Source organism: Pipistrellus hanaki (assembly GCF_964339955.1).
Source record: "Pipistrellus hanaki genome assembly, chromosome: 6".
NCBI classification, from domain to species: Eukaryota; Metazoa; Chordata; class Mammalia; order Chiroptera; family Vespertilionidae; genus Pipistrellus; species Pipistrellus hanaki.
This window is the reverse complement of record NC_140508.1, coordinates 69,646,339-69,699,416: the sequence shown is the minus strand read 5'-3', so window position 1 is coordinate 69,699,416 and position 53,078 is coordinate 69,646,339. Positions and strand designations below refer to the sequence as shown.

General features: G+C 45.2%; 4 protein-coding genes and 2 long non-coding RNA genes across 8 annotated transcripts; 3 read left to right on the top strand and 3 right to left on the bottom strand.

The window, feature by feature from the left end:
- The first annotated feature begins 8,500 nt into the window (after nt 1-8,500).
- On the top strand, nt 8,501-20,555 carry ZNF24 (zinc finger protein 24). Of its 2 annotated transcripts, none has more exons than XM_084888363.1 (4): nt 8,501-8,668; nt 10,520-11,025; nt 11,193-11,340; nt 14,832-20,555. In XM_084888363.1, the coding sequence occupies exons 1-4, from the start codon at nt 8,527-8,529 to the stop codon at nt 15,368-15,370; spliced, it is 1,335 nt and encodes a 444-aa protein (XP_084744489.1). In that variant the 5' UTR covers nt 8,501-8,526; the 3' UTR covers nt 15,371-20,555. The 2 variants fall into 2 exon arrangements, with proteins under 2 accessions (XP_084744489.1, XP_084744490.1); XM_084888364.1 differs by lacking the exon at nt 8,501-8,668 and adding an exon at nt 9,028-9,165.
- On the bottom strand, nt 13,260-13,805 carry LOC311624756 (ubiquitin-ribosomal protein eL40 fusion protein-like). Its single transcript, XM_084888379.1, has one exon. It carries the CDS (start codon nt 13,733-13,735, stop codon nt 13,349-13,351), a length of 387 nt encoding a protein of 128 aa, XP_084744505.1. The 5' UTR covers nt 13,736-13,805; the 3' UTR covers nt 13,260-13,348.
- On the bottom strand, nt 16,349-32,658 carry LOC311624748 (uncharacterized protein). Of its 2 annotated transcripts, none has more exons than XM_084888359.1 (2): nt 31,808-32,658; nt 16,349-26,403 (listed from the first exon to the last, which is right to left on the bottom strand). In XM_084888359.1, the coding sequence occupies exons 1-2, from the start codon at nt 31,854-31,856 to the stop codon at nt 24,455-24,457; spliced, it is 1,998 nt and encodes a 665-aa protein (XP_084744485.1). In that variant the 5' UTR covers nt 31,857-32,658; the 3' UTR covers nt 16,349-24,454. The 2 variants fall into 2 exon arrangements, with proteins under 2 accessions (XP_084744485.1, XP_084744486.1); XM_084888360.1 differs by lacking the exon at nt 31,808-32,658 and adding an exon at nt 26,736-30,928 and having other exon boundaries at nt 16,349-26,440.
- Nucleotides 32,659-35,199: 2,541 nt separating this feature from the next.
- On the bottom strand, nt 35,200-44,607 carry ZNF397 (zinc finger protein 397). The gene is made up of 4 exons (XM_084888367.1): nt 44,496-44,607; nt 42,571-43,062; nt 42,174-42,312; nt 35,200-38,871 (listed from the first exon to the last, which is right to left on the bottom strand). Exons 2-4 carry the CDS (start codon nt 42,982-42,984, stop codon nt 37,832-37,834), a joined length of 1,593 nt encoding a protein of 530 aa, XP_084744493.1. The 5' UTR covers nt 42,985-43,062; nt 44,496-44,607; the 3' UTR covers nt 35,200-37,831.
- Nucleotides 44,608-44,711: 104 nt separating this feature from the next.
- LOC311624757 lies at nt 44,712-47,163 on the top strand. Its single transcript, XR_014795380.1, has 3 exons — nt 44,712-45,023; nt 46,112-46,334; nt 47,073-47,163. It is a non-coding gene; the product is annotated as an uncharacterized lncRNA (long non-coding RNA).
- LOC311624758 lies at nt 45,033-45,560 on the top strand. Its single transcript, XR_014795381.1, has 2 exons — nt 45,033-45,189; nt 45,503-45,560. It is a non-coding gene; the product is annotated as an uncharacterized lncRNA (long non-coding RNA).
- Nucleotides 47,164-53,078: the final 5,915 nt, after the last annotated feature.

Genomic DNA, 53,078 nt, shown 5'->3' with positions numbered 1-53,078 from the left:
GCCAGGATCATATGTTCTAACAGTTAAATCAAATTCCTTTGCAAACCCATCAGGGTCCTGCAGAGGGTCAGGAAAATCTTTAGCTAAGTTTCTTAATTCTGTTCTAGTCCAAGGAACATATACAATTGCTGGATCCCTTCTACCTGAGACAGGCTTTTCCCGGAAAGGAGCTGTTAGAATTCTTGAATTGTCTTTCTTGAGTCTGTATTCTCAATTTTCCCTAGATCAGCAGGGAATGGTGGTTGAGGAGATATAGGAGGAGGAGGAAGAGAGATGGAGGGCGAGTCTGTGCAAGGAAGCTCAGACAGCAAAGGGTATAGGGGAGGAGCAGTGAGAGGGAGAGGAGTGGGGTCTCGGCACTTACTTGCTTCAGTGGCCTTCTTCAGTTCAGAGATGGTCTCCAAAATTTTCTTATTGACGTCTTGTAGGGAAGATATTTTATCCAATCCTCTCCTAGAAGCCTCTAATTTCCAATCAAGATAAGCTTCCCATTCATTTAATTTAATTTTAGAACCGGCTTTTTCTAATTGAGCACGCAGAGAAATCAATTTGGGGATGTCAAAAGTTCCCCACTTTGGCCATTTCAAGTTGGTATCATTGAAATAAGATGAATTCAAATTCTAAGCAAGGTTGCAGGCAGAACTTCCTTTTTTTTAATTAAAGAGCCAGCCCTATGTGCACTTAGTGGTTATCTCGATGCTGACCTTGAAAAACAATACAGTTCTATCCAGTTGAGAAGGTATACCTGGCATGGTATTGAGATTGTGGGCATATCTGGTCTCTGGCCAACAAGGTCAGACAGCTAAGTTTATCTTCATCTTTCTTCAAACAGGCTAAAGCAAACTAGAAAGCAACATTTTTATCTAGGAAGAACAGCAGAAAATTCCAAACAACAGTTTGTTGCAAAATAGGGGTTTTCCTTCTCAGAACCTTTAAAAATAACTACCTGCCCCTAAAGCGGTGCAGTCCTGTAGAGTCCGCCTGCATGTGGTGCTCTTGCGGCTGTCCTGGCCAGATATTTCAATAAATTTTTGCCTGCTTTTTTTTAATTAAATCATCAGCCACCGGTGGTCTTATTTTGAACCCAGGGTTCAACCCCACAACATTTTCAGTTAAAGTTTCCCATTTTTGTAAATACTTGCAAGTTGAAATTCCATATGAATTGTACATGTACCCTGCTGGAGTGTTAACCGGGGGCTGGGATTCTTGGGGTTTAGCAACCTCAGAGGTGCAATTTCCCATCTTTTAAAATTTGTTATTATTATTGAATATCTGCAGAGTCTGAGCAAATTTTTCTGGGGATGTTATGTAGTGGGTTGCAAAGTGTACTGCTTATGGGTTGAGCTCCATGAGGCTGTCGCCCCTCATGTCGCAATTCAACCCTCTTACGTGCCTCGGTTTCTCTCCTGGCTGTCTAAAACAGCCAGAAGGACTCGGGGGCGCTGGCTTAGCAGGCTTTATTGGCGCTCTCCCGGATGAGCCAGTCAGTTAATTACAGTTGAGTTGGAATTTCCCTTTGGGGCTCCTTCACTTCGTGAGGGATGACCTCTGACACCTCCACAAGGTTCTTAGTTGCCTAAGAACGCCCGAGAATCGGGCAGGAGGGAGGATGTGCCTCTTTATCTTCTGAGCTGAACGAGTTCAGGCCTCATAAATTTAGCGAAGGTTTTTTTTGTTTGTTTGTTTGTTTTAATCAATCTTTATTGTTCATATTGTTACAAAGGTTCCTCATTTCTTCCCCCCTCCACCAGGTTCCCACCCCACCTTCCGCCCCCTTCCCATCCCCCATTTTCCTCCATAGGTGCACAGTTTATGTTCAGGCTCTTCCTCCCTCCCTTTCCCCGACAGTAAATCCCTTTTCAGATAGTAAATCAGTTACTTAGCATTTTCTCATATCAATAATACCTCCACATGCCCAATGATACACTTCACACAAAAGACATTTCCAAATAGGTCAACCAGCCTCATCCAGGCCCCACCCAAGGCACTCACAGATCAACACCCCAGCCCTATACTAACTCAACACATCCAGATCTAAGCCTTCATCACTTGATTCAGCAGACCCTCAAGTTCCCGCAAAAGTTTCCAGCCATGTCTGAGAGGCAGCCGTGGGGCAGAGGCAGGCGAGGAGCGAGCTGTTCCGGGCATGGCTGCTCCGGGCCTGGCCTCTGTTGCTCTGGTTCATTCCACAACCAGCTGCTCCGGGTCTGGTCACCGCCGCTCCCGACCTAGTTGCTCTGGACCTGGCTGCTGCCGCACCAGACCCGGCTGCTCCGGGCCCGGCCGTTTCGGGCCTGGCCGCTCCCAGCCTGGCAGCCGCTACTCCGGGCCTGGCAGCACAAGACCAGGCCGCTCCGGGCCTGGCAGCTCCCAGCCTGGCAGCTGCTGCTAAGGGCCTGGCAGCACCAGACCAGGCCGCTCCGGGCCTGGCCGCTCCCAGCCTGGCAGCTGCTGCTCCGGGCCTGGCCGCACTCGACCCGGCTGCTCTGGGCCCGGCTGCCCCGGGCCTGGCCGCTCCGAGTCTGGCCGCTCCCAGCCTGGATGCTCCGGGCTTGGCTACTGCTGTTCTGGGCCTGGCTGCTCCCAACCTGGCTGCTCTGGGCCCGGCCACTCCGGGTCTGGGTGTTCCTGGACTAGCCACCCTGGGCTTGGCTGCCTCCGCCTCAGGCCTGGCTGCCACTGCCCCAGGTCTGGCTGCTCCAGTGCTGGCTGTTGTTGCTCTGGTTCTGGCTGCTGCTGCTCTGGGGCCTGGCCGTTGCTGCTCCGGGCCCAGTTGCCACTGCCTTGTGCCTGGGCACTCTAGGCCTGGCCACCACTGTTCCAACATTCTGTCCTTTTTTTTTTTTTTAAACGCATATATGTTGCAATGTTGGCTGGTGAGTTGAGTTCTGACTTAGTCTTTGATTTTTCAAGATCTTCTTTGTATTCTTTCTTAAGTAATTTTACTATCTTTTGCTCTCACTTGATTTCTTCACATTGAGAACTTCTTTGGTTTCTTCCTCCTTGTCCTGGGAGCTCAGCAGGTTGGCCTGTGTCTCCCCTTTGTTCTCCACGGGCTCCTGCGCTGCTCCAGCCTGTTGCCAGGGTCGGCGCCGCCCAGGAAGCAGCCCAAGGGCTTGGCTCCGTTGCCCGCGCTCAGAGGTTGAAGGCTCAGGGGCACCCCCCCACCCCCGGGGGCCCCGTTGCCCGGCTCCCTGCCGGCGCCCGGTTGTCCTGCTCCCTGTTGCATTCCTCCAGTCTGGACCTTTTTTTTCTCTTTCCCGCTAGGGGAGTCTAGGATCAGAGTCAACAGACTGTCCTCTGCGCGCAGTGAGCGCGACTCTGGGGGCTCCGCTTTTCGCCACTCCCCTGGGATTCCGCCTCACAGCCCCGTCTCCCCCTGCTCGAGCCTGGGTCCCCAGGGTCTGGTCCAGGACTGGGGTTCAGAGCAGTTGAAACTGGGGCCCAACACAGCCAGGACTCCCGTTTCCTTCCCTCCAGGGCAATCCCGCATCAGAGTCAACATTCCTTCCCTTGCAAGCAATGTGCGTGACTCCGGGGGCTCAGCCTTTCGCCGCTCTCCCAGGACTCCACCTCACAGCCCCGTCTCCCTCTACTTGAGCCTGGGTCCCCAGGGATTGGCCCAGAACTGGGGTTCAGAGCAGTCAGGACTGAGGCTCAGTGCTGCTGGAGGCCCTGTTCCTTCCGGCTAGGGTAATCCAGCATCAGAGTCAACATTCAGTCCTCTGTGCGCCATGTGTGCGCGACTCCGGGGGCCCTGCTTTTCACTGCTCGCCTGGGATTCTGTCTCACAGCCCCGTCTCCCCCTGCCGGAGCCTGGGTCTCCAGGGTCTGGCCCATAACTTGGGGCTCAGCGCTGCCGGTTCGGGGGTTCAGCCCAGGCTGGGGGTTTTATTTCCTTCCTGCTAGGGAACGCCGGGCAGCACCCAGCCCTCTTCTCCTCTCCGGCTGCAACCTTAGGCTTTTTTTCAGCTCCTCTGATTTTCCTTCTGGTTTTCTCTTTCCTTTTTGTTGTAGAATTTTCAGTCAGTCGACTACCTGTAGCTCTGGGCGATGTCCACTCTACATTTTAGTTGTATTCCATTGAAATTGTTGTGTGCTGCTGCGGTTAGGTGTCTACCCGAGCAGCCATCTTGGATTCTCCAGGGGTTTTATTTTATTATTTTATTTTTTTTAATACATTTTATTGATTTTTTACAGAGAGGAAGGGAGAGGGACAGAGAGCTAGAAACATCAATGAGAGAGAAACATCGACTAGCTACCTCCTACACCCCCCCCCCCCCCCCCCCCACAGAGGATGTGCCTGCAACCAAGGTCCATGCCCTTGACCAGAATGGAACCTGGGACCTCTCAGTCCACAGGCTGATGCTCTATCCACTAAGCCAAACTGATTTTGGTGACACATTCTATTTTTACTCTTATCACCAATAATGACATAGTACAGCGGACCCTCAAACAACACTGGTTTGAACAGCATGAGTGTACTTTATGTAGATTTTTCTCAGTACGTATACAGTTGGCTCTCTGTATTCCTTGGTTTCAGCCAACCACAGATTGAGTTTGCAGATGCAGGGGCCAACTGTATGCATTCTAGGCCATCAATACAAGGGACTTGAGCACCCACCGATTGGAAGGTCACCCTGGAACCAATCCTCCACAGATACTGAGGGACAACTGTATATTTCTTTTTAGACAAATACACGTCTAAGGAAGAATGTGAGTTATTCAGTATAAAAATAGATAATAAGCATTAGAGCTCTCCAGCCAAAGATGAAAGCACTTTTAAAAAATTACCCATTTTGCTTTGTTATGAGGTTTAAAATATGAGAATAGGATTGAGGAGACCCAAGAGAATATGTACCTCAAGATTTAGGGTGAAACGCCCAGGGTCATTGTTTGGCGGCCGGTGAGTAAGGGGACTTAATCTCTTACAAAAACTCGCAAGAGCATATACGTTACTGATGAGACTTAAGAAATTTCCCGTGTAGGAAAAAATGATCTCCTTTACAATGTAATTTGGAGATAACTCAGTGAAAGCATTAAGATGACTATGTGTCTTCAGGGAGTGGCTTCAGCCTAAGGAATGTTCTGGTAATAAGGTGGGTTGTCTATGCTTATGTCAGGTTGATGACCCTCTTAACATGAAGGGAAAGAAAAGGGAGATGAAGAAAAGACTGTCCAGGCAAGACTGACTGGTGTAATATGGGTGTTGTTGAGTGCAGTGTGTAATGGAGGGTGCAAGGCTTTCCCGGAAAAGGAGGCCCCAGCGGAGGCCTGTCCCTCGGGGTCGCTCCCGGCCCCTTTAGCTGTGACCGCGTTTCAGACACAACAAGGCAACCTGTCCGGCTCCCAGACGTTCTCCATAAGATGATTTTCCAGACAGACGTTCACACATTGGGACCCGGGATGTTGACACTCTTGTATGAATGAAACCACTGAAGTCAATTTAGAGTCCACCAAAGTTTTACCCACACTCCCTCAGATTCCCTGTATAAATATAAAGTGACCGACGTGTTGTATTATTAAACGTGCTCTGACGGTATGCAACAGGATCTCCCTTTCTCAGGGAGTCTGGGTAAGACTGTTCTGAGAATGTCTGAATCATGTTTCCTGGCGTCATAGTTACCCAACATGGAGAACTCTGTGTGGTGTCCCTCACAAAATGTGTGTCATCAGAAGATCCAGCCATGTCCAGTGCTTAGGGTAACCCCAGACACGTGGGATTACAGAGCTCTGCTCACTCTATTGATAAGATTAGTAGGAGGAGAAGTAAATGTAAATTTTAACTATGGGATTGGCTGATGTCAATTATATTTCTTTTTTAAAAAATATATTTTATTGATATTTTACAGAGAGGAAGGGAGAGGGATAGAGAGCTAGAAACATCGATGAGAGAGAAACATCGACCAGCTGCCTCCTGCACACCCCCTACTGGGGATGTGCCCACAACCAATGTACATGCCCTTGACCGGAATTGAACCTGGGACCCTTGAGTCCCCAGGCCCACGCTCTATCCACTGAGCCAAACCGGTTTTAGCGATGTCAATTATATTTCTAAGGAATATGACTACATATTGAGCTCTGTATATTTTCTGTTATTAACAATGTAGAGAGTCTATTTGGTGCTGGTCTCTCAGTTAAGAGAGGAATGAGCCATCTATTAAAGTAACAGATGCCTCAGGGTGTGCATGCTGTGACTCCCTGCTTAGTGATGGACAGACAGTATCTTGGCCGCCATGTCAATGAAAGGACGGCCGCATCACGTATCCCGAGGGAAGTGTCTGTCTGCAGGTGCTGCTGCCGTAAACCGCACAGAGTGGCATTCAGCTCGTGGTGGTTGACCTGCGCTTCTCTGCCTGTTCTTGAAGTGCATGATGGCCTTTCAGGGTGCCGCTGAGTCCTGGGAGGTATTTTGCACTTAGAGTCTCCCAATGAGGAGAAGATGCTAGTTTATCTCAGTGGAGAATTACTGTGACCCGGGCTAACTTCGATAAAAAGGAGCATGCCATTCGTACCCCATTAGATCGACTCATTTTCACACAGAAAATACTTTGAAGTGAATTTTTTTTTAGATGCACTTCACCTATCTGAGCCATCAATGTTACATCTATAACTCGATGTTCCTTTTTTTAAAAAAAAATATATTTTGTTGATTTTTTTACAGAGAGGAAGAGAGAGGGATAGAGAGCTAGAAACATCAATGAGAGTCATCCATCAGCCGCCTCTTGCACACCCCCCACTGGGGATATGCCCACAACCAAGGTACATGCCTTTGACCGGAATCGAACCCGGGACCTTTCAGTCCGCAGGCCGATGCTCTATCCACTGAGCCAAACCGGTCCGGCATAAAAAGTCCTGATTTTTGGAAAGAATCTTTAGACACGGGACAAATTGTTAAAAAGATTTTTGGACACGGGACCAATTGTTAAAAATCGGGACCGTCCTGCCAAAAGCGGGACGTCTGGTCACCTGACTTTAGGGCCACCGAAGGAGAGGTGGCACCAGCAGCCAAACAGCTTGGTGGCAGGAGCCAAGGAGGAGACGGACAGGCTGGATTTCTGAAGCTGCCTCAATAGAGGGAGAAAGAGGAGATCCGAGTTGGCAGGGTTGCTGGGGAGATGAATCCTGGGCCACGGATAAAGGAGTGCTATACCCTCCCTTGCTCCATAACGCGCTCTCTCACTCACAAACCCAGCCCAGGCGGAGGGCACGCTGCAGAGGGCCCTCCCTTGCCTGAATGCGGACGTGCAGTCACTGGCCATGACTAGTAGCCGTCACCAGGGCACAGCCCGCGGACCCTGCAGCGCTTCTCCGTGGCTGACCTGCACGTCTAACTCAGACGGTAAACAACAGGGCTCTGGAGAGTAGCTTCCGGTGCCTGACATGTGACCTAGCCAGGGTAGCGACGTGGCCAGCATAATTCTCTCGAGCATTACGTAAGTTCAATGTAAACCCGGCAGGCAGCAGCCTATGACCGGGTGGGGATCCTGTGGTGGACAAGACAGACAAGTTCCTGCCCTCCCGGGCATACAAAACAAAACAAACAAAACAAAACAAAACAAACAAAACAAAACGCAGGGACTCGGGTAGATGAGATCCCGTCCAACGGGGCCAGGAGGGTGGGAAAGCTTCCATGGGGGGAAAGATGGCCAGTGAGGCCCAGGATCCTGGGCCAAGGTGAGCTTAAGGGGCGGTCAGACAGGGAAGGTAGGGGGCAGACACAGAGGGCCGTGCAGGACAATGTCAAAAGGCTTTTGTCATACTCAGTAGGAAATAAAGCAGAATGATCTATGTTGTTCAACGGTCACCTCAGCCGCTGTTTAGGGGTACAAATGGCCAGCCTGAAGTCCGATGACCACAAATTCAATGTGGGAGCATTCCCAAAGTTCTGAGCTTTCTTTTCTTTTTAAAAACATATTTTGCTTTTTTATTTTTTAGAGGGGAAGGGAGAGGGATAGAGAGAAACATCCATCTGCCTGCAACCGAGGCACATGCCCTTGATGGGAATCGAACCTGGGACCCTTCAGTCGGCAGGCCGGCGCTCTATCCACTGAGCCAAAGCGGTGGGGGCAGGATCTGAGCTCTCTCACCTCGCTACCGTAATAGTCAAACTGGTCAAAATCAAGCTCCGTAGCATCGCTTGGCTTCCAAGCCCGCCTCCCCCTCGCTGGTTGCGGTTCGTTGCTGTGCGGGATCAGCTGGGAAATGGGGCCGATGCACGTCCCGACGGCACCGGGCAGCGGCGGGGATGGACGCCACCGCGGGGAGGCCGGGCGCGGGGCCGCTCCGACGGCCAGCATCGCCCGCGCCGGCGCTGACACCTGTCGGCGGCGCCAGGAGGCTGAGCCCGAGCAGAGGCGGGTGGCCCCGCAAAGGCCATCCCGGGGGCAGGACCCCTCCTCCTCTAACTTGTCTGGAGGCGGAACGCGGGGCGGGGGCTGCCCGGGGAGCGAGGCACCGGGCCAGGCGCGGCCTCAAAGCGGTCATTGTCGCCGGGCGCCCCTCCCCCGCCCGGGGCGCGTCCCCATGGCAACGCGGGGCTTCGCGCTCCCGCCTCCCGGGCCGCAGACAGGAAGCCGTCCGCGCCGGGGGCTTCTGGGAAACGGCTGGGATCGGCGTCTCTGCGTCGGCCGCGGACCGCGGAGCTGCTGCGCTTCCCGAGCCCGAGGTTTGCGCCGGGAGTGCGGGAGGGCCTGCGGGGAGCCGGGCGCGGGGCCGCGGGGCGCGGCAGGAGCCGGCGACGAACCGCGGCGGGACCTTCCTCGGGTCCCGGGGGGCGCAGGCCGCTGTCTCCGCGCCCCGCAGCTGCGGCGCGGGGGGTGGCCCGAAGGCCGGGAGGGGCTCTGTGCCCTCCGCCGGTCCTTCCCCGCGTCCTCCGCGACCCCGGCCTTTCCCCTCCCCCACCAGCCGGTTTTGTTCTATTTCGAGGCCCAGCGTCTCGCGGGGAGTTCTGGGACTGGGCTCGGGCGGGGGCGGGGAAGGGCGGTCCTTGCGCGAGTGCTGCTGGGACTTGTAGTTCCGCCGGCTGCGGGCGGAAGTGCGTTGGCCGGGCTGTGGACGCGCCTGGGTGGCCTTGGGGCGTGTGAAATCCGCAGCCGCGGGTGCGGAGGGGCCGGCGGAGGGCGGGGTGGGGCCGGGCTCCCGGCGGCACGGTGCGGGCGTCAGGTAGGGCGATCACCGTCCCCCCACCCCCCACATACTCCCGGGGCCGCGGGCTGCCCTCCCCGCACCTCCTGTGAGAAGACTGGATGCTGCCACTTCTGATTTGGCAGGAGTGGGAAGGGACGAGGTGCTGGCTATAAACCCTATTGGTAGGACCGCCCCACTCCGGAGGAGTGAGTTAAACTTGCGTGAGATACGGATCTGATAAGGGCTTTCCTGACCCTGGTCTTCGTCTTGATGGGGTTGCAGTAAGTTTTCGAAAGGACCGGTTTTCACATCCCGGGCCCCGAATGGATGCGTGGAGGAGCTGCACTGCACGCCCCGTTTCTAATACGTGTGAGAGAACCAGGGCAGGGCCGTGACGGTGCAGATACCCAGATACCGGGGAAATGGCCAGAAATAGCACCCACTTTCTCTGCAATCGAAGCTGGGAAAGCAGTCACCCAGTGTGAGGACCCGGTCCTGGGCGCCTGCCAGGGCTTGGGGGGTAGAGGGTGGGGCGCTTTCATGGAATCTGTGATGAACGCCTATCATAAGTTTAAATGGTCACGGTGTGGTGGGCGACTGCATAATATTTGCATCATAAAGCACTGGAGGCTAATTTTTTTTTCAATATTTCGTTATCTGTTCCTGAGCAAGTGAACAATTCTTTTAAAAAAATACATATATATTTTATTGAGGTTTTTTGTTTTTGTTTTTGTTTTTTCTTCTCAGAAAGGTAGAGAGAGGGATAGAAAGCTAGAAACATAGATGAGAGAGAAACATCCATCAGCTGCCTCTTGCACCCCCCCACTGGGGATGTGCCCACAACCAAGGTACATGCCCTTGACCGGAATTGAACCTGGGACCTTTCAGTCTGCAGGCCAACGCTCTATCCACTGAGCCAAACCGGCCAGAGCATCACAAATTATTCTTTTGAGTCTTTTCAACCATGTGAAAACTGCCCTGGTAGGCTTGCTCAGTGGTTGGAGCATTGGCCTGCAAACTCAAAGGTTGAGGGTTTGACCCTTTTGGGGCACGTGCAGAATCGATGTGTCTCTCTTAGGTCAATGTCAGTGTTTCTCTTTCTCTCTCTTCCCTTCCTCCTACTTTTTCACTCTCTCTAGAAATCAATGGAAGAAGTATCCTCAGGTGAGGATTTAAAAAAAAATAATTGAAAGCTATTCTTAATACAAGTGTACAAAAAATGGGCAGCAGGCCAGCTTTGATTCTGAGCCGTAGTTTGCCAACTTCTGGTGTGGTTTATTGATGGGAATTTTCAATTCAGTAAAAAGAAATGTTTTTACTTCCTTTATCCACATGTATCCAAATTCTTAGGATATCTGGTCACTTACGTTTTTAATTCTTTGTGTCTTAGGATTGCCTGTGAAGAACACGAGGTATTTCTCTGAGGCCCGTGCTCTGCCCGTCTTGATAGTCTTTGCTTGGAGTCTTAAAATCAGGATGTCTGCACCGTCAGTGGAAGAAGATTCGATACTCATCATCCCAACTGCAGATGAGGAGGAAAAAATTCTGAGAGTGAAGTTGGAGGAGGATCCCGATGGTGAAGAGGGATCAAGCATCCCCTGGAACCATCTCCCGGACCCAGAGGTGTTCCGGCAGCGGTTCCGGAAGTTTGGGTACCAGGATTCACCGGGGCCGCGGGAAGCTGTGAGCCGGCTTCGAGAACTCTGCCGTCTGTGGCTCAGGCCCGAGACACACACGAAAGAACAGATCCTGGAGCTGGTCGTGCTGGAGCAGTTCGTTGCCATCCTACCCAAGGAGCTGCAGACGTGGGTGCGAGAGCATCACCCGGAGAACGGAGAGGAGGCCGTGACGGTGCTGGAGGATTTAGAGAGTGAGCTGGATGATCCCGGGCAGCCGGTGAGCCTGCTTGTGCCGCTCTCCTGGGCCAGAGCACTGGCCCCGGCAGGCACACTGCTGAGCTACCTCCACTCCACTGCGCACATGTGCCGTCCGGTGTCTCTCACGTCCCGGTGGTTCTGATTCTCGTTAAATTCCCTGTCAACTGAACCACATCTCATTCGCAGGTTTCTCTCCGCCGGCGGAAACGGGAGGTGCTGGTAGAGGAGATTGTATCTCAAGAAGAAGCTCAGGGATTACCAAGTTCTGAGCTCGATGCTGTGGAAAACCAGCTCAAGTGGGCGTCCTGGGAGCTCCACTCCCTAAGACACTGTGGTGAGGACCAGGCTTCCCCGTGGGGGAGGGGAGACAGCGAGGTCTAATGTCTAGAGCCCGTTGCGTATTGTGTGTGTGTGTGTGTGTGTGTTAGACTGGACACACTTTAGGAGCTTGGTTCTTTTTTTATTTTTTTATTTTTTATTGATTTTTTAGAGAGAGGATGGGAGAGAGATAGAGAGTTAGAAACATCGATGAGAGAGAAACATCGACCAGCTGCCTCTTGCACACCCCCTACCGGGGATGTGCCCGCAACCAATGTACATGCCCCTGATCGGAATCTAACCAGGGACCTTTCAGTTCGCAGGCCGACGCTCTACCACTGAGCTAAACCGGTTTTGGCCAGGAGCTTGGTTCTTTTCTCATCACAGTGAGTTTGCTGACCTCAGGGCTTTTGTTCCTAGACTGCCATCAGCCTTTTCTTCTCTTTCCCTGCCTCCTGACGACCTGCCCGTTTCAGGCTGGCCGGCGTCTGCCTCCCTGTGAGCCAGCGCCCACCTCTAGACCAGGTCCCTGTGCAGTTTGCACGCAGTGGTGCATATTGGTCATCTGTCCCGTGTCCTTTCAGCCTCCTGCCTCATCTCACTGGAACAGTAAACTTACCTGAGGCCTCTTCACGTCTGCTTATTTGTTGTTTATTCCTGGAGTCTTTCTAAATTTTCACCTATTTTTTCTTCAACATCCTATCCAGAGTCATTTTTTTCTAAGGTTCTTTGGTAAAATGATATTTATATAAAGCTCTTCACCTTTTGTAAGTATTCATTTAAAAACGGGTTTTCTAGCTATAATAAGCTTTTTTTTAATTTAATTTATTGATTTCAGAGAGGAAGGGGTAGAAAAAGATTGAAACATCAATGATGAAAGAGAATCATTGATTGGCTGCCTCCTACACGCCCCCAACTGGGGATGGAGCCCGAAACGGGGACATGTGCCCTAGACCGGAATTGAACCTGGGACCCTTCAGTCCACAGGCCGACACTCTATCTGCTAAGCTAAACTGGCTAGGGCTATAATAAGCTTTTAAAAACAGAAAAATTAGATTAGTCCTTCCCAATATTTTTAATAATTAATGCCACATCCTTATTTGTATACTTTTATACAACCCAGTTTATCCCTAAAATTCCCGGGCGTGTTTTTCTGATTCAGTGCTAATGAATCAGGACTTGGGGTGTGGGGCTGACGTGTGCTGGGAATCTGGACCTGGTTCTGGGCAGTACAGTTTGCAAAGCATTCTCATTGTTTGGAGGTGGCATTTTCTTGGGTAGAAAACTTCTCCCCTGCCAAAACCATTTGGCTCAGTGGATAGAACATCAGCCTGCGGACTGAAAGGTCCCAGGTTCGATTCTGGTCAAGGGCATGTACCTTGGTTGTGGGCACATCCCCAGTAGGAGGTGTGCAGGAGGCAGCTGATTTGTGTTTCTCTCTAATCAATGTTTCTAACTCTATCTCCCTTTCTGTGGAAAATCAATAAAAATATATTTTAAAAAAAGAAAACTTCTCCCCTGCCTGAGTTTCAGAATACTTTTCACCTCTTTAATTCCTCATTTCAGCAATCCAGTCTCTACCACACTTGAGAACTTTCTTCTTACTGTGCCCTTTGTCTCCACTTAACCGATACACTCCCCTGTTCTCCAAGAGTCCAGGCCTAACAGGTCCCCGGTACCCTCTCAGTCTCTCCTGGTCAGCCTTTCCTCCTGCCTTTATCCCTTCCTTCACCATTTATTACAGACCTGCTCACTGCCACCTTTCTGAGTGCTGCTGCTCACCCTGTGGTAATGGTCTTGACTTTTCAAGATTTAGGAAAGTCTTTTTTTTTTAACTTATAAATTTTATATATATATATATATATATATATATATATATATATATATATATATATATTTTTTTTTTTTTTTTCTTTTTTCTTTTTTTTTTTCCAGTCAACAAAAGAGAAACTTTATTGAGGCCCTAGCATCACAGGGTTCAGATAGAAGGCTGCCCTGTGGACCCAAGGAGTTGGGGAGGGGCCTTATTTAACCTTCTTCTTGGGGCGCAGGTTGTTGGTGTGGCCACACTTCTTCTTGCTGCAATTGACAGCACGGGGGTGCAGGCGGGCGTAGCACTTGCGGCAGATCATCTTGTCGCAGTTGTACTTTTGCGCGAGCTGGCGGAGGGAGGGTTCGATGATGCCACCCCTCAGACGAAGCACCAAGTGCAGGGTGGACTCTTTCTGAATGTTGTAGTCTGAGAGAGTGCACCCATCCTGTAGTTGTTTGCCCGCAAAAATCAGACGCTGCTGGTCAGGTGGGATGCCCTCCTTGTCTTGGATTTTAGCTTTGACATTCTCAATGGTGTCACTGGGCTCAACCTCAAGGGTGATGGTCTTGCCAGTCAGGGTCTTCACAAAGATCTGCATTTCTGCGTCTGCTGGGGAGGCTGCTCCGCCGCCTCGTTGACGAGAAAGAGAGCTATATATTTTTATTTTTTTAAATATTTTTTTTATTGATTTCAAAGAAGAAGGGAGAGGGAGAGAGAGACAGAAACATCCATGATGAAAGAGAATCATGGATTGGCTGCCTCCTGCACACCCTACACTGGAGATCATGCATGTGCTCTTGATTGGAATCGAACCTGGTACCCTTTGGTCTACAGGCTGACACTCTATCCACTGAGCCACACTGGCCAGGGCAATTTTATATATTTTTAAATAATTAAAAACATTTATTTATTGATGTGTGTGTGTGTGTGTGTGTGTGTGTGTGAATCAGAAAAGTTTTAAATGGAACTTGCTCATATAACTGCCTACAGATGTGATGGTACCGCACTCTGATAATTCACTAGACACATCTATCTGAGGCTAAGAAATAAGAGTTCATCTGGATCCTGAGAAACACCCAATATGGCGGTGTTCTCCACAGGAAAACGTGCATTTGTGAGGGCGTAGTGTGTTTGTACGTGTCAACCGGAACTATCAGGATGCTCCCAGCTCACCCTCAGCCCTTTCTGAGTGCGGCTGGGTCCTAATCTTGCCTGTGACCTGTCCTGTCTTCTCATTTCAGAAATAGTTACTTTCTAACTGATTGCTTCTTGTTTATGCCATTGTAGTTTGATGCAATGTCTCCCTTTTTAAAGCAAAAGGATATTATTATGCTTTTCTAATGACCAACCTTATTTTACGTTCTTACAAAGTTCCATCCAGACCTAATTGTCATCTCTCCTGAATGTCTTAAAATCTATCATCTTTCTGTTCTTTTTTCCCTCATCACCATTTATAACCCACTAGCTTGTTACTTCTGTTCAGATTTAACTGTTTAATCCCTCATTGAGTTATTTACCTCATTAGCCTCATAATCAGCCATTTCATATTTTTCTCTTTTGAGAGTGGCAACGTGAGCATCGGTTTGCACAATACAGTTTATAGTTGAATGCAAGCTATTTATTTACTTTTTCTTCAAGTTTCTTTCTCCCAGAACAGGAAATGAGCGATACTTAACATTTTCTGTTTATTTCAGATGATGATGCTAGGACTGAAAATGGAGCGTTGGCTCCAAAGCAGGAGATTCCTTCAGCAGTGGAATCTCAGGAAGTCCCTGGCACTCTCGGTGTGGGGGTCCCTCCCATTTTTAAATACGGAGAAGCCTGCTTCCCTAAGGGCAGGTTTGAAAGAAAGAGAAATCCTTCAAGAAAGAAACAACATATATGCGATGAATGTGGAAAACACTTCAGTCAGGGTTCAGCTCTGATTCTGCATCAAAGAATCCACAGTGGAGAGAAACCCTACGGATGTGTTGAATGTGGGAAGGCGTTCAGCCGAAGTTCCATCCTTGTACAACACCAGCGAGTGCACACTGGGGAAAAACCGTACAAATGTCTCGAATGCGGGAAAGCCTTTAGCCAGAATTCTGGGCTTATTAATCATCAGAGAATCCACACTGGGGAGAAACCTTACGAATGTGTGCAGTGTGGGAAATCCTATAGTCAAAGCTCAAACCTTTTCAGGCATCAGCGGAGACACAATGCAGAGAAACTGCTGAATGTTGTGAAGGTTTAAGAAATTAGAAGTAAAAGTCAGCACTCAGGTCTATTTCTTCAGAAATGAAGACAAAATTAAAAACATGGAATGATACATAATGATACAGTTTGGTTTCCCTATAGAATGTTAGAAAATCCACTGGGAAAAGTAGAACATTGTCACTCAACATTATTTTGTTTGGAAAGAAATGGTGTCATACCTGCCTAGAAATTTTGAACGTAATTCACATATGAATGCCTAAATTTTTCATGTGATGTTTATATTCTTACTATTTTTTCCAAATAATGATCTGTTCTTTGTCTCTAACAGTTTTCCTTTGTAGACAGACACATTAGTTTGTGTTGATCATTGAATCATTCTTTGCAAGGATACACTCCTTTCCTATCTACATTAAAAGGCAACATAGGGATTATGAAGTCTGAAAATCAAAACCATCTTTTCAGAATTTACTCTCCTGTTTTTTTTTTTTGTTTGTTTGTTTTGTTTTTACCCAATTTGGATATGCGTTTCAGAAAATAGAAGATAAAAATGACTAAAAGCTTCAAAGTAAAATTAGAAGTGATGGTGATAAAACATCAAAAAGTGAATGGGACACCTAGGTTGGGAAAGATATAAAAATATTTTGATCCAAGGATTGAAGTGTATCAAGAATTTATCTAGATGTAATTATTTGCCTGTAGGAAAATAAAAATGCATCCTTTCTGTAATTTGGAGGCATCCCACTAATGAAAATAATGTTCTATGTATCATTAGAAAGTGGACAGTCTAAATAGTAATCATAAACTTCAAACGTAGAGAAGACACTAGAGAATTTGCAGTGAATGACAGTTGGGCAAATATGAAGGTAATAGTCCATCTTGGCTTTTAGAAAACAAGATTTGAAGATCTAATTCATTATTATTTTACCTTCGTTTTTGTTAAGGATAGAAAAAAAATTGCTGACCAGGTGGGTAACAAGTATCAGGTTATTTTATTTTATTTTTTGGTAAAAAAAAAAAAAAAAAGGGTTGGAAACCAGGCTAACAAAGCAGCCACACATACATTCATTCAACATTTTCTACCGACAAGGCACTGTGCTAGGTACTGTAACCCTACCGTGAGTAGGTAGGCCATTCTTCCACTGTATATTATCGGGGGACTACAAAGCAGTTTCTTGTGAGTTAGCCTCTGGCCCCCTTCTGAGCAGTCCTGGGGGAGCCACGGTTCTCTTACCAGGGTGTTGTATTTGGGGGAAAGGAAGACAGCTCAGATTGTTAACCGTCTCGCCAGCATTCCTCAGAGGTGAGTCTAAAATTCTATCACAGTTTGGAGGTTTTATAAAACTAATCAATCTCTATTAGCATTGAGGTTGTACTTACATGTTAAGTTGAATGGATTGTTCTATTTAAAAAAATAAACGACTAGGTTATTAACAACTAGTTTATTAACAGAATTGATGGAACTATTTTTTAAAAATTTTAAGTCTTAACACATTTTTTTAAATGTATGATAGTAATACATTGTAGTCGTAGGATTATATACTCTTTGGCTGAGAATCCCAAGTACTGTGGTTCTACTGGTGAGTGGAAAACTCTGGAAGTTAAAATATAGAATTATGAGAAAAGGCTCTTTTCTAATGGGCACCATTGTGTGGAAAATGACCCATTTGAATAACTATTTCATAGTTCCAGAGATTTTGGTTACAACTGGTGCTTGGGTCAAATTTAAGAAGTGGAAGATGAAATTTGCATGAGCCTATTAAAAAGCATCGTAATAAATGCAAGGCCAGCTGGTGGAGAGGCAACGCAGAATGGGGCTTGTTTATAGGTTTTCTGATAATTATAAGAAATGTGCTTTATAGATTAAGGTTTATTGAACTATAAATATGTAGTAATGATATAATGTATTTTAAGTTATACAAGAAAATATAGGGACTTTGGGTCTTTTCTTTCTGTGGCTGAGAGGAAACATGTCAATGTCCAATAAAGGTATAGACTCCTCTGCTCTAAGATGAAATGATCGTGAGTTGATTGATTGATTGATTGATTTATAACTAATTTCTTCCCAAGTAGGCTTTCAGGCGGCATATTTGGAATTCTGCTAGGATGACAGGATTCTTTATGTCAGAGTAGGTAAGAAGGAGCCAAGCTCTCAGTGGCTGAAATTTCATACTTTTTTAGATTTTATATCTTTTCTGTATACCAAGAAGCTTCAGAGTGGTAGATTTGTCTTAAAGGCCAAAGATGTTAGGTTTAATGTGACGGCTTAGACAGAGTAGTGTTAGAGTTGGCAAATAAGGGTTGGTCTTGCCAGCTCATAGCTATGGGTTGTTTAGAAAAGATTCCGAGGCTATGGCAAGGCTCTGTGGGGAAAATGGCTGGATCCAAAAAGACTGGGTGATGGTCCCCAGGAAAAGGAAGTGGTTGGTGTACTTGTGTTTCTGATTAGGTTACATCCCCAATAGAAATTGATTTAAAATAATTATTCAGTGATTTATGATTTCATCTATACCCACACAGATAATCATAGCAATTCTTAAGGCTGCGCAGCCTCTGATGAAATGGTGATCTGGCAGTTGTCAAGCACTGGGAACTTTTGGTTAGCAAACAAGCAGTCACTGTTTTTTAAATATATATATTTTATTGATTTTTTTTATAGAGAGGAAAGGAGAGAAGAGAAACATCGATCAGCTGCCTCCTGCACACCTCCTACTGGGGATGTGCCTGCAACCAAGGTAATGCCCTTGACCGGAATGGAATCTGGGACCTTTTAGTCTGCAGGCCGACTGACACTATCCACTGAGCCAAACCAGTTAGGGCAAGCAGTCACTGTTAATGGCATGCAGACTGCTGGTACCTACCCAGCAGCCACTGAGCATTTGCTCAGTACTGGTAAATTCTGGGTTTCTTGGAGGTTAAACTCCCTACATTCACACCAGTTGGCACTTTACCATTTAGCAGTATGTCTGCCGTGTTTATGTAGGTTGAAGGGAGGATTATATGTATTGAAACAATCTGCATGTCCAGGCATCAGATTAGACACTATCCCTGTTGCACTTAGATTTGTAGACTTAAAAGCAGGATTCAGAGATCGTGTGACTTGCCTGTGGCCAAGTAGAGCTAACACAAATCTAGTTCTGTGAACTCCACAGACATAAATTTTTTCACAATGCCATGAGCAGTGGCTGTTAAACCTTGATTTTAGATTTTATCTTTTATGGTTCAGAGGTTTTTATCTTTTATAGTTAACAAATATGAAAAATATTAAATTCGCTCATTAAAATTTTTTATAGTACAGAATATAAAGTGAAAAAGGACATGCTTTCTTATAGTCTTACTCGGTCTGTTACTCTTCCAGACTTAGGCATATACAAGTTTAAGCAAAAATGTGTTAATAGTCGACACTTGTGGTTCCTATAAAGGCACTGTTTTGAAGTGCTTTACCGTGGATTAACTCTTAATCCTCACAGCAACCATCTGAGGTAGGTACACATCCCCATTTTACATGTACTGCTTTGAAGTTTGTCTCCCCTCCCCAATTTGATATAGACATTGTTTTTCATGGCTACAAATACTGTTGCATTGCATGAATATACTGTTATTTATTTAACCAACCCCTGGATAGTTTTGTTCTTTTTTTTAAATTATTATACAAAAGGTATGGTTAAAGATACTTGTACATATATTTTGCTGCTTGTGTGGGTATTTCTGTAAGATAAATACATGTGGGGTTTTTTGGTCAGAGAATGTGCACATTCAGCATTTTAAGAGATGCCACCTAAAAGATTACCAATTTCTAACTCCCTCAATAGTAAGAGTGCCTATGGGCTTGCCTACACTCGCACCAATCTGATAGGCAAAATTTACTTCCTTCCTTTGATAGTTAATGAAGAACATTTCTTACGTTTATTGACCATTTGCATTTCCTGTTATGAATTGTGTTTGCCCATTTTTCTTTTTTTTAAATTATGGAAGTATAAATGACTACTAGCTCAATGTGTAAAGCATAAATGATACAGGTATAAGAACAAAGAGCCTTTTCTCCAGCACCTCAATCACATTCCACTTCCCAGAGTTTAGTATACATCTGTCTAGTCCCCTTTCCATACATCTCCATTTGAATGTACATAAGCATATAAAGCTATTTTTACATAAACAGGATCATATATGTACTGTTCTACAGCTTGCCTTTTTTTTTTTGGTCTAAAAAACCCATTCCTGAGGTCTTTAAATTTCTTTAATGATTGAATAGGATTCAATATTATGAAAATACCAAAATTGAAGATATTTTTTCCTCCTGCTCTTATATTGCCAAAGTAAAACTTTTCTCTCATGTCTTTGTGCATGTGTGTGAATATTCCTTTAGGATGGAGCTGTGTACGGTGGGTTATTACATCCGCAGGTGTGCTCCCTGATAGTTCACCTTAGCCTTCCTGAAGGCCTTCCTGACTTTATATTTTACCACCTGTAGGAAAGTGTTCATTTTTACATAGGCCTTACCTACCCTTGGTACTTTTATCTGATGAGAAAAAAAAACAAAACCTAATTACATTTCCCTGATGAATGGTAAGGTCATGTTTAGTGGCCATTTATAGTTTCACCGTGGATTGTTTGTTCACATCCTCTATATCTGCTTTCCAGTTGGGCTACATGTGGATGTTTGTTGTTTTTGTTTGTACAGCATCTCTTTTCCCATCTTCTGTAACAGAGCCCTTATTTATTGCGGGGAACCCATTCCCTATGGCTTAGCTGAATACATAACCAGGTCTGGCCTCCCTGAGTTCTGCAGCTCTTTGGCCGCAGTGATGAAAGCACAGGCATGTAACTCAGGCCAGGCCACAGAGAGCCCTCGGCAAACTGCGGAAACTATTGGCAACACGGCTCATGGAGACCCAGGAACTAAGGACTGTGTGTGTACCATGTGGGGAGAGTTTGAGGAGAAGCTCAGAGGCTAGCAGAAAGGACAGAGAACTGAGTTCTGATGTCATTTTTCTGGAGGCCCTCGATCCAGCTGTGCCTAAAGCCTGCCCTACCTCCGGACTTTAACGTTTTGTGAGCCAATAAAGTCCCTTTCTTGTTTAAGATAATTGAATTGGGTTTCTGTCCTGATTAATATAGGTTATTTGTATTTTCTTATTGATTTGTAGAAACCTCTGTAATTTTAAATTCTAGACTTACACTTTATGCACTATATAGGTTAATAAAATTAGCATGGACTTCCATGATTTGGCCTCTGTCAACCTCTGCCATTTGTTTCTCTATACCACACGCCACACACATATACTTTACATACCAATAATAACTGAACATTGATGTTGGGAACGTCTGTGGATGAAAAGCTTTTCATAGAGTTATGTCTTCAGGAATTTCTCTCCTACCCTTCATTCCAGGGACTGAGAAGAAATTACGCTGCCGACTATGCTGCAGCCGTTGTTCTTGGACATTCCCCGCAAGTGTTTCCTGTATGTGACCCCAGGAGTCCCTCCCCATGACCTCCATCCCCCTTCCATGGTTCTTGGGGGCCCTCATTTAGATCTCAGGCCTGTGGATTTGAAATTGCTCAAGCCCAAGACTTCTGGGGTTTACATCTGTTGCTCCTGTGTGTGGAAGCTGTGTATGGCAGTAAAAGGAAGAGGCACCAAAAACATTCTACGTCTTGGTGAATAGTAAAGAGAAAATAAATCGGGAAAGGGATATGGAAACTGAGGAGGAAAGGCACTGCCATTTAGGTAGGTTGTCCAGGGAAGGTTTCACTGAGAACGTGGGAGTTGATGAAAGAGAGTATAAGAAAGCAAGCTGACACCGGAGAGAGAGTGCAGGCCTGTGAACACGGTACCAAGAACTCAGTGTGGGAATAATGCCTGATTTGTTCAAGAAATAGCAAGGAGGCCAGTGTGTCTCCAGCAGAAGGAACATGGGGGGAAGTAGTGGATGAAGCCAGAGAGAAAAGGGGGTGAAGGCTATGGGCAGGGGCAGATCATGGCAGACCTGGCTAGGCAGTGGTGGGACTATGATTTAACTTTGAATGGGGAAAGAAGCGACATGATTAGTTGCTGAGACTAGAACACAGTGTGTTGTTTCTTTAAAGTTTCAAAAACGTTCTTTACATATTTTTGAAGGTAATATAGTAATAGAAAAGGTTTAGAAATAAAAAAACTAGTTTTTTTTTGTTTGTTTTTTTTAAAGATTAAGCTGATAAGCTAGCCAGACTGATAGGGGAAAAAAGGTAAAAATATCTGGAATGAGAGTGTGACTTTACATCATACAAATTTATGTTAAGAGTTCTAGTCAAGTTTGCTAATCTTGTCCTGCTGATTCTAATATTTATTAGACATTGCTTGAGCCATCACCAATATTTTGCATAATAGACAATTTCCTTCAGCTTACAGAACAACACTGGTTTTTTTCTGACCTCACGGATGCTTCTCAGTCTCCATGCTGGTATGTACTAATTTTTCTGGACTACTGTATATTTAGAAAACGGAGAGGATGAGGAGTGTAGGATAGCTACCTTATTTTATCTGGATAGCAAGAATGTTTAGTAGAGCAATTCATCAGGATAGGGAATTGAGGAAAATATCGTTGGATGTATTTAAAAATTCATGAATTTGAGTTTACCAGTAGGACACAGGAGAGATGTGTAGTTAACAGTTGGCTCTTTACATTTCATTCTCACGAGAGATGGCTAAACTTCACTATAAAATTGATTACCCTGTTTTTCACTTTTTAAATTCTCCAAAGAACAGACAATAATTGATTGTACACTTGTCTCCCTACTCATTTCTCAACTTATCATGTCAGTACCTTCAAGCTCCTCTACTTCTGGGCCTCATTTTATTTCCAGACTTTTAAATAGTTTTCCTTTCTGCTCTCTTCCTTTTAATCTTAGACTTCATAAAGCAGAGAAGTGAGCATGCCATTCCCTGGTTCAAAGATCCTAATGGCTTTCCATTGTCTTGAGAGCAAAATGCAGAAATATATTTATTCCCACCATACCAAGTACTTTTTAGATGACACTAAACCCCAGGAAGTTTAAGTGCCTGTTGGTTTACTCACACTCCTTTTACTTTTCTTTTACTTTACTTTTATTTCAATCTTATTCTTACTATTTCAAGTACATGTTCCAGTCATTTCCATAACACCCTAATTCTGAGAATATTTTCCCATTGATTTTTAGGGAAAGTGGGAGAGGGAATGACAGAAAGGTTGATGTGAGAAAAACGCATTGATTGCTTTCTGCACAAGCCCCACCAGGGCCCAGGCCAGGGAGGAGCCTGCAACCAAGGTACCTGCCCTTAACCAGAATTGAACCCAGGACCCTTTCGTCCGCAGGCCAACACACTATCTGCTGAGCCAAACTGGCTAGGGCTAAGTATTTTGTTTACCTTTATGATTACATTGAGCTATATGTTTTCTGTATACACCAGTCTTTAAATAATACATGCTTTGTTGGGACAGTATACAAACCTTTGTGTACAAACTTTTTGTAGACTATAAAGCCTTAACAAATGCCATGCACATAATAATTTGGCAATGCCTGTTGGATTGAAATATTAGATAATTATGAGGGATATTCAAAGTATATGATTGTAGCATAATTTTAAAAAATGTTTAATACCAGAAAGACAATTAGAATTTTTTTTAAAAATTCTATTTTTCAGTAAAAAACTTTGCATATATGCAGCCTATTATCAATAGGCATGTCAAAAATCAACAAATGTCTGATGTATGTTGCCACTTAAATCAGTGGGTAGGTATTTTTAAACAGAATGTGCTACACAAATTAGTCATGGGGTATTACTTTAACTTTAATTTTCTTCAATTTATTTATTTATTTATTTATTTTTTAATATATTTTATTGATTTTGTACAGAGAGAAAGGGAGAGAGATACAGAGTTAGAAACACTGATGAGAGAGAGTCATCGATCAGCTGCCTCTTGCACACCCCCCACTGGGGGTATGCCTGCAACCAAGGTACATGCCCTTGACCGGAATCGAACCTGGGACCCTTCAGTCCCCAAGCCTACTCTCTATCCATTGAGCCAAACCGGTCCTGGCTAATTTTCTTCAATTTATTGATGACAAGATTAAAATAGAGAAATCATCACACTTTGACATATGAATTTTTTTTTATTGTTTCACATATTTAAGCTGTGATTAAATGGTAGTATTGAAGAAATTATTTCAAACCACTAAAGATTGTAGGCTTCATTATTGAGAGCAAAAGAAATCCATATTTGCTGTGTACATCACAGGAACTTTAAAACTCACCAGGAAAACCCAAAGTAGGCCACAAAACTTTTTTTTTTTTTTTTTTTTTGTAGAAAATGGGGCACTGCAGTTGTGTAGGTAATAAATTTAGTATCAGAATGGCATAATATACTGAGTGGCCAGATTATTATGATATCTGAATGCATAATAATCTGGCCACTCAATATATACATACATATATATATTAGAGGCCCCGTGGATGAATTTGTGCATGGGTGGGGTCTGGCCAGCCTGGCTAGGGGGAGGAGACATGGGCGGTTGGACGGCCTGACTGCTGGTTGAACTCCCGGTCGAGAGGACAATTTGCATATTAGCCTCTTATTATATAAGATATACACTGGATTGAACGATCACTAGCATTAACATAAGGTAGAACTCTCCAGCTGTCAGCAGGTAAGTGTGATATCAGAGTGCCATTTAAATAAGGAATTTTAAGTTTTCCTTACATTTTCTAAAATAATGTATCTAATATGTGATAGGTAATTTGGGCTCACTAAAGATTTGAGGTTATAATACTAATATATTTCTAAGTTCTGATTGCACACCCACAACACGGATTTTTACAATAGCTGGTAAGGTTCTCAATGCCTTTAAAACACTCCTCTTGTGGGTTGTACTTAATGAGAATTTCTCACATCATAGCAGATACAAATTTCCATTGTTGCTGACATTTAGTAAAATTTTTATTCACATTGAACATTTCCTCACAACACACAAGACTCTTCAGAATTTCTCTTGAGTTAAACCTTCATTATAACAATTGAATCATGCTTTTCTCTCCATTATGGGTGGTTTTTTCTTCTTCTTACAAAAGTTGAGCATTAAAACCTTTTTCATAATCATCAATAGCATTCATAAGCTTTTTTCCAGTATAGTGTCTCTGGTACTGAATAAAGTTGGTGTATACACTAAAGGTTTTCTCACATTCATCACATCTAGATTGTCCTGGCCAGAATGGACTTTCTCATGATCAATAAGTTCAGAGAGTTGGGTAAAACTTCTCTTGCACTGAATACACCAATGTGGTTCCTCCCCAGTGTGGATACTCTGATGTTCAACATCAGCGCATGTGCTGAAGGCTTTCCCAAAGGTATCACCTCTATGTGGCTTTTCACCATTGTGGATTCTTCGATGGTTAATGAGATCAGAGCGCCGACTAAAGCTTTTGCTACACTGATCACACCAATACGGTTTCTCCCCAGTGTGGATCCTCTGATGTAGGATGAGAGCTGAGCACTGACTGAAGGCCTTCCCACACTCATTACATTTGTATGGTTTTTCCCCGGTGTGGGTTCTCTGGTGTTTGATAAGGTCTGAGTTCTGCGTGAAACTTTTGTTGCACTGTGTGCATGGGTATGGTTTTTCTCCAGTGTGAATTCTCCGATGAAGAATAAGGTCAGAACTCTGACTGAAGGCTTTCTCACAAGTATTGCAATGATAGGGCTTCTCCCCAGAGTGCACTCTCTGATGTTTAGTGAGGTCTGAACTCTGACTAAAACTTTTATTGCACTGATTGCATGCATATGGTTTCTCTCCAGTGTGGATTCTTTTATGTTTAACAAGGTCCGAACGACGACTAAAGCTCTTAGAACAATCACTGCATGGATAAGGTTTCTCTCCAGTGTGGATTCTCTGATGTAGAATAAGGTTGGAGCTTTGACTAAAGGTTTTCCCACACTCATCACATTCATAGGGTTTCTCACCCGTATGAATCCTATGGTGCTTTACAAGATCTGATCTTCGACTAAACATTTTAGTGCACTGGTTACATGGATAAGGCTTTTCTCCAGTGTGAATTCGCTGATGATTAATAAGATCTGAAAGTCGGCTGAATGTTTTGCTACACTGAGTACACGGATAGGGTTTCTCTCCAGTGTGGATTCTCTGGTGCAGAATAAGGACTGAACTCTGATTAAAAGCCTTCCCACATTCATTACATTTATAGGGTTTCTCTCCTGTGTGGATCCTTCGATGTTTAATAAGGTCTGAGTTCTGACTGAAACTTTTGTTACACTGATCGCATGGATATGGTTTCTCCCCAGTATGGATTCTCTGATGTAGAATAAGATCAGAGCTCTGACTGAAGGCTTTCCCACACACATCACATTTATATGGTTTTTCACCAGTGTGGATTCTTTGATGTTTTATAACATCAGAACTCTGACTAAAATGTTTGTTACACTGGTTACATGTATAAGGCTTTTCTCCAGTATGGATTCTCAAGTGTTTAACCAGGTCTGAGCGCTGGCTAAAACTTTTATGACAGTGACTGCACTGATAGGGTTTTTCTCCCGTGTGGATTCTCTGATGTATAATAAGATCTGAGCTCTGACTGAAGGCTTTCCCACATTCATCACATTTATAGGGTTTTTCACCAGTGTGGACTCTTTGATGTTTAATAAGGTCTGAGCTCCTACTGAAACTTTTAATACACCAATGACAAGGATAGGGTTTCTCCCCAGTATGAATTCTTTGATGCAGAACCAGAGCTGAGCTCATACGAAAGGCCTTCCCACACTTATAACATTCATAGGGTTTCTCCCAATGGTTTCTTTGATGCCTAATGAGGCCTGTACTCCAAGCAAAGTTTTGTCCACATTCATCACAGTTAGGCTGTCTTCTTTTAAAGATGTTCTTACCCTTTTCATTTAATGTATCCCCCAATTCACAGAATTCTCTGCATTCAGAATCCTGGAGAGCATCGTCTCTGGGACTGTCAGACTCTTCAGCCAATGGCTCATTTTCTGCTGTGATTTCTTCCTCTGAAGCCAGCTCTCCAATCTTGGTCTTGGTCTTACCATCTAGAACAATAAACAAAATTCAAATGGAATGTGTTCTCTATACCAGTGTTTTTCAACCTTTTTTGGGCAAAGGCACACTTGTTTCATGAAAAAAATCACAAGGCACACCACCATTAGAAAATGTTAAAAAATTTAACTCTGTGCCTATATTGACTATATATAAAGTAATTCTCTTGAATAGGAATCAAATAAACACAAAGAAAGTATTTTATAATTACTTTATTATGAAATATTAAGTAAACAAAATAGTGAAAAATTATAAAATTCTTGTCTGCACCTGCGGCACACCAGGCAACATCTCGTGCCGCGGAACAGCGGTTGAAAAACGCTGCTCTATACAAGTAAGAAAGTTTCAAGTGAAACAGATGTCATCACAATATGGAAGTGCTATAAAATCCAAAATTATCCTCTGAGAGGGAAACTAGGAAAACTCAATAAGTAATGGACCACAATATTCAGTTAAGAGAAGTGACTTACCAGATTTGATCTGTATATGTTTGTCACAGGAGATCTGAGACTACCAAAATCTAATCACAGTGACTACTAGGTAAGTTAGACTAAATTAGAGCTGCTACATAAACAACTTATGAACATTTGTAAGGTAAACAGTGTGAAATAATCGGGAATGGATGCAGGAGGCAGCAGTGCGCAGATTGTCACTGAGAGGGTATACCAGACTGGTCAGAGGCAATCATTACGGTAAAGAAAGAAGCATCATGCCCAGGAATAGTCAAGACAGAATCCAAAATTAAAAAAAATATGTCTTTAGATACTCCTCCATTTCTTTTGTCTTGATTATTACCAATGAATTGGCCCATTTTTGAGTTAGCCAAACTTTGGTTAGTCACTGCCAAACTTCCTTACTAAGGAGAGTAAATTAGGAAAAGGTCAGAGAGGTAGGGTCAGAAATCTCGAGTTGATTTTTGAGGAGGCCATTCTTTGCTCAACAATTCCAGATCCTGTGATCGTAGGCACTATGAGAACTGCATTAAATTTCTTGATTGTCAGCCCAATGTTAAACACACCACAGCCAGCCACAGCGGCTCATTGGTTGAGTTACGACCTATGAATCAGGTCATGGTTTGATTCCTGATCAGGAGAATATGCTGGTTTGGGGGCTCAATTCCCAATGGGGGTGTGTGCAAGAAATTGATGATTTTTCTTTCTCATCCATGTTTCTATCCCCCCCCCCCCCCACACACACACAAAATCAATAAAAACATACTAAAAAAAGATAAAGTACAATAAATTAAATGTTTATGTTGTAATTTTGAAGGCAACCCTTTTCAACTGGGGTTCTGTAAGAAAATGGTGTGAGTGACTATTCATAATTCTCCCCCAAATGATACATAGATACCATAATAGGAGTGACGTTAATACATTACTTACAATGGATGCTTAGAGTGCTTGGGATAAATTCTCTCACAGAATCACATCTGAGAAAAGTTGCTATGAAGTAACTAGTAAATAACAATGAAATAATGTATAAACAATGAAATTAATAGAAAAATTTAAAACAAAAACCTGATAATGCAAAATTAGGCTAAAAAGGAGACAAAAGCAACAAAACATGGGATGAATAAAAACAAGGAGATGGTACACTGAAATGCAAACATCAATGATGTTATATGTAAATTACCAATAAAAAGCAAAGAAAAACCAATAGCTAACATTACACTTAATGGGTAAATAATGAATGCTGTTCTTTTATGAACAAGGAAGCAAAGCAAGGATGCCCTCCTTTAACATTTCTGTTCCACATTGTACAACTTCCATTCAGTATTCCCAGCCAATGCAATAAGACATAAAAAATAACTGAAACATAAAGTCAAACTGTCTTTACTTACAGATGACACAATCACATATATAGAAAATCCTTAAGTGTCTCAAAAAAGCTATTAGAATTGGTTTATTAAACAAACATCAATTGTGTTTCTGTATACAATGAGCAACTGTATCAAAAATGAAATTTTTAAATATAAATTCAGCAAAAATATATATGAATAGCAGTGGGGGTAGGGAAGTTTTAGGTTTCAGATGGAAGTATGATTTCATTATATGTCAGCCTGCAATGAAATAGTAGCTTAAGACTTTGTTCTTCTGCTGTGTTGGGAACACAACAACCTAAACAAAGGACAAAGGTGGATATCATAGGTTAAAAAGGGTAGGCTGTGATGGATATTGTCCTTCCATGCCTGTAGATCTGTTCATTCTGCTCTATGCTTCAGTAGGTTGATAACAGGTTATGCACTGCATCACTTGGGGTTCTATGCTCTCTGGCTTGCAATTAAATTTAGCTAAAAGTGGGAGGAGAATTGTAGAGTGACCAATTTTCCTGATTTCCCCCCAACAGAGTTGCTGCTCAGGATATGGGACTTTCAGTGCCAAGTCCTAAGCAAACTGGGATGAGTTGGTTACCCTACATCCTGGCTTCCCTCTTCCTGGGCCAGGAATGGGAAGTAATTGTGTTTGTTTTAGCAAAGGCTACAGCTCCTATTAGGCAGCTCTATTCTATAGCTCCCCACTCCAGGATCTGGTAATCAACCCCTCCTCTTGTACCTTAAGGCCAAGAGGTAGTAAGTGCTCATTATTGTTTGTCTCCAAGATGTTCTCCATCCCTTGTTGATTTATGTAACCCTGCCCATCTTTTTCATGAAACTTTGAATTACCCCAATTGAATGAGCCCACTGTCTTCTGCTAGAATACTGACTGATACATCTGGTTTATTTTTTCCATAACCACTATTACTACCTGATATTGTACTATATATTTGTTTATTTCCTGTTTTCCCCACTAGAATGTAAGCTCCTTGAGGGCAAAGTCTTGTCTGTTCAGTTCATTGCTATATCCCCCACACTTAAGAGCAGTGCTTGGTACAGAGTAAACTCTCATTAATTAATAATATTATTTGGACAATAATAATTAACAAGATATGATCTTATTAATAAGCATTTATCAACAAATATTTATTAAATAGTTAAATTATTTGAAGGATACATAAATGTTAGTGACTAGGTTATTTAAACTTTCTGTTTTGTATCTTTGTACATTTTATAAATGCACCTTTGTATATAACTATAATTAAAATGCTATTTTATTCGCACTTTAAGAGAAACAAACAGATGCAATATAATATGTACATCAATTTTTGTAAAACTTCAAGGAGGAAGCTCAGTGATTCTTAGGAAAGATGAGAACTAGATGCCTAAGGACAGATTCTTAAAGACAAATTCTAAATATAGGATAAATAAAATAAAGATGCTCCAATACTAAAAAGAGGCAGAAGACCTAGAGTAAAAGAAAGGGTTAACAGAAGTTGAATTTCTTAGAAAAAACACAGCAGCAATGGGAGGACCAAAATAACAGTGGCTACTATTTATAAAGAACTTAGTACCAGTCAGGTGTGTTCTCAGGGTTTATATAGGATCTCACCTAGAGCCTGTGGTGCTTGTTATAGTAATAACTATAGACCTGGTGCACAAAATTCAGGCATGGGTAGGGTCCCTAGGCCTGGCTGGCGATCAGAGCCGGTCTTTGGGACTACCAGCAGGGCGATCAGGGGTCCCTGCTGGCACCTGCCTTGGAGGGGACCAGCGGAACAATCGGGTGGAAGGGGTGCCGCTGGTACCCACCTAGGCTGGCCTGGGGCCTGTGGGATGGAGGCAGCTCCTGCACTGAGCATCTGCCCCCTACTGGTCAGTACACATCATAGTGACCAGTCATTCCACTGTTAGGTCAATGTGCATATTAGGCTTTTATTATATAGGACTAGAGACCATGGGGTGTGGCGGTCCTCAGCCCAGCCTGCACCCTCTCCAATCTGGGACCCCTTGAACATCCATACCTCTTGCAATCTGGGACTGCTGGCTCCTAACTGCTCCCCTTCCTGCCTGCTTGATTGTCCCTAACCACCTCTGCCTGCCGGCCTGATGCCCCTAACTGCTCCCCTGGCTGCCAGATCGCCTCTAACCACTTTTGTCTCCTGGCCTGATTGTCCCTAACTGCCTCTGCCTGCCAGCCTGATTGCCCCCTAACTGCCCTCCCCTACCTGCCTGATCACCCCTAACCACCTCTGCCTTGACCCCCACCACTGTGGCTTTGTCTGGAAGGATATCTGGTCTAATTAGCATATTACCCTTTTATTATTATAGTTGGGCCCAACTGAATCCTATTCCCCCAGTATCTAATCCTTGTGTAGTTCTCACCCACAATGACTTTGGAACTGGTTATGTGACTTACTTGGTGAATGACATATTAACAAATGTAACACAAACAGGTTAGAAAGTGCTTTGCATCCCAGGGCTTGGCCTCTGCCTGAGTTTGGAAACTTGCTGCCCTGTGAAAAAGTCTGGGCTACCAGCCATAGAAATCACCAACAGCCAGACGTATGCAACTGATTATTACTGATACTGGCTTAGACCTGCCCTAGCTGAGCAGCTAGATGACTGCATGAGTGATCACAGGCAAGACCTGAAAAACACAAAACAACTGCCCAGCTGAACCCAGCCCAACTTGATGACCCACAGAACCAAAGAAAATAACATGGTTTAAAAATGCCTGATCTTTTAGGTCACTTTTTCTAGAGCGATAGACATGATCCTCAAAATAACCTCCAAGACATGAATTAGTATGTACATATACTAATGAGGAAACAGAATCATAAAAAAAAAAAAAAGTAATTGGGGCGCAACTGGTTTGGCTCAGTAGATAGACCCTGTGGATTGAAGGGTCCTGGTTTGATTCTGGTCAAGGATACATGTCTGCATTGCAGGGCATGCAAGAGGCAGCCAATCAATGATTCTCTCCCATCATTGATATTGCTCTCTCTCTCTCTCACCCTTCCTTTCTGAAATCAATAAAAAAATATTTTTAAAAAAATTATTTTATTTTTAAAATATATGTTATTGATTTTTTTCAGAGAGGAAGGAAGAGGGATAGAGAGTTAGAAACATCGATGAAAGAGAGAAACATCAATCAGCTGCCTCCTGCACGCCCCCTACTGGGGATGGAGCCTGCAACTAAGGTACAGACACTTCACCAGAATCGAACCTGGGACCTTTCAGTCCGCAGGCCGAGGCTCTATCCACTGAGCCAAACTGGTCAGGGCAGAAAGAAAAGATTTAAAAGGGGGAATATCAAATACTAACAGATTGGTGATAAGGTGATTATAATGGGGAAAATAGATGATTTGGGGACTAAAGGAGAGGGAGGCATTCCCTGAGAATGCGATTGCCAGAATTCACAACAGTCATGTGACTGTGCTTGCAGCACTGAAGGGAGGGCACTGCCTAACAGTGAAGTGCAGGTAATGAAGAATGCCAATAACACCGATGACACTGATATAGCAATGGTGACACCCCCACCCCCAAAACCACCCAGAGAGGGAGAACACACTGCTGCTCACCTGGCAGAAGCGGGCGGTCTTGAGCTTCAGAATTGAGCGGTATCTCCATGGGCTGCCGCTGCACACCGGACCCTCAGGAGCGCCCGGAGCATCACCATGGCCTCGGGGGCTTTTCTTGTCCAGGTCGGGCTGAGACCCCGGGGCAACTGGGCACCACCGGGCTGGGGAGCGAATCACTGCGGAGTCGGGAGATACAATTTCCGACACCAGGCTACCAAAGAACGTCCTCCAGATGTAAAGAAATAAAGGAGGGAAAAAAAAAAAAACATCTTGTGCAAACTTACTAAGCTTCCTCTCTCATCACCCAGGCGTCAGGCAGTACCCCCCGGGGACATGTCTTCTCCGTCCCGAGCCTGGCGATCTTCAGACCCCATTGGGGGCAATGCCAGCCACGTCAGGTAGAGCTGCAACGACCGGACACTGCTGTTCGCTCCCCTTCCGAGACCCGGCGACACCACCTGCCGAGCCTTCATGGCGGAGTCTTTTCTTCCTCCCCTTCATGCCTTCAGGCTGCACTTCCCAGGCGCGGGGGGCTGGCTCGCGCGGAGGCACCCAAGCTTCTGCCCCACCCACTCCCGGTGCCCGACATTCATTCAACGGAACCCAAGGGCCAGCAAAGACGGCCTGACCCAGCTCGCCGGACCTAGAAGCCGCGCCCAGGGGCGACCCCGGCGACCTCGACGCCCCACGGCCTCAGGCCGCTTCCAAGGCGGGATCCCGTGCGACCCTGCGCCTCTCGAGAGCCCACAGCGCCAGCACCTCGCAGCTCTGCGGCCGCCGCCCGGCCCCGCGCGGCACCACCTCGGGCCGCTCTAGGAAGCGGGCGGACCCGCAGCTCTATGGCTGGGCGCGCACTGCGCACGCGCCGGGCGGCCGAGACGTAATACCCGCGCATCCGCGGAGCTGCCCGCAGCCCGGAGCTGGCCAAGCCCCGCTGTAGCGGGGGACCGACAGCGGGGACAGAGCCCTGGCCTCGCCTGCCGGTTCTTGACGTGAATGTCGGAAAACAGCTCCCGGGAAAGCGCCCTGGGGCGGGTAGGTTCTGACCGCAGGACGAGTTCTTCCTCAGTTACCGCCTTGGCCTCCCCCTAGACCCCCTCCCCCGCGTGTGCTCCATCCTCCTTCCCTCCTGCCCTCCCGGGTCCCCGGAGCTTTGCAGAGCCTCTGAGTCCCCGGGGGCCTTGGGGACATGCCGGCCGCCGGGTCCCAGGGACGCAGTGGGCCGGTGGGAGCCGGGTCGCAGGGCGCCGGCTGCTCTGATTCTCTGCCGCATTGGAGCAGCAGTGCCCTGGAAACCAGAGACGCCGGGCAGTTAAGCCCCACATTTCTGGGAATACAGCTGGCTGTCTTCTGCCATCAAGAAAGGCCATAGGGGCCCTAGCTGGTGTGGCATGCAGACTGAAGGGTCCTGGGTTTGATTCTAGTCAAGGGGCATGTATCTGGGTTGCTGGCACATCCCGTGTGTGTGTGTGTGTGTGTGTGTGTGTGTGTGTGTGTGTGCGCGCGCGCGCGCAGGCGGCAGCTGATCGATGTTTCTACCCCTCTCCCCTTCCACTCAGTAAAAAATCATATTTAAAAAAAAAAAGGGGGGGGGGCATAGGGGCCCTAGTTGGTTTGGCCTGCAGACTGAATGGTCCCAGGTTTGATTCCAGTCAAGTGCACACCCCTTCCTCTCTGAAATAAAACAAAATTGGGTAATGGCTAGATGTTAAGGCTCATGATAGAAAAACAAACAAAACAACACCTAGGATGCCTTGAAGAGATTGTTAGTAGAAATATGGATATTAATGGTGATCCTGGAGAGGGCTCAGAAGAAGTGAAAGGACAGTGAGAAATGTCCTTTATCTTAGAGAATACGTATGTTGTCATGAACAGAATGTTGTTAGAAATCATGAGCATTAGAGATATTTCTGGTGAGGACTCAGACAGAAACAAGGGCTTGGTTCTTACAGACCCTGGTTCAGAGCCAGGACATGTCGCTGGTTCTGTTCTTCCTATTTATGATCACTGAGTTGGGTGGCCTATCCCAGGCTCAGAGTGACCTAAGCGCTCTTGAAGTCCTCAGGAGAATTTGAGTGATAGAAGGAATGTCTTCTGGAAAAAGGCATGTACATGCACCAAAGAAAGAAAACATGTTGGAGGCTAGAGGGACAGTTGGGACTGGAGGGTCTGTGTCCATTTAAGGTAAACATTATTCCCCTCTGGACTGCCTCTATCCCAAAAGAAACAAGGCTTGAGCAAAAGGGAAAGGCATGAATTACTTTCTATCCCACTGGTGAAGGAAAAACAATTACCTTTGTCACTGGCAGCTGGCTTATTGGCTGGTCACAGATGTAAAAGGTCATGGGCTTTTTTCTGCACAAGTGTGAACATACTGAGAGAGGAGGGGAAGGCCATGGGATTGCCCTGACTCTTGCTCAAAGGTAGGCAGTGTGTGTGTGTGTGTGTGTGTGTGTGTGTGTGTGTGTGTGTTTCAAGAGGCTACTTGCTGCCCGGCTGGTGTGGCTTAGTGGTTGAGCAGGAACCTATGAACCTGGAGGTCACAGTTCATTCCCATCAGGGCACATGCCAGGTTTCGGGCTTATATGGTGCCTTCAGACACCCCTTCCCCCCTTTGTAAACACACAGAATGTTGAAGCTCTCTGTAAGAGATCACTTACTTCAGCTCCTTTGAACTGAGGGTCTAGATCAGTGTTTCCCAAACTTCCCTCCTGATGAGAATCACCTGGTGGAGTGGTTAAAATACAGATTCCTGAATCCCAACTAAGAAGAGCTAAACTAGAATTTTTGGGAACATATAGGTAAAATTGTATACTTAACTAGAGTTTCCTCTCACTGACCAATAGGAGGGAGAGGGATATATGTATACCTATATGTTCCCAAAAATTCTAGTTTAGCTCTTCTTAGCTGGGATTCAGGAATCTGTGTTTTAACAACTCCACCAGGTGATTCTCATCAGGAGAGAGGTTTGGGAAACACTGGTCTAGATTGTCAGTTGACTTGCTTACAGCTGCAGAATGGAAAAGAACCAGCAAGAACAAGGGTCTCCACTTCAAGGCTATTCCTTTTCTCACCTATAAATCATGCAGATAGTTGACATGCGCAGATTTACAATTTGTAGACATTGTGTGTATGTTAGTGTGAGATGGGTATGTCTACCGTTGTTGTTTACCAACAAGGAAGTCACAAACCGAGTTACCAAATTAACTAATCTCCTAGGACTTGGAAGAGATGCTGTGGAAAGCATGTACTTTTCTTAATATTTCCCAACTACCCTGGGCTGCCACTTCCTTTCATTCTTTTTTTCCTCTAATTTTAGAAGTTATAAGTATTTATTGCAAGAAAATTTGTAAGACACAGCGTGGGAAAAATGAAATAACCTATATTATCACTCAGAGAACTAGTATAGCACTTTATTTCCAGTATTTAATGCATAAATATATTTTTACATGGAATCATACGGTACGTAATTGTCTTTTTACATATTAATGTTTTGTCCTTTAATATCAACATCACTTTTAAGACTGTATACATTCATGATGGTTTTTGAAGCATACATTTATAGGTAGAATTTTAAAGTAAAAAGGCAATGCTTAAGGCTTCTGGTTTGATTGCCACAGACAGTATCTACTCACGTCCCACTTGCAACATTAGAGTCCCAATTTCCCTGAATTTTTGTTAGTTTGGTGAGGGACATCTCAACTCTTGCTTCAATATAGCCTTTTTAATTCTAGCAAGGCTGAACACTTAGTATCAATAAAATCCATTGAACTTATTCTTTTGTGATTTGCCTATTTAACATTTTTTTTTCTGTTTACTTCTTAATGGGGAGATAGTGTAGAGAAAGGGGTTCTGAATTCCTACTGCCTGGTTCAGTCTAACCTCACCACTGTGTAGCTATGTGAGAGTAAGCTGCGATCCTAAGCCTTCATTTCCTCGTGTGCAAAATATGGGCATCTGAGAAATAACTAGTACATATACACAAAGCCCGGATAAGCACCTATTGATCTGTGAAAGAACATCCTCTTTCTGTAATAGATGGTGTATCATTTGTAGTTTGTCCTACCCTTTGTTTGTGGAAGAAAACAGGAGTTGAATAACTCTTGTTACATTTTACCATCTTTTCCAAATGATTCTCTCCCTTTCTTTTTTCATTCTAAGCTTGGGCAGTTGGCCCTCCTGCCATTCCTGCTGGTTAATACATGCTCACCTGCATGTGCCCCAACTGGAGTACAACTTCTCTCTTTTCCTCTGCACAAGATTCTAGATGCCCAAAGATTTCTATTTTTGGTGAGTTATAACCGTTAGGTATTTTGAATAACATGTTTTTCTCTTGCTGGCTAGCCTATATCTCTTCCCACATTACTGTAGGGAAGTACCAGTCTAGAGGTACTTTTCCTGCTGTTCCCTCAGAAGATGGGAATCTCTGGATGGACCATTACTGTTGCTTTCTGTTGTCACTTCCCTTTAGCTTTGTCTCTAACAGAATTCATGAAAGACTGAATGCTGTTGATATAAGACAAAACTGATCATGTGTGAGTACTTGAAAAATAAGTCACAGACCCAGCAACTGACAAATATTTTTAGCATCTGAGCCAAAAGCAGTGCACTAGGAACTGTGGGGGTGCAGCCCCAATGATATGGTAGCCATAGCAGCTTCTAATTCAGAGCACTGGAAGGTGGGAGGAAGTTATTAGCAATTTTGTCAGTCTTACTTGTAAGAACCAAAGATGTCCTTCTGTCTGGGACATTTAGACTCTCAACCGCCAGGCTGGGTCTTTTTGGCCCCACCTTCACCCTCATGGAAGGTCTAAACTATAGGTAGGGCAAGAAAACTATTAACCCTTTTTCTGGGGCCCTCCAGACGAAGACAAAACTCACCGCCTGGTGACCCAAGGACTTCAGGGATTTTCTAACAGACTCCTCCAGAGGCTCCTGTTTTACTGTAGGCACTGCTTAAGAGACTGGCTGGCTCCACTTCACTAGGACCTCACCAGGCATGCTCCACACAAAGGGGGCTTTTACTTTTAATTTCTCACTTTCTTCCAGACCTGTGGCCCCCTCAACCTTCAGATCATTTTTCCTTCACCAAGTTTGGGTTAGGGACTTCTTAATGTCATGTGGCACTGATCATACCAGTGCCATTGCTGGGTTTTCCTTGTCAATTAAACTGTACAAAATGTCTTTATTTCCCAAGATACCTAGCTCCTGGCACAAAGAACTCAAAAAGAACTGCTGGGTAAATTAATTTGTATTATTGTCTCATTTCTAGCCAACCCTGGGCTCATTAAATGACTTATTAAACTGTTTCCCCATCTGTCTTGCTGTCCTGTCATTGTTCTTAACTGATCAGTAAACTTTTGCATTCCTGAGACAAAATGTCCCTCATATTGTCCCCCAAACCTGGCACACCAGCAATCAGACTGAGTGACTAGAGCATGGACTGCTTACCCTCTTCATGACATTCTCCTGGAAAATGAGGTTTCAGTGCACTAGTCCATTTTTCCTATTTCCTGAGTATTCCTAATGGTAAGAGAAAAGGAGGAAGCAACAATTCTTCCACCTGCTGTTCTGACTAGTCACAGGAAAAGCTTTCAAGGGATAATGTGCATGTGCACCGGGGAGAGCTGCATCAAGTCTGACTGACTCGAGACCTAGGAGTTTATAACCTTCATGGAGTCTTTGACTAACAAAGATAAACATTTGACAGAAGTATCCTATACAATAGAGGTAATATGCAAATTGACCCTCACACAAGATGGCCACCCCCATATGATCAAAGATGGCTGCCACAAGATGGCCAGCAGGGGAGGGCAGTTGGGGGCGACCAGGTCAGTAGGGGAGCAGTTAGGTGTTGCTCAGGCTGGCAGGCAGGCGAGATGTTGGGAGCCAGCAGTCCTGGATTGTAAGGGATCCCAGATTGGAGAGGGTGCAGGCTGGGCTGAGAGACTCCCCCCGCCCCCCCCCCCCCCCAGTGCACAGATTTCATGCACCAGGCCTCTAGTTTATTTATTCACCAACCAGTTACTTTATAGTGTGGACTCTCTGATGGCGCATGAGGACTGATCTGTGCCTGAAAGCCTTCCCACATTCATTACATATATAAGCTTCATCCCCAGAGTGGATTCTCTGATGCTGAACAAGGGCTGAGCTCCTTTTGAATGTTTTGCCACATTCAATACATTGATAAGGTTCCTCTCCACTGTGAATTCTCTGATGTCTAATGAGATTTGAGCTCAAACTGAAGGCTCTTCCACACTCATTGCATTCATAGGGCTTCTCTCCACTATGTATTCTCTGATGGGTTATCAGCTCCGAGCTCTGCCTGAATGCTTTCCCACATTCATTACATTCATAAGGTCTCTCTCCTGTGTGGATTCGCTGGTGTCTTACAAGCTTTGAGCTTTGGCTAAAGGTTTTCCCACACTCATTACACTCATAGGGTTTCTCACCAGTATGAATTCTTTGATGGATGATGAGATAGGAACTTTGACTGAATGCTTTGCCACATTCATTACACTTACAAGCTTTCTCACCTGTATGAATTTTCCGATGTCTAATGAGAGCCGAGCTCTGATTGAAGGCTTTTCCACACTCACTACATTCATATGCTTTCTCACCACTGTGGATTCTCTGATGAATAATCAGATACGACCTCAAGCTAAAGGCCTTCCCACACTGGCTGCATTTGTAGGGCTTTTCTCCGGTATGGATTCTCTGGTGTTGTGTTAGAGAGGAATGCTGTTTAAACCTGTGCCCACATACTTCACATCTATGAGGTCTCTCTTCTGTAGGAACTTTCTGAAATGTTATGGAGTTTGTACTTAGAATCAGGCTTCTTTGTGGCTCGTGATGGAATCTCTTGCTTAGGGATCTGTGTGTGATGGCTTGAGTAAAACTGCCTGCTGGGGAAGGGGAGCTTCCTAATTTCTTCCTTGAAGCACTTCCTTGCTGCCACTCAAAGCTGCTTTTGTGTTCACTGATTCCTCTGAATGAAAGTTCCTGGGGAAGTCCTGCTTTTCCTCCTGAAATATCCTCCTCTGTCGATTCATTGTTCTCATGATCTGAAATGATAACAACAAAAGCCAGATTTTTAATTTCTTCAGTCACTCTCAACACTCACTTTCGATGTGAGAGAAAACAGATGCGCCAAACACAAAAGATATCACTGTTCACATATATCTGTAACACTGACTCTGTGGACAACACCTCCCTTCCAGAAACAGCTGTATTAGCCTGATTTCTGTGGCTGTTCCTTCTGATTCAAGGCCAACCACTCAAACATCTCACAAGATTGACGCATGGGCTGATGTCTACTGAGATTTGAGCTCAAACTGAAGGCTCTTCCAGTCGCCCCCAACTGCCCTACCCTGCTGGCCATCATAAGTTCCTTCAAATTTTGTGCTGGGCTCTCATGTATCATCTCCATTCTATAAACTGTCTATCCTCTAGACTTCAATTACTAATGCACTTATGTTATATGCTAATCAGATCCCCAGTTCTACCGTTTCCTCTGGTAAGCTCTAAACTTTCATATCCAGTGCTTATTGGACATATTACTGGTGAATATTTCTTTTTTTTTAAAATTTTTTTTAGTGATTCTTTTTTTTTTTTTTTTTTAAGTGAAGATAACTGCTTTTTTTTTTTTTCTTTTAAAAAAATATATTTTATTGATTTTTTCAAAGAGGAAGAGAGGGATAGAGAGTTAGAAACATTGATGAGAGAGAATCATAGATGAGCTACCTCTTGCACACCCCTCACCAGGGATGTGCCTGCAACCAAGGTACATGCCCTTGACTGGAATTGAACCCAGGATCTTCCAATCCGCAAGCCGATGCTCTATCCACTGAGCCAAGCCGGTTTCAGCTACTTGTGAATATTTCATAAGCACCTAAATACATCATCAGTATGTTTTTTCCTTTATGTTTTCCATGTATATGAAATAGGCCCACTATTAACCAAGCAGTTAAGACTAAAACCTGAAACCTCCACTCCTACCCTCATACTCCACTTTAACAATGACCAACTAATTCAGTACAATCTAAATACCGTTAAGCAGGAGTCAACTTTAATACTCCCCACCTCTCACCATAATTCACCTTGATTTACTCACTGTGGCCACTTGATTATAAGTTTCTAACAGGGCTCTCCTCCTGCCTTCAAATGCATTCTCTATCCTGCAACTAAATTGTAAAACATATATCCAATCACGTCATTCCCTTGTTCAAATCCCTTCAAATGTACCCCCCTGCACTGTACAAACTAATTAGAATGACATACAGATTTCCACAATCTGGGTCCCATTTTCCTGTCCAGTTTCTCTTACTACCTCTCCTCTATGAATTCTCTGTTCAGGTTAAATTGAATTATCTGCAATTCCCACAATGGGGTATAGTCTCTCACCTTCAGGACTTTGTGGCCTTTGCTTGTGTGATATACTACTACTAGAGGCCCAGTGCACTGGTAGGGCCCTAGGCCTGGCTGGCCATCAGAGCTGATTGGGGCCTTCCAGCTGCTGGCTGGAGTCTCCCTTTTTTGGCTGCAGGCCAGGGCTTTGCTTTGTTCCATGCTGCCCCCTGGTGGTCAGCACACATAGCAAGCAATTGAATTCCCAATCTCCTGGTCAAACTCCCACAAGGACAATTTGCATATTAGGTTTATATATATATATATATATTTGTTCTTCATCCCCAGTTCTGGGCACAGAGTTTTTAAAACCCTTGAAATTTCCTAAGTGGTAGATGTGAGAGGAGTGCGTTATTTGTAAGCCCCTACCAACTATACCTGGGATTATGCTAATGAGTTGACTCTTGGAGGTAGGCTGATTGCCATAGGAACCAATCAAGTGATAAGAGGATTGGAATTTTCAGCCCCATTCTCTGACTTTCAGGAAGAAGGGCTGGACTAAGTTAGCTAGCTAATCATTATCAACCAATGATTTCATCAATTGTGCCCAGGTAAGGAAACCTCTGTAAAAAACAAAACAAAACATTAAAGGCGTTCAGAGAGCTTCCAGGATGGTGAATGCATCCAAGTGTCAGGAGACTGGTATCCCAAACTTCACAGCTACAGAAGCTCTGCACTCAGGACCCTTCTGGACTTTACCCCATGTACTGCTAGTTCGTTTATATCCTTTATGATAAACCAGTGGTAGTAAGGGAAACCCCTGAATCCTGTGAGCCATTCAAGAAATTATGAAACCCGAGGAGGGGGTCATGGAATTGTCAATTCACAAAAAATCAGATGTGTGGGTAACTTGAACTCGTTACCTGCAATTGGCATCTGAAATGGGGGTCAGTCTTGTGAGACTGAAACCTTAACCTGTGGGATCTGCACTAATTCTGGGGACTTAAGTGTGAGAACTGATTACTGTGAGGGGAAAACCCTATACATCACATTAAGTGTCAGAACTGCTATGAGGGAAAATCTCATACATTCAGTGTCAGAAATATTGAGAGAGTCTTTTCCTTTAGCCTATTTCCCCCACCTGCTTATCTGTTTTTTTTCCCTACGTCTAGTTCAAGTCTTAGATGTCTCTATAAGAAGTATTCCTTGAACCGCTAAGACTGGATATAGTGCCCAGTGCCTACTCTTATTCTATAATTTACTACACTATACTGCAATTGCCCTTTTGCTTGTCCACCACCTACATAAATCTGAAAGTTCCTTGAAGATAGAGACCCAGTGCCTATTAGACATGTATTATTACCCAGGTAAGATATATAAGGAAGGAATAAGGAAGGAATCCTATCTAATAAAGAGGGAATATAATAATTGACCCTCATGCTGTTGCAAAGATGGCAGCACCTACACCTAATAAGGAGGAACATGCTAATTGACTGCCCCACTCTCAAAGATGGCAGCGCCCACACCCTATGAGCGCTCTGCTGGGGCGGAAGGCGTGTGTCCACTCTGTGCACATGCCTTTGGAGTCCCCCAGCCTCCTCAGCCCCCCAGGGATGACCTGAGATGCAGGCAAGCCTTGGATGGCGGCTGCCTGTAGCTCAGGTAACCAGGGCAGGCTGAGGGTTGTGCTTCTGGCAGTGGCAGCAGTAGAGGCGTGAAGGGGCATCTCCTCCTGCACCTAAGGGCTTCTGGACTATGAGAGGGGCAGGCCAGGCTAAGAGAATTTTCATGCACTGGGCCTCTAGAAAGTAAATAAATGACAGGGAAACTGACACAAGGAAGTCTGACTGTGAGGGTTGCTGAATACAAAGCTGTTAAATTCTAAATCAAGAGCACCTCCGGCCTAGAATAATAAAGGTGAGGCTTACATGTGGCATGTTTGTAAAATGCAATTCATTGTGTATCTTCAAAGCCAGAGGCCTAATTGATAACAGTTCCCAGATGAGTTCCTATTTCTTACCACTTTGGGGGTAAAGGCAAGGTTCCCAAGGTTTCAGCTGTGCCTTTAAAGGCTGGAGTTGGGTGTTTAACTCGTGGGATGCTCCAAGACATGTCAGATCCTTCCATGGTAATGCTTGTTCTTGTGGACTAGCTGGAATCTGAAACCAGTAAAATATGGTTAGTGTGGTGAGAAAATCCCTAGGGAAATGCTTAGTAAAAATCTCAGAGGTTAACAAAGACATGCTAGGCATGAGGGATAAGGGAAAAATAACTAAAGGTAGAGAAGTGCATGGCCCTAGTAGTCACTTCAGGTCATGGTTCCATAGAGACAAATTTCCATTACTGTTATGGTGACGCCACATGCTCCAGTTTGTAAATTCCTCTTCCCACAGCATACTGCACCTCCCTGTCCCCACCTGCTGCCCAGGATCATCAAATTCCCTCTCCAGGTCCTCCAACAGAGTCACAGCTTCCTCGCCACTTTTGGGACCACGTTGCTGAACCCAGGCCCGCAGCTCCTCGGGCAGGATGCTCAGGAACTGCTCCAGCACCAGCAGCTCCAGGATCTGCTCCTTCGTGTGCAACTCTGGCATGAGCCACTGGTGGCACAGCTCCTGGAGGCGGCCCAGGGCCTCCCGGGGCCCAGGTGTCTCCTGGTAGCAAAACTTCCTGAACTGCTGGCGAAACAATTCCTGGCAAGATCGAGTACTCCCATTCTGCTTTAATTTCTGCCCCCAGGAAAGGCTTTCTTCCACTTTCACTAGTATCAGTTCTTGTTCCTGAGGATCTGGAGGTAGCAGGGTTGAAACGGCTCTGCATTCCATAGCCATTCTGGCCTGAAACAGCTGGTAAAAAAACTCACAACTGGGTTCTCTACTTCAGAAATTCTCTGAATAACCTCTTCTTTCCTGAAGAGTGAAAAAGCACTGTTAACTTATAGCAGTGAAAAAAAACAAAACCACACCTCAAAGGACTGATACACCAGTCAGCCCAATAATATACTGAAAGGGAGCCAGTTTGAGATTGTAAATAAATAATAATCATGTGGCAAACATGATTATTCACTCATGTCTTTCACTGTGTCCTATTTTATAGAATTTCTACTAATTCTATAAGAAATTATTTTAGAAGCAAAATAATGCAATACTAACATGAGTCACATACTGAGAAATTTCCTAATTCTTTCAATTCTGACTCATTGAGGAGAAAAATCTAACATGTAAAACAGTACTCTTTTTTTTTTTGGTAAAAATCTTATTTTTATTGATTTCAGAGAGGAAGGGATAAAGAGAGAAACATTAATGATGAGAATCATTGATAGGCTGCCTCCTGCAAGCCCACCAACTGGGGATTAAGCCTGCAACCTGGGCTTGTGCCCTGACTGGAATCAATCCTGGGACCATTCAGTCCGCAAGCTGACGCTCTATCCACTGAGCCAAACCAGCCAGGGCAGAACTCCTCTTTAATAAAGTTATAAGCCTCAGACTACCAAAGGTAACAGTGTCTATCTGGGATTTTAAAATGCTGATTTTAAAGTACATATTTTTAGTAAACTATCTATGGCAAATAGTGTTGATTCATTTAAGGTAGTAAAACAGTTTTTAAAAAAATCCATATTAAATATTTAAATAAAAATGTTGAATATTTGCCATTTGATCAATTTTGGTATTCACTGAATTTCTTCAAGGAACAGAGGAACTAATTATGGTCTCTGTCCTGAGCCCCGTCATAGGATGCAAAGGCTTTTGCTCCTGAATAAATGACTCTACCTGGGAATAACCAAGAAGTTCTTGTTTGAAACCACGTCAGATATAGAGAGAAGTGAAAAGGCCAATCTCAGCTCTCAAGAAGCTTAGAATATCCTGGAATAAACATTTTTAAAAAGTGAACTATGGCAACGAGTACGTATTACATTTTCTGATCCAGGTCGGACAGAATCTGACGTTGGGATGGGGGACTGTCCATAGGAGGGAATGCCCTTGAATTAGCAGGACAGTGGTAACAAACCCTAACACTACCACTAGCTGGAGAGAGTAGGGCACGGAGGCTACATATCTGTGGTTTATTTAGCTCGGCGGCACTGGCTTTTCTACTTTGATGTTCGGTTCAGCCGCAGCATTTGCAAGGTCGGGGCGGTGGGGAGCAAGGGCCCTCCCCGCGGGACCCAGGGATCAGAGAATCACTGAACCGCATCGGCGTCCCCAGGTCACCAGGAGGCGCCGCCGGGACGAGGGGCCTCGGCCCTGGGATGGGCCGGCGAGGAGCGGGCTCTTCCTCCCCGCGCCGCCGCGGGCCGCGCGCCCTCCCCGCCTCCCTCCACCTCGGGGCCCGCGAGCCTCACCGCGAAGCCAGCAGCGGCCGGCGAGGGGCCTAACGACCCGGCGGCGAGACACAAAGACCGGAAGTGCACCCCCGTGGCCTTCCGCTCGCGACTCCCATGGTCCCTCCGCCCCGCCCCACCGCGCTCTCAGGCAGCCAATCAGCGCGCTGGATCCTGTCCCTCCACCGCCCGCCCCCTGCGTCCGCGGACGCCGCAGAGCCGGGACCCCGGGCTGGGGCGGGGCCGGGCGGGCCGGGCGGCATGGCGGAAGGGCGGGGCGCCGTGAGAGGCCGCTCCTCCCCACCCTGGCCGCTCGCTGCCCACCGCCTCCCGCCACCTACTTCTCCCACCACCCCTCACCCCCCGTCTTGATGCCAAGTCACTCCGGATCTGCCCCCCTCCGATGGTTTAGGAACGTTTTCCTGTAGCTCCGGTGCCTTCCCAGGGTCTCTGATTAGAGTGATCACGTGACAACAGGCCGGATCCATGGTAACCACGGCGTCGCAGCAGCCACGGCTTCCCACCCCAGACTTGCAGGTCCGAGCGCTGGTCCCGGGTCCGGGCCGCCTTGCGCTCCCAGGCTCCGCCCCTCCGAGTGGGGTTTCCGGTTTTCTAGGCTCCAGCTGTCCCGGAATCTTAGAATTTAAATTTCCCTTGGCCGTTTCGTGGGTGGAAAATGATGTTTCCTGTTGTGTGTAGTTAGCTCGAGGATAAGGTATGTCCCTCTCCTGGTGATTGAACACATACGGTTCTTCAATGGTTTTCCCCACTTTTAAAATTGAGGTGTCACTTTTTTTCTTTTATACTTGCAAGTATTTTACTTGTTGAGGGTATCAGTTCATTTGTTGCAAGCATTTCCCGTTTTATTTGTATTTGATTATTTTAAAAGCGTTAATACAAGTTGACATACATAAAAACAAATACCTTGTGGAGACAAAAGACACGTATTTGGGGGGAAAAATTCATCAGCATACAGAGGTATTAGTGACTTACTCATTTTTAAAAAAATACATTTTTATTGATTTCAGAGAGGAAAGGAGATTCATGTCCCAGAGCTGAGGAGAGGCCAGCAACAGTCAGGGGAAGGTGAACAAAATAAGGGTGTTGGGAAGACTGGTGTCTATGCTTGACCTGACAGTGCCATCTTTTTTTAAAAAATAAATATATACAATTTTTGTATTGATTTCAGAGAGGAAGAGAGAGGGAGAGACAGAAACATCAATGGTGAGAGAGAATCACTGATCATCTGTCCCCCACTTCTCTCCCCCCCCACCCCCCCACTGGGGACTGAGCCCACAACCTGGATGTGCGCCCTTGATCAGAACTGAATTAGGGACCCCCAAGTCCGCAGGCTGATACTCCATCCATGGAGCCAAACTGGCCTGGGGCCTGATGCCATCTTTAGAAGCAAGTTGTGCTCTTGCTTGGCTCAACAGTGGATAGAGCATTGGCCTGCGGACTGAAAGGTCCCAGGTTCGATTCTGGGCAAAGGCATGTACCTTGGTTGCGGGCACATCCTTAGTGGGGAGTGTACATGAGGCAACTGATTGATGTTTCTCTCTCATCTATGTTTCTAACTCTCTATCCCTCTCCCTTCCTCCCTGTTAAAAACATCAATAAAATATATTTTTAAAAAGAAGCAACTTGCTCTGGGTGACCAGCAGTCCGCCCTGGGAGGCGTGGCCAGAGCACCTGAAAGCAATGTTCTCGCACACCTTGGCTAGAAACCACCTGCTTAAGGAGCACGTGGCATGGCTGCAGGGCACCTGTGTTCGTGGAGGCTCAATATATGACGCTGCAGCCGCTCCTGGGGGTGGAGGTTTCAGTGTCTGGCTGCCGCTCCGGTCTCTGCTTCTGTCTGTAAGTCCTCCTAATAAACTTGGTGTAATTCTGGAGCTGTCAGCCCCTCTCTTCCTCTGTGGGCCCCGTAGAGGTTGGTTTGAGTACACCTCAGGGAATTTTCCCAGAGGGGCTGTGCAAAGAGGCAACATGTTAAAAGGCAGAAAAAGGGGATAGATAGATGAGTGTTGAGTGTGTAACAGTGGCATTTGCCTCAATAGATAATCTCATTTCTTTCCAAAATAGGTAAGAAAGTGACACACGAGGAAAAAAACCCCAGTTCCTATCATTCCTTATAAGGTGGTACCTACTATATTTAAAATGCAAATTAATTAATTATAAGAGATGTAGACCGAAAATTTAGAGCTACTTTCTAGGACTTGGTTTACAGTGGGATAGCAGCTGATTACCTTTTTTTTTTTTTTTTTTAAAAAAAAATATATTATTGATTTTTTTTTACAGAGAGGAAGGGAGAGAGAGAGAGATAGAAACATCGATCAGCTACCTCTGCCCACCCCCTACTCTTGGGGATGTGCCCAAAACCAAGGTACATGCTCTTGACTGGAATCGAACCTGGGACCTTTCAGTCTGTAGGCCGATGCTCTATCCACCGAGCCAAACCGGTTTCGGCCTGATTACTTTTTAAAAGCCTTAACCAACAATTTCTACTTTGCATGGTGTTTTAGTCCATTTGGGCTGCTGAACCAAGGCTGCTAAAGACTCAGTGGCTCATAAACAATGGCAATTTATTTCTTACAGTTGGAGGCTGGGGCGTCGGAGGTTAAAGCACCAGCAGCTTCAGTGTCTGGCGAGGCCTCACTTTCTGACTCATAAACTGGTGATGGGTGAGTACAGCTATCCATTCCGTCAAGTTCAACTGCTGCATTTCTGTGTCACTCAACAGTGCTCTCCTTCCCGGTCGTCATCAAGTGAGACAAGGGTGCTAACAGTCCCTTAGCTATAAGCCACTGTTTGGTAATAACGGATAGAGACAGGAAGATGGGACCAAACAGGAATATTTACCTTTGAAAACGGTTTTGTTGCTCTCTTGTGACAGAATACCAGAAAGTATTTGGTAGTGTTTTGACTTAGAGGTCAATTTGACCTACCCGGTGTCCTATCTACTTATGGGGCCAAAGCAGGAGTGGTAACTGCATTTATTTTGTTTTGTTTTTAGTGAATTAGAGAACACTAGTGCCAAGATTAATGCAGCAATGACATTTAATTCTGGAAAATACATATAAAATGTAAAATATTGTCTTCTCAGAGTCTCTTGAGCGTTCAGTGTTTATTCTTTGATTTTCCGGTGTGGATTTATTTCCCACGTGGAGTGGTGGGTTACTGTTCTCTCTACTGGTTGTGCTCTTGCTTTAAGTATAACATAAACATCACTGAAAACAAAGCTGTGCTTTGGACTTTGCTGTTGGGGGAAGGAGGTGTTCTTTACGGTGGCATTTCAGACAGCTGATGCTTGACCCTTAAGAGCCAAAGTGACCACAGTTTTGCATGTTACCATCCCTGTTGAGAGTGTACTGAAGTGTGTTAAGTTGTAACTGTGGTTGGCAAATGGCGGCTCTCGAGCTACATGCAGCTCTTTGGCCCCTTGAGTGTTGTTCTTCCACAAAATACCATGGCCTGGGAGAGTCTATTTTGAAGAAGTGGCGTTAGAAGAAGTTTAAGTTTAAAAAAAATTTGGCTCTCAAAAGACATTTCAGTGGTTGGTGTTTGGCTCTGTTGACTAATGAGTTTGCCGACCACTAAGCTATAACTTTATACTAATGTATAATCTTTGAAGTATGGAGAGAAGGATGCAGTCACTTCTTATTCCTCACCCTAACGCGATGCAGTCTCCTCTCCCCATCCCGCGGAAGCTGAGCTTTTGGAGACAGTGGCCTTGTTGCCACATCCGATGGCCGCCTCTCAGTCCTTTGGTCACTGCTGGCAGCCTGCCTGTTTTCTAAACATTCAGTTTCCAGGGCACTGCTTTTCCTCCATTTACACACTGCCCGTTTACACACTGACTAACTGGCTTCTCTTTACCACCTACTCCTTCGTAGGGCTCTGGCCGAGCTCCTGGGTAACACTCTTCTCTGCACACACGCCTTCTCTCAAGGAATGACATGACAGCACTCTGCTACTCACACATGAATGACGCCAAATCTGTGTTCCCACGCCTGATGTGGCTACTAGAGGAGCACTGTCTCTCTACTCGTAACACTTTGACATAAATAGGAGAGTTTTCCATCTCATACGCACCTCTCCGGTTCTCTGTGGACACAAAGGGTGCCTTACAGTTTCATTCATTCTGACAGGAACCCGAGTGAGCGCAGACTCCATGGGTTACGGGCTCAGTCTGTGCCAGGATTGGGGGATGAAGAGCAACCAAATGGTCCTTATTGTATCACCACATTTCATCTACCAAGCCCCAGATCTTAATTTCAAACTTGTTCGAACATCTAACCTGGGTAATCAACTGATGCTTCCACTCTGACATGTCCAAATCCAATTTGACTACCTGCCTCTATTTCTAATCTTCTTATTAAGGAAGAATTATTATGGAGCTATTATAATCAAATAATTGTCTTACTTTATTAACTTGCCATTGTTTGCCTCACATTGTCATAAACAAGCAGGAATTTTAGGGCCAGTGTAAGGGACCAGAAATTGGTCATTTTAAAACTCCGAACGTTTGGAATCATCATTTGAAATAGCTCCATTGTCTTTTTTCCCCTACCTTTTTTTGTTTTTGTTTTTCATGTAATAGCTTTTTAAATGATCTCCTTGCCTCCTATGTCTCTTTCTCCTGTGCACTTTTCAGATTACTGCTAGCGTCTTGACATGAATCTGTTATATAATCACCTACTTATAAATCTTTGCTGCTTTGCTGTAGCCTCAGGATATCAGGTGCACACCCTTACCATTCAGCATCTTTTTCCTTCTGGCCCGTAGCAACTAGAGCTATATTTTTATAAAAGGTTGGCATTATCAACAGTAAAAATGTCACATGTTATGAATCACATTTAGTAGACGGAAATGTTATCAAATGCGCAGATGGGAGATGTTCCCACTGCTCCAGCAATCTTCAGTCTCTTGTTTTCTCCAGTTTCCCTTGTTTCTTTACCTCTCCTCTCCGGTTGGCAGGAACCTTGCCCGTTTTCGCTGGGCTGTCTTTGTGAATGAACAAGCAGTTAGCAATTGGTGACAGTGGTGACCTGGACCCAGCTGTAAAATGGTGTGGCCTCTGCTGCTTTGGAAATACAGTTTGGCTAGAAGCAACACGGCAGACAGGTTTTTGTTTACTTGTGGTTCACAGGCCAGCAGTTCTGAAAACCCTCCCGCGGAAAATCGGTCACAGGATTCTTGAGGCTTTTCCCTGGAGCGTGCTGCCACCTGTTGGCCAGACAAGGCAGGGCAACCGCAGTTTAGCCCATTGGAACCTGCCGTGTAATTTCTCATTCCCACGAACACGTAACACAGACTTTGGGTTTTCAACATCAAAAGGATTCACTAACTATTTGAATTATAAAAGAAAATAATATTACAGACTAGACAACCAAATTGTCTGTAGTTACATGAAGAAAAAGATGCTCCCAAGGTTCAATTGGTTACATTACTTAAATATTCCTTTTTTTTTTTTTTTTCTGTTTCTCCATTTTGCCTTTATATGGATTACTAAAACAGCTCTTAAGATTTTGTTTTATCTTATCTATGGTGGTCTGAGTGTGTGTCTTCACAGCGTTCTTCGTGGTTGCTCTAGGCATTATATGCACAGTGTATCACAGTCCACTGGTTTGACATTTTACTCATTTGAATGATGTATAGAAACCTTCCCTCCCATCGGGCCCCTTTCCCCGATTTAGAATGTAATTTTCCAAATATTCCCTCTATACATACATTAAGAACCACATCAAACAATGTTATTATCATTTTTTTTTGCTTCAACCATCAAAAGCAATTTATTGTATTTACCTAAATGTATACCCTTTTTGCTCTTTTTAAAAAATGTATTTTTACAGAGAGGAAGGGAGAGGTATAGAGAGCTAGAAACACGGACCAGCTGCCTCCTGCACACCCCCTACCGGGGATGTGCCCGCAACCAATGTAGGGAGTGTGCATCATTCAAACGAGTAAATGTTTTTTTCTCTCTCTCCTTCCACTCTCTCTAAAAGTCAGAGGAGAAATATCCTTGGGTGAGGATTAACAAAAAATAAAGATATTGGATGCAAAATCGAGATGCATTTCTTGGGAGTTTAAAATGATTTATTGACCAAATGGAAAAGACAGAGTGCAAATAAAAACGCCAGCTGAATGTGCCCAGGGCTTGTCACCCGTTCTCTCATGGACTTGTGCTGCCTGGGAGCTGAGTGACATAGCCCTTCACGAAAGGACAGGCCCTCAGACTCACTGAGCACCAGGCCTGCAGGCTTTCAGTGAGACACTCAGTGATGATTGGAGTTGGGTAACTCCATGACCCAGCGTAGTACTGCTCCCTCTGTTACCGTCTAAGCTAGTGCCAAGGCCGCAGTCAGATAAAATGCATGGCTGTTTCTTAAAAAATAAATAAAAAGTGCAGTCCAAGCCGGTCTCTGTGAGTCTTAAGCGTAGATTAAATCAAGTGCAGCCAAAATTGTCCCACCCAGGAGCTATTATCACATTCCTCCCCTTTGAAAGCAGCTAAAACTATGAAATTGTTGGCAGTCACAGTCAATCCTTTAGAAACAAAAAATTCTTACGGCCTCCAGTTCTTAACTCCAATTTCCTTCTCCTATTTAATGTGTTTGCAAAGTTATTTCGGGTGTGTGTGTGTGTGTGTGTGTGTGAATGATTTAAATGTAAATATTCAATTTAATGCAGGTAAACTTCTGCTAATGGAAAGGGTACTGAATTTAGGAGGAATAGTGATTGGTGTGTAAGGGAATTAATAAATTAAAAATTTTTTTTTTAGCTAGAAAAAGGTAACATAAACAAAGCCCAAGAGGTAATGTTAATAATTTCAGACTGACACGAAAACCACCAGTTTTTATTTATTTAAATACTAGAGGCCCAGTATACGACATTCATGCACTGGAGGGGGTAGGGGAAGGGTCCCTCAGCCTGGCCTGCACCCTCTCGCAGTCTGGGACTCCTCTGGGGAGCGGGCCTAACCTGGCAGTTGGACATCCCCCAAGGGGTCCTTAGTGCTGCTGTGGAGGCGAGAGAGGCTCCCGCCACTGCGGCTGCACTCATCAGCCCCGAGCCCAGCTTCTGCCTCAGTGGTGCTCCCCCTGTGGGAGTGCACTGACCACCAGGGGGCAGCTCCTGCATTGAGTGTTTGCCCCATGGTGGTCAGTGCACATCATAGTGACCGGTCATTCTGCTGTTTGGTTGATTTGCTTATTAGGGTTTTGTTAGGACTAAGTGCATGAATTCCTGCACCTTGAAAGGAACTGTGGGCCGAGAGGCTGTGGTGGGCACAGGGGTGGGTCTCAGCCCATCCTCCATGCCTCCGCCTGACCCCTCCTGTTGCAGTCCCCGGTCCCCTCTCTGCCTGAAGCCCTGCCCCCACCACCGCTGCTCCCACATGCTGATGGCACCAGCCCCACTCACACCTGCTGATGGCGTGGAACAATGGGGGTCGACACCAGCAGTGGGTGCGAGTGGGGCTGGTTCTGTCAGCTGGCAAAAGTAGTGGCTGCTGCCCCCATCACCCCTCAGGAGCAGGTGGAGGTGGAGAAGCCCTCAGGGGCGATCGGGGCTGGCAGTCACCTTTCACACCCGCTGATGGTGCTGAGTGATCGCGACTGGCGCTGTGCGCTGGCAGCGGGTGTGAGCAGTGGCTTTGAAGCCGGCTGCAGGAGCAAGGGGGGCCATTGCTGGCAGCGGGTGTGAGAGGTGGCTGCCAGCCCCGACGCCCCTCAGCAGCAGGGGGAAGTGGAGAAACGCTGATGATGCTGAGCTATCGGGGCTTGTGCTGGGTACCGGCAGCGGGTACAAGTGCTGGGCGGGACAACGGCACACAGGAGCAAAGAATTTTCAGTAACCACCAGAGGCGTGCCCCAATGACAGTGACCGAAGTCCCGCTCACCTGCTCCACCATCCCACCGCAGCTGATGCCCACCATGTCCCGTGCGTGCCCTCTGGTCATCAGTGCACGTCATAGTGACTGGTTGTTCAGTTGTTCCTCCTTAAGGTTCTATATATATAGAAATTTTGAGCTGCTGTTCCTTGCAAAACTCAAAGCTGGACTGAGCCCTAATCCCCTGTCCACACACCTGTTTCTTCACCTTGTTCTTAGAATCGTTTATACAAAAAAGGAAGTACTTAAAGATGTATATATTCTACGTAGGCCTTGTCAGATCCACCTAAGGTCCTGGCTGGGATCTTTTCTGTGCATGCTAGCCACTTGCAGTGTAATACGCAGACACTTTGATCTGGACACACTGTTTGCTCCAGGGAAGGTCTGCAGGGCTGACCTTGGGTGGAAAAGGGTGGGTTCGTGTCCTAACCCAGTGGTCGGCAAACTCATTAGTCAACAGGGCCAAATGTCAGCAGTACAGCGATCGAAATTTCTTTTGAGAGCTCCTGGCTCCTTCTTCTTTCCCTTTACTGAGTTGACCTTTGCACTCCTGAGGCCTATTTCTGAGGCCTGATCCCATTCTCACATGGTGTCGACACATTTTCACTCAGGTATATATAAAAAACGACCTCAGTAAGGTGTGGTTCCTGCCAATTCTTCCTGCTATTTATTTATTTTAAATATATTTTTATTCAGAGAGGAAGGAAGAA

What these genes read in the sequence shown, in the direction of transcription:
- ZNF24 (XM_084888363.1), top strand. Translation starts at nt 8,527, where the DNA reads ATGGCAACGCGGGGCTTCGCGCTCCCGCCTCCCGGGCCGCAGACAGGA. An exon ending in CTGCGCTTCCCGAGCCCGAG is followed by an intron (nt 8,669 to 10,519) that starts GTTTGCGCCGGG and finishes TTTGTGTCTTAG; the next exon opens with GATTGCCTGTGAAGAACACG. An exon ending in TGGATGATCCCGGGCAGCCG is followed by an intron (nt 11,026 to 11,192) that starts GTGAGCCTGCTT and finishes TCTCATTCGCAG; the next exon opens with GTTTCTCTCCGCCGGCGGAA.
- LOC311624756 (XM_084888379.1), bottom strand. Translation starts at nt 13,735, where the DNA reads ATGCAGATCTTTGTGAAGACCCTGACTGGCAAGACCATCACCCTTGAG.
- ZNF397 (XM_084888367.1), bottom strand. Translation starts at nt 42,984, where the DNA reads ATGGCTATGGAATGCAGAGCCGTTTCAACCCTGCTACCTCCAGATCCT. An exon ending in TTGATGATCCTGGGCAGCAG is followed by an intron (nt 42,313 to 42,570) that starts GTGGGGACAGGG and finishes TACTGGTTTCAG; the next exon opens with ATTCCAGCTAGTCCACAAGA. An exon ending in TTGCCTTTACCCCCAAAGTG is followed by an intron (nt 38,872 to 42,173) that starts GTAAGAAATAGG and finishes TTATCATTTCAG; the next exon opens with ATCATGAGAACAATGAATCG.
- LOC311624748 (XM_084888359.1), bottom strand. Translation starts at nt 31,856, where the DNA reads ATGGAGATACCGCTCAATTCTGAAGCTCAAGACCGCCCGCTTCTGCCA. An exon ending in AGACCGCCCGCTTCTGCCAG is followed by an intron (nt 26,404 to 31,807) that starts GTGAGCAGCAGT and finishes TTATTGTTCTAG; the next exon opens with ATGGTAAGACCAAGACCAAG.